Source organism: Polyodon spathula, chromosome 3, assembly GCF_017654505.1.
Source record: "Polyodon spathula isolate WHYD16114869_AA chromosome 3, ASM1765450v1, whole genome shotgun sequence".
Taxonomy (NCBI): domain Eukaryota; kingdom Metazoa; phylum Chordata; class Actinopteri; order Acipenseriformes; family Polyodontidae; genus Polyodon; species Polyodon spathula.
In genome coordinates this window covers 43,702,906-43,763,853 of record NC_054536.1, presented here as the reverse complement: position 1 = coordinate 43,763,853, position 60,948 = coordinate 43,702,906, and the positions used below count along the sequence as shown (strand labels likewise).

The 60,948-nt window shown below is 39.8% G+C and overlaps 1 protein-coding gene and 1 pseudogene across 1 annotated transcript in view; one reads left to right on the top strand and one right to left on the bottom strand.

Moving 5' to 3' along the window:
- Window positions 1-796: 796 nt before the first annotated feature.
- On the bottom strand, window positions 797-20,029 carry LOC121309005 (annotated as a pseudogene).
- A 34,403-nt stretch (window positions 20,030-54,432) lies between these two features.
- Window positions 54,433-60,948, top strand: part of LOC121313113 (phosphatase and actin regulator 1-like) — a 330,299-nt gene continuing 323,783 nt past the window's right edge. Inside the window, exon 1 of the mRNA XM_041245294.1 lies at window positions 54,433-54,583. Coding sequence (XP_041101228.1) covers window positions 54,472-54,583 — 112 coding nt within the window. The 5' untranslated portion in view covers window positions 54,433-54,471. The remainder of the gene's footprint in view (window positions 54,584-60,948) is intronic.

The window sequence follows — 60,948 nt, the reverse complement described above, 5'->3', positions numbered from 1 at the left end:
GCCCTGTCATAACTAATGTGGGGCTGTGGACCTCACTGTACCCCCTACAAGAAATTGCACAGGAAGCTTTACAAGAAGTACCTGTTTTTAACCCTTTGTGGTCCATTTATTCAGTGCCTGTGAGGCGTGTCAGGTCCAATTTATATTCACACTTGCTGTTTTTACTTTTTTTTTCACAGTAAAACAGATTTAAAAGGCTTGGCATATTAACAGGACACTCAGTACTGCATCTCCAGCCCTGCTCCACCCCTTGTTCACTGTATTTATGACATAACTCTTTATAGTCATGCATACTGATAAATCTCTTGATCACTTGTTTTATCACCAAACTCCTCAATAATGTGATCCAAGTCATTATTTTATTACTATAACTTCTTAAAAAGCTCTGCAAATGTCTGTGACATTCTTTGAGCACTGGATGCGGAAGCAGCCATCTTGTTTGTTTATACCTGTGTTATCTCTGTGGAGCAGGGGCTGCGTGTATTGCTCAGATACGCCCCCCTTTTTTCTTTTTCAGCTTCTCTCAGCTCGTATCAGTCTCACTCAGCTATTGAAAGGTTTTCTCTGCTTTTTCCAGAGAAAAAACGACTAGAGACCTGTGCTTGTCTTTTTGATGATGTCGGACAGGGTTCGACATCGGACCGGAAAGGGAAAATTGTAGTGTCAGACCTGGTCCGACATAGGGCTGCAAAGGGTTAAAGTGCAGCAGTAATTTTAACAAATGTTATATTCCTATGTGATTACTTCTTCGTTTTTTTTAGGTGCTTTGAGTTTGCTTTATTTTTTCTTTCTAAATTCACAAGATTATTTCGCTATCATGGCGATCCAGCACAGGTGACAAAGTAGTTCCACAGGGACCCTGAAAATGAAACCTACAATAGAGACCACATGCGTATTAGTTATTATTCATCTTGTAACAGACATGCATCACTTAGATAATCTGTATTAATTATATTCAGGTGCCTATACTGAACCCCCCCCACCACCACCCCCCCCCCCCCCCGACCCCCAAATTAGACCACTACCGTACTTAATTTTAAATTATTAATCTGAGAGTAATCAAAATATAACTACAAAAAAGGAAAACACTACAGTGGCCCCAACAATTAATCAAACAGTAACCTTAAGTTTCAATATTCAGGTATTAGGCTATTTAATACTTTTATTTTTTGCTCTTTCAAGATATATGCTTCTGCATTACAAGGAATTATGTCATGCAGCAGTATACTATAATGCCAAATGTGAACTACAGATATTGAAACACAATTATTGTGTTAAGTCCATTCATAATCTTTTATGTAGTAAATAGAAGACACTATGGACACTTTGCTGTTATTCGTAATTATAAGAAGAAAATATTTGGGGACATTTTATGCTTGGTTGTCTCAGACCGTATTGCCACTGTTGTTCACCATGAAGGACAATGATAGTAAAAATAACACAACAAAGTCTGAAAGTGTAGCCTATGTCTGGCAGTTCTGTGTTTTACAACTTCCACACATTTTATGTTTAAAGAAATTCAACTTTGACCAAATACAAAACATATCAGTATAGTGACCAATCTGTACATTTTCCATTTTATATCGCACGTACTGTATTTACACATTGGTTTAAAATAGAGATGTGAAAGGAATTACTCTTACCTGAACCTTGTAGTGGCTGGTGTGGTTTTCATGTTGAACTCTGCCACTGGCACACCTCTAGCTGCTACCTGAGTGGCGAACATGGCAGCAGGATAGACTACAGAAGAGATACCGACCTACAAGGACAAGGAAGAGAAAGCTTTGTTTCTGGTGCCAGTCTCTCAGATCAGGGAGTCTCTCTAGATTATAATAGACAAACCTTGGTATTGGAATGATCATAATCTTAGCCAAAATGAAAGTAGTTGCTGTTTTGACCACGGCTGTATTTATACTATGTACTATTTAATGTTTTACTTTCATTTATATCCCTATTTATTACATGTTCTATCACTTTTAACACTACTAAGGAACTATACAGAAGTATAATTCTTACAGTGTTCCAAGAATAACGACCATACCATCTACAGAAAATCCAATACAATTTATGGAAATAAAGCTATCCCGTTCCAACAAAAAAAAAAAAAAAACAATAATACTAGAAATGAAATCATTATACTTAGAACAAATTAACTTTTCTTTTTTAATATACATTTACTACATAAAATCAGTGGAACAAATCTAAATTCCCCTCATGTAGTACATAATCTGAACAATCTAAATGTAAAATAAGCATTTATCAACAAAAATAAATGAAACCAGGACGAACATGCTTAAGAATAAAAAGTATAGGTAACTCTAAAGCCTTTCACAATATGCTTGAGGTTACATCATTGACTCATTACAATGGGATCCGAATGATCCAACCACAGTGACACAATTCCGGGAGAATTTGCAGCACAAAGTTGGTGTGATGTGCCATTTATTGAACCAGCCATTATATGTTTTGCATACTAGAAGGCACTATATGGCTAGAAACTGTCCTTTCAAGAATTATAACTGAAACTGTTCACCAGCAGTTGTCACACTCTGAAAATCATGTAAGAATGTACAATCTACATAGTATGCCATAGAGTTCTAAAAACTAGTTAGAACTTGTTTGAAATGTACTTCAAATTGTTACACATTATAATTTAATAAACACGAAATTAAACCAAAACCAACTATGTTACATTACAGCAATGGCGAACAAGATTGTTGATGGGATTACGTCTAGTATGGGTTCACTATAAAAACAAAACAGACTACAAGTTTAGGCAACATACAGCATGCAGTAGTTATAGAACAGTAAATGTTTCAGTTTAATATTTAGGTGATTATTTTGCTAGAAAAATAATCTAAGCTTGGTACAAATGAAAAGAAGAAGGCATTCAGGCATAAGTGGAGAGGGGTGTTTAATAACTTACAGTTAGATAAGGTTTTGCGACATTGAGTTATTTACTCTCTAATTTAGACACTGACTCAAATGTATTTTGGGGGAGTAAAATGCAACATTACCTTGAATGTTTAATAAATATTGTACATGCTTTAATGCTAATATATGATTTAACTGCAGCATTACATTTTAACTGTAATGTTCCTTTGAACGACTGGTTTTACAATAAAAACAACAAATAAACACAAGAACTTTTTATTCCAACGGTGCAGATATAATATACTTAAAAAAAGGCTTGCATGAAAATATGATATACTTCTAATATTTTTACAAATCTGTAGTGATACTGTACTAATGCAAATAAAGAAACAAATATATTGTGTTCCTTATTGATCGACTTACTATAGCATTATAAAGCATCCAGTCTCCAAACACAGAATATTGTAGTTATTAGCAAAACTATCACATAGGTACAGATTACACTGTTGTTAGTGCAGCTGCTAAGTCCACATCTTTGTTAGGTTTTGTAAAAAATAAATAAATAAAAAATAAATAAATAAATATCCTTAATATCTTAACAAATCAAACTTTAACACACATTTAGTTGTTGCTATAATTACAAGTAACGTAAATGCATAGTATTATTAACAATTAATATGATTAAACCTTCAATGTGAGAACTATTACTAAAAGTACCCGACAGGACGACAATTTTTTTTTTTCTTAAAAACACACAAAAGGAACGCAATATATATATATATATATATATATATATATATATATATATATATATATACACCTTGGTAAACTCGACCATTTGGAGCTAACTCCACCTTAATGAGGGGTGGAAGCGAATTTTTGTTTACTCTTGGCCCCAGATTTTTTTTTTAATAGTAATAACTATTAATCCCATGTGTATTTTGAATAGATTAAAATTTCACAGGAGAATATCAGATTGATTATTAAGAACACTTGTTAAAAATGTGACTGCAGTAATGTTACTGAAAGAGGACTGTGAAGATGGAAGAAGGAGAAGGCAGCCTCTGCTTTTCTTTTTTGTGGTGTGGATGGAGGGCCATTTGAATTTGGATGGTTTGTTGCCACTGCCAGTAAGGATATGGGAATGAAGTTTGTTCTTTATGGTTCGCTTGCCAGTAGCTTCTGACGGATGCCTTATTTTATGTGACCCCTTATGAACATTATTTGTTGTGTTACAAGCCCAGTTTTGGATATAATATGAACAGAAGTAGATACTTCTGAATGGTTTGTATGTCTTCCACTTTACTCAGCTTCAGCATCTTTGAACCTTTATAATTGATACCCATCTCCTCCAGTGAGTAGTTGATGTTGTAGGAGGATGTAAATAAAAAGCAGGTGGGTTTTCGATAAGTATATTTATAGTGAAAGTACAGGTTCGCGTGATTGTTAAAGTCCTCAAACACCATTGCACGATTTCTTTTTTGCTTTAGTGTGGGAATGTGACAGGTTAGCATCATGGCCCAGGCTGTTACTGGAAGGAAAGAGACTGACAGACAGAAAACTGCAGTTTAAGTGCTGGTGCGCACGTTTATAAACAAAACAAACACAAAAACACGAACAAAATAAACTGGCATGAGGGCCAAAATAAAATGTTCAAACAAAAGAATAAATGACTTGTAGGCTGGACATTATCCTTCTCTACAGATAGAAAACAGTACAACAAAATCACAGCACAACACTCATCCCCAAACAAAGGATTTTGCTTCCTTTATTCATGTGGCCACTCCCGTTAGCATCAATTACCTAACTGGGGAATGGCAACACCTGTGATTGCTGGCAGGGACAGATTTAACCTCATCCCTGCCAACCTTACACATTTTGGTTTTTTTTGTTGAATGTTAGTGTTGCATATCTTTTGTTCTTTTTCCTGACTCAGCTGTTTTTATTGAAAATAGTTGGAAACCATGCTTTATAATAACAGGAGGGGTTAATGGAGTCCCTGCTTTTATCAATTTCCAGATAACCTTTTTGTTTACCTGTTAGCAGATTAATATTTCATTGATATTTTGTGATGTGGTTCTAACTATTAACTGTTATTTAAGTGTTAAGTGGAATCAGGGCCAGCCTTGTGTGGGGCCCTAGACGTGACCCCCCCCCCCCCCCCCCCCCTCACATTATGTCAATAAAACGGTAGGCTGCTGCTCACCTTCAGTAATCAAGCAAGCAAGCCATACTGCATGTGTGCTGTCACTTAAATGTAATAAAAACTGTTTACAAACATTAACCTTTTTATATAAATCTAAAATTATATTTGACCGATCTACTTATCAAATCCATGTGTAACAATTCACATTTGCATACTGCACATTCAGCTGCAGTTTTGAGTGTTCTTTACTTTTTGTTGTGTAAATTACACTAAAACAACATGTCCAACAAAACATCATGACGTTTCTATCTGAATATTCTAGCCCAGAAGTAGCTTTATTTTATACCACGCTGCATTTACCGGTGTACTTCCAAACATGTGATTTGTTGCAGTTACCTATTCAGAGCGTTGGTGTGCTGGCCTGTCTTACTTTAATACACACAATCTAGATTTATTATCGATTAATATAGCTACTCACTTTAAGAAAAGCCTCCAGTAAAACTTTAAAAGTCGATGCTGCACTGTCCTCCACCATGTCTTGGTTTTCTTTGGTGGAATGTAAAGAGACAGCTAACCTTTAGATGTTGCATTTTTAAAAATACATTTCGGTAACGCTTATATTGCCTGGCAAAAATTAATCTTCAATAGACATGCAATTTCATATTAAATTAATGTAAAATTAATATTTAATAAAATACGAAATAGCTGGTTTCTTGCTAAATGTCAACCAAATGTCGACTGAAAATGTAATTGCATATCATGTCCATTTATATTACGTTTGGTTACCCTTGAAAACTTGTTACCCATTGTTAACATGTCCTTATTGAAAATATAATTAATGTGACTTAAATGTTAATGGAAAGTAACAAGGAATGATTTAAGGTAAATTTAATGTGCAATTGCTTATCTATTAATTAAACATTAATTTAATATGCGATTGCATATCTATTTAAAATTAATTTATGCCATGCAATATAAAGCGTTACCCAAATTTCTTCTGATTGAGTGCACTCACATGAGGACGTCCACTTTGCTAGTCAGAAAGTGCAAATGAGGTAGCGTTGCATTGGTAAGCAGAAATCCATATTTTGGAGATGGTTATTGTGAAGAGCCTGAATCAGATTAGTTAGCTTCCCGAAGCAGATTTTTATTTGCCGGTTTGTCTAGATACGGCAGCAGAGCTCCTTGTTACCGCTTGACTTGACTATTATTTTTACAATGGCCCGACATAAAACTCGTGAGACTGTTTCCACTCTGAAGACGTAATTCAATTTGTGACGAGCACTGGGCCCTCTTAGGTGTGGGGCCCTAAGGCTGGCCCTGAGTGGAATTCACCAAAAGATTTACTATATCGAGAAAAAAATACATACAAAAACGTAGCAAGGACACATTTTTATTAAAACTAACTCTGTCTAGGTTTGATAATTACAAGTACTAAGGAAAAATGTTATATGTAAAAATGTATATATATAAATTGCATTGGCTAATGCGTGCACCTGTTTTTGAAAGAGTCAGGGTAAAAGGTTGTTGATCAGTTGAAGTTTACATATTAGGAGAGACATTTACAACTCCCCTTACCCAACTCACTCAGTTTACAGGATATTCCACCACTCCCCAGGATCGCCGAGTTGGCTGAAAGTGTCTATCATGTCTTAGGATTAAACTGAATGACCCTTGCTAATGCTTGCACGGGCTACTCAATTTAGTCTATTGATACATTACTCTAGTTTATTAGAAAGCTGACCTTGTTGCTTGTAGTATTAGTGATTCATTATAATTTTAACAAAGATTAAAGGCATTTTTTATTTGGAATTTTATTGTTGAGTTTTTTGTTTTACACACGTTCAGTAGCACCTGTGTGTTCCCTTAATTATTTTAATAGGCACTGTACTTATACACATGTAGACAACATTATACATGTTTTACTTGACATTTTTATTGTACCCTTAGTAATGTTATCAGTTTGACTTTTTTGTCTTATTTTAATGCAGTTTCTGTTTTCTTCTGCCACCTGGTGGCAGAAGTAATGAAGTGCTGCTGATTGAAAGTTTTTCAGAAAATTCCCAATTGCTGACATGCAACATCATCACGACAGAAACCTGTGGATACCACTGTACATGCTGTGTGCTCTGTAAATACATTTAAAAATACTTACAACAAGGCAGAGGTCACACATTTCAAGTTGCTCTTCCACCTGAGTGAAGACAGTTGACTCTAGTGTCTCGCCACACCACACAACACGGGGGTGTAGCAGGCCATTGCAGCTATTTTCCTCACACCTGCAAGTACATACGTTTCACTCTGCATTAGATGTGAGGATTTCTGGAGTGTTGTATAGCATATACTTTTAACTTCATCTGCATTATTAGGTACTGGTCATTTTTTTAACCCAGAAATTCTGGACACCCTAAAAACAATACAGAAATTGTTTACTTTTTTAGGGCAGGGGCATCAGGGAAAAACCTGCTTGGGGCCCTTCAATTTAATTTGTCAGTTTATTTCTACTTTTGAAACACTCAGTTTGTAGTTCACCTAAATTTATATAAATCATATTTAACTGGAGCATCTCATTTACTCTACCAAAATCACAGGCACTGATTTTCCTCAATGATTTCCTAATGCTTAAAAGCACTGCACTACTCCATGAGTCATTGTCATAGAGATCCCCCACCCCCGACCTGCAAGGGCACTGTGTAAAGGGAACAGAGTACCCTGGATGGATGGTCCGACAGTTCAGATTGGAGGAGCGGATGCGCTTGTTAACCAAAGTGTCATGGTTGACGGTATTTAAGTTGACACAGTGACGTGACCTGTTTCTTTATGAATGGTTAAAACAGGTAACTAAAAGGAGAACTGTGCTGTGGTATCGTGAGTGTTTGTTTTGTTTTTTCGTTATTATTATATACTGTTTGTTGTTATTTAGATGTCTAACATGATCCGGAGCTGTCGCCAAAGGCCAGCACAAAACCCAGTTCAACACCACTACACTTTGTTGTCACGAAAGAACTGAATTCACTACGAGCACTAGAGCACACACTGTGGACCTGTGTTTGTGTTTGTGTATGTGTTACATGTGGGTGAATTAAAACAGGACTGTTATTATTTAAGGGCCAACCCACGGATTACAAATAAGCAATACATGCCACTACATTGCTTCATTACCATTGTTATTATTTACTGTTGTTTTGCCATCAGGCCATTGGATTTAAAAACCATTAAACAACATTGCACCTGGATTATGGTTGTCTATCTGTTTATTAATCACTGCTGCATTACCTTCACCTGCATACAGTTAAACACTTTGCCACACTCATCCATAAGCAGTATTACTTACTGCAATTATAGCAGACCCACCTTGGCAGATTTTCAACTGGTATCTTGGCATCATCTGGATCTGGGGCACATAAAAAAAAAAAAAAAAAAGTGAAGTTAATATTGAACACTAAAATGGGCTTACAATGTTATATTATAACAGATGAAAGGTTTTCTTACCCCTTTCCCTCTAATGCAGGACATATTGGACTACTGTGATTCTCTAACATTTCTACAGGTGAGGCATCTGGTTTTGCATAAACTTCCTGTGAACAATGGGAAAGCATTGGGATAAGCAGAATGTATAGGCAGTTATTTTTTTTTCATACAACTAATGCTTTAAAAGTTATTTCACTTGAGAAAACTGAGCATTTGAATGGTGCATCAAATTTAATTGTTTTTGTTGTTGCTGTTGTAAACCACATAGCCAGTTTTGTATTGTTTTTAAAATTGGTGGACAACATAAACTTTCAATTCATGGTAAATAGACATTTCACAAATTAAATGTTAGATTGAATATCCAGTCTTTGGCCCCACATTGTCAAACTACCTGCATCTGTCCACAGTTACATAATTCAAACAGGACTTTTTTTAAATGGAATAAAACTGAAACACATCCCCTTTCAAAAATGGCCAATTCTTGCCGTGAATCTCCCAGATGTGTCTGGAGCCAGCTCTCTTTTGTAGCTCATCTATATACTGTGTGATGACTATAACTGTCCGGCCCTGCTTGCTGAGTCTAGCCTCATTTTGCAATGGCCAGGTGAGCAGGATTTGGGTTCTTGGTCAATTTCACCTCCGGCGGTAGTGGTAGAATTCCCATATTTGGGAAGGGTTCCTTGAAAATGCTTCTGGTGTGGCTAAATCCTTCCAAGAGAGTAAAAAGCAATGTTTAATGCTTAAACACCGCTGTCTTTATAGCAACCAGTGTATCTGTCACAAAATGAGTTTCTTACAGTATTTATTTGTATCTATTTGGTATGTCTGTCACCCATAAAATTAAAAACCCCAAATCATAACATAAGGAATAATGGACACCCAGATGTGCATAATAAGGCTGTAATTCTACCAAGGGTCTGTGGTGAAATAAATCACAAGTGTGCTAGCTCCAGAAACGCAAATCAGAATTAGAGCCTTGTGTGTACAGTTTTGGAGTATATTAGTTGTTACAATACATGGTAACATAACAGACAGAAACAACTGAAGAAGTGAGAAGAACACTGGAAAACAAAATTTAAGAAATTGCAAAAACAATTATTTTAAACCATATTTTTGTTTGTTACATTTTTTATGGTTTGGGGGGGGGGGGGGGGGGGGACATGGGAAAACTACATGGGGGGGGGGGGGGGGGGGGGGGGGGGGGGGGGGGGGACAATGGAAACACTACATGTGGCAGGGAGAATTTTTCTTTTAAGAAAATGAGCTTGGCTTTCTTGGTGGGTGGAGCTGGATGATTTCTTTATCACTCTAGAGCCTCTGATTTCTAAGGGCCATTGGTCTCCACTGCTCAACATCCCACAGAGGGCATGGGGCTGGGTAATTTCTTATCACGATTTTTTTGTTTGTTTTTCTAACAGCACTTGCATTATTTTGCTCTTCCACGAATTTTACAAAGCTTCGATTACATTTTGGTGAATCGATGTATCGAATTAGCACCCAGTTTTAAATCTCCTGTTGGCGGTTTGCAATAAAACCTTGAGTGTAAGTGCGCTGCTTCTAGTGCTAGTATGGTAGATTAGTGCGTTGCTAGGATACACATTTCAAGTCTACATTACGCATTGGCTAAGACAAATCAGAAGTAGGCCATTTCACTTTTTTTTTTTTTTTTAATGAAGGAAACACTTTTAAAAAAAAATCTTAAATCTACAGATTACCTTTGTTTCAAAGCATGTTATGTTTGGATTACATGGTAATATTATATAAAAAGAAGCTGAATTTAGTACAATAGTTACATTAGTCAGGATCTGACAGATTAGTTAAAATGCTTTGCTTTTGAACATAAAATATAAACAGTATTGAACAACCATATTTCAGAAATTACTTCTGTAAATATATAGTATTTATTATTATGTTAATCTGATGCGGACGCATGCGTATTCTTTTCAGTTGTTAAACTCAAATGCTTTGTATTTCTTTTATTACAATCAGAAGTGTTCTAATTTGAATGTAAGTTGTACCTTTTTGTTTAACTATTATGCACAGCAGTGTTTTTATTAGATCTAATGTTAAAAAAAAAAAAGTGTATCTATTTTTGAAAAATAGAAACATCAATGCACCGATTACCGTTGATAAATGTCTATACGATAATCGAATACGAAATTAGTGGTATAATTATGAAAAATTATATTTGGTATTAACAGTGCGTTGTTGTGTTTATATACTGGTGGTAGAATTTGTTTTTAAAAATTGAGGTTATCAGTTTTATTCTCATCCTTGTGTCACCACCATGTACAATAAAACTGTAAAGATTATAGGACAATTATTATTTAACATGCATTATATTTGCGTAACATTTTCTGCAATGTTTAAGCAGAAACATACTTGCTGTAACACAGAAAAGAACAAATGTATACATGTTATATATTTGAATTGCTGCAAATGCAGGAACTTTTAAAACACTACATTAGTCAAAATGGCAAATTGACAAATTATTGTATTTATTGTTTGCATGGCAAAAAAGTTTGAAAGCTGTACCATAAGTTCACAGTCTTCAGCAGTGAAGGTCCTGTTTGTGACATACCGAGAAAGTCTTTACTAGATCTGCTGGAAGTAGCCCTGACATTCTTTGACCAAATAGAAAGCATATAATGCGATGGGTTTAGATACCTCTCCATTCAGTATTTTTTTATGTGACACCATTTCTTCAATATTTTAAATTATTGCCATTCGCAGGTGACTTACAAAGTGATAGTGATAGTAAGTTGTTTTGTAAGCAAGGTTAAAGAAAACAAATGCAGTCCTTTGCAAATAAATAAATATAGTGCCGTGAAAAAGTATTTAATAACTGGTTACGCCACCTTTAGCAGCAATAACTGCCATCAAACGCTTCCTGTAGTTATTGATCAGTCTCTCACAGCGTCGTGGAGGAATTCTGGCCCACTCCTTCATGCAGAACTGCTTTTTTCTTGTTCTTCAACTACTCTGACGTTCTTGTTTGTTTCGGATCATTGTCTTGCTGCATGACCCAGCTGCACTTCAGCTTCAGTTCAAGGATGTGTAGCCTGACATTCTCCTGTAAAATTCTCTGATACAGAGCAGAATTCATGGTTCCTTCAATGATGGCAAGTTGTCCAGGTCCTGATGCAGCAAAGCATCCCCAAATCATGAACTTGACCGTTGGTATGAGGTTCTTATTGTGGAATACAATGTTTGGTTTTCGTCAGACATAATGGGGCCAATGTTGGCCAAAAAGTTCCAATTTTGACTCATCTGTCCATATAACATTGTTCTAGAACTCTCGAGGATCATCCAGGTGCTTTTTGAATGCTGCAAGAGACGAGCATCCATGATGTTCTTAGTGAGCAGTGGTTTCCGTCTTGTTACTCTGCCATGAATCCTATTTTGGCCCAGTGTCTTTCTGATGGTGGTGTCATGAACACTGAGCTTACTCAAGATAAGATCCCTGGATTTTGTTCTAGTGTTCTTTTTGACTTCCTGGACGACTTTACACCTTACTCTTGGAGAGATTTTGGCAAGACAGCCACTCCTGGGAAGACTCACTACTGTCCCAAACTTTTTCCATTTGTAAATATGGCTTTGACTGTGGTTTGGTGAAGCCCCAGAGCCTTAGGAATGGCTTTGTACCCCTTACCAGACTGATAGGCATCAACAACTTTTTCTAGAGGTCTTCAGGAATTTCTTTTGATCATGGCATCATAAGAACATAAGAACATAAGAAAGTTTACAAACGAGAGGAGGCCATTCGGCCCATCTTGCTCGTTTGGTTGTTAGTAGCTTATTGATCCCAGAATCTCATCAAGCAGCTTCTTGAAGGATCCCAGGGTGTCAGCTTCAACAACATTACTGGGGAGTTGATTCCAGACCTTCACAATTCTCTGTGTAAAAAAGTGCCTCCTATTTTCTGTTCTGAATGCCCCCTTGTCTAATCTCCATTTGTGACCCCTGGTCCTTGTTTCTTTTTTCAGGCTGAAAACGTCCCTTGAGTCGACACTGTCAATACCTTTTAGAATTTTGAATGCTTGAATTAGGTCGCCACGTAGTCTTCTTTGTTCAAGACTGAACAGATTCAATTCTTTTAGCCTGTCTGCATATGACATGCCTTTTAAGAACGGAATAATTCTGGTCACTCTTCTTTGCACTCTTTCTAGAGCAGCAATATCTTTTTTATAGCGAGGTGACCAGAACTGCACACAATATTCAAGATGAGGTCTTACTAGTGCATTGTACAGTTTTAACATTACTTCTCTTGATTTAAATTCAACACTTTTCACAATGTATCCAAGCATCTTGTTAGCCTTTTTTATAGCTTCCCCACATTGTCTAGATGAAGACATTTCTGAGTCAACAAAAACTCCTAGGTCTTTTTCATAGATTCCTTCTTCAATTTCAGTATCTCCCATATGATATTTATAATGTACATTTTTATTTCCTGCGTGCAGTACCTTAGACTTTTCTCTATTAAATGCCATTTGCCATGTGTCTGCCCAGTTCTGAATCTTGTCTAGATCATTTTGAATGACCTTTGCTGCTACAACAGTGTTTGCCACTCCTCCTACTTTTGTGTCGTCTGCAAATTTAACAAGTTTGCTTACTATACCAGAATCTAAATCATTAATGTAGATTAGGAATAGCAGAGGACCTAATACTAATCCCTGTGGTACACCGCTGGTTACCACACTCCATTCTGAGGTTTTTCCTCTAATCAGTACTTTCTGTTTTCTACATGTTAACCACTCCCTAATCCATGTACATGCGTTTCCTTGAATCCCAACGACTTTCAGTTTGAGAATTAATCTTTTGTGCGGGACTTTGTCAAAAGCTTTCTGGAAATCCAAATAAACCATGTCATATACTTTGCAATTATCCATTATCGATGTTGCATCCTCAAAAAAATCAAGCAAGTTAGTTAGGCACGATCTCCCTTTCCTAAAACCATGTTGACTGTCTCCCAGGACCCTGTTACCATATAGGTAATTTTCCATTTTGGATCTTATTATAGTTTCCATAAGTTTGTATATAATAGGAGTCAGGCTTACTGGTCTGTAGTTACCTGGTTCAGTTTTGTTTCCCTTTTTGTGGATCGGTATTACGTTTGCAATTTTCCAGTCTGTCGGTACCACCCCTGTGTCAAGAGACTGCTGCATGATCTTGGTTAGCGGTTTGTAAATTACTTCTTTCATTTCTTTGAGTACTACTGGGAGGATCTCATCCGGCCCAGGGGATTTGTTTATTTTAAGAGCTCCTAGTCCCTTTAACACGTCTGCCTCAGTTATGCTAAAGTTATTTAATACTGGATAGGAACTGGATGACATGTGGGGCATGTTGTCAGTCTCTTCTTTTGTAAAAACTTGTGAAAAGTAATCATTTAATATATTTGCTATTTTTTTTTTCTTCATCTATGATTTTGCCATTTGTATCTCTTAAACATTTAACCTCCTCTTTGAATGTTCTCTTGCTGTTGTAATATTGGAAAAACATTTTGGAATTGGTTTTAGCTCCCTTAGCAATGTTCATTTCTATTTCTCTCTTGGCCTTTCTAACTTCCTTTTTGACTTGCGTTTGCAGTTTCGTGTACTCTTTCTGCGTACTTTCTTTTTGGTCCTTTTTTAATGCTCTATAAAGTGCCTTTTTTCGCTGAATATTTTTTTTAATTGATCTATTAAACCATTTTGGCAATTTAGTTTTACTACAGATCTTTCTTTTGATGTGTCGCTAGAACCTGTGTGCTGACAACTTCACTCTGATGGTAAGGGCCAAAGTTAGTCAGATTTATATTGGGCAGGGCTGGCCCAAATCAGACCTGATTGTTAACCAAAGTATTCAAACAGCTGAGCAATCCCTTTAATTGGGTTGAGTTAACTGGGGGGGGGGGGGGGGGGGGGGGGGGTTTTCTAAATGTGAAAAATGCAGAAAATCAGACAGGGGGCAATTACTTTTTCATGGAACTGCAGAAAAATAAATACATAGCAAAGCATAGAAAGGTGTATTTGATAACTTTTAAACTTGTTATTTTCATGCTTGGTGATTGGATAGTGGATTGCTTTAAGCTTAGACTTTCCCCTAGCAGGAAGATTAATATGTCTTAAGTGGCCTATCATGGATACCAATTAAAAACAAAATAAGTAATGTTTCTTCACAAAACTTAGTAAATTAGCATAACTGGAAATTCATGCCAGTGGTCTCCTATGATTGCTGTGGGCTACCGACCTCAGCACCGAGCTTGAACAACTGTATAGCGTTCAAGATCTCTTAAACCTAATTCACAGGGCAAGATTTGTTTCACAAGAAAGAAACATGGAGAAAAAAACAAAACTGTTGGTTCCACAAGTTTGTTTCTAAAAAAAATAAAAAAAAAAAAAAATAAATGATGGGGCTTAACATCAGCTTGCTGCAAGATTAGAGAACGAAAGCTACAAAAAAGGCCTGGGTGGACTGAGGAATTTGTTGATATTCTGGACCCCCAATAACAAAAAATATAAGAACGTTCTGCAAGTGAAAGTCTTGCACTGGCCCTGTAGAATTCAGATTCAGATTTTTTATCGTTTGTGCGGGACTTTGTCAAAAAGACAAATGTGGGGCTTAACATCAGCTTGCTGCAAGATTAGAGAACGAAAGCTACAAAAAAGGCCTGGGTGGACTGAGGAATTTGTTGATATTCTGGACCCCCAATAACAAAAAATATAAGAACGTTCTGCAAGTGAAAGTCTTGCACTGGCCCTGTAGAATTCAGATTCAGATTTTTTATCGTTTATTATTATTATTATTATTATTATTATTATTATTATTATTATTATTATTATTATAAGGACAAATACATCACCCCTGGGGAATGTGGAAATCCTTGCGAAACAGGTAAGGATTTGATATGTTGCATTCCTAAGACTATACAAATGAGTGATTCTGCATTTTTCTTATAATGTTTTAGAGAATGTTAAAAAAGAATTTTATACAAATATATAAAGAATATTAAATCTTAAATACAAGTTATATATATATATATATATATATATATATATATATATATATATATATATATATATATATATATATATATATAAATTGTAGTATACGTTGTTATCATATTTGCTGCGTCTTATTTGTTATACAATAATACATAAATAAAATAAATCGTGTGTATATTAACAGTTACCGTTTTGAATTCAGACAACAGTATCAGTACCTACATTTAAGTCACATTCATAATTTTTATATAGCAGCTTAATCGTGGTTGTTGGAGTCTCCACCCTTCTGTTGAGCAGCTCACCAGCTGTGGGAGTCGGTGAGTTCGTTGAGCCAACACTGCGCGTCACTAGCTCTCAACGGTGAGTTTAGGAATGATTTTAAGAGCTGTTGCTTCTCAGCATTGAATTTAGAAACACAGTCATTTCGATATGTTGTTTGAATAAAATCATTGGAGGTATTTATAGATGTTTGACGGCATGACAACTACTTGTTACTGTTTTTATTCAAATCCATGATTTATTCTTACATGATGTATTGGTGTTCTAGACATTGTGACATCATTTTTACTTATATCTTTAAATCTATATTAATTGTGGCTAACATTATTTTATATAAACTTATATTTATATTATCATGCAATGCTGGCTCTGAGGATTAGCCTTGATTTGGCCTCCACAGTGCATTAGCATGCACAATTGTTTAATTAATTTTGTTTATTTAATTATTTTTAATTTAATTTATTGGAATTAATTAGTTAATTCTTTTCTGTTGAGTCCAGCTGGCATAATTGTGTTCAGTCTATTTATCCATTTAGTTTCTTTTATTCTTCTAAATGTTACATTGTCTAATTTTAGCTGTTATATTAATATTACTGTAAAATTGCAAACATCATTTATGTTATGTCCTTGACTGGTGAAGTGCATTCATTCATTCCTTCATTGGTTCATTCATTTTTTTTATTTCTAATTAATGAAAGGTGGTTCTGTTTTCTTTTATTTAAAGTTGTTCCAGTCTCTCCAACATATTTTATGTATTATATTTTTATATTTATGTTGTTGTATCCTTTTCATAACTTATTAGCATAAAATAATTTTATAATCTTATGAGTCTCTCCCACTCTGGTGGCCAGTTTATCTTTATCGATGTATTTTTTAGTTGGTATAAACTTAAATCATTTACTCAGTACTGCTTTTTGGGATGTGGTTGAAGTTTTCCTTCTGTCTTATCGTTAGTGTATTTGGTACCATTTCCATTTTTGGGTCTCTTACCTTTCTGTTTTGAATTCTCTGTCCTAGTCATGTTTAATTCTCTATTTTGCATTTTACTGTTTACTTTAAACTGGTTTATTTTTGCTGCTTTAGATGTATTTTGATCGTCTTTTGCAATTATGCCACAGTATCCAGATGTGCTTCCGGTTTCAGTGTCTTTAAATACAATAACTGAGTGTCACAAAGATGGCTGCAGTGGGTGACGTCAGACCAGAAACAGGAACCAACACAAAATAAACAGAGAGGTGGAGTTTGGTAAAGCTGAGCGCTTGGTTGCGCTCAGCATTTAATAAATGAACAAACAAAAAATAAAAGGTTGTAAAACAAACTAAACACAGGACACTTTAGCAAAAATAAAGAGACAAACAAAATGGACTACACAGACAAACATGATGAGCTGAACTATTCTTATTACCTCCGTCTCCAATCCCGTTCTCCACTCACCGAACACACAACCCAGAGTGAGTGAAAACATGCTGCTTTTATACAGCTGTACTGAGACTCGCTTGCTAATCAATTATTCAACTGGGGTCTCGGTACAACTGCATGTGAATTAAAAAAGTGCAATTCCCCGTGCTTGCATATTATTACATTTTACCTGCACGTGAAGTGCTGTGCAATCCTCGTGCCTAAATACAAATATACATTTTAAACCACTCGTGTTACACAGTCCCATTTATATCCCGTGTACCAATGACTATACACCAACATTAACACACTACACGTAACATATAACACAAATAAATAGCCCAGGGGTGGGGCACTTTGCCACACTGAGAAACGGTTATTGTTGTATAAAAGATTAATTGGATCTTACTTATTTTTAATAGTTTCTATTGTGCCTTTGTATTTAAAACAATCCTTATTCTTTAAGTCTGTGTATACATGTATGGGCCTATTTAGTAGGTCTACAGCTGCCAGAACTTCTGTCTCTGTAGCCCAAGAACCTATACTCCCACCACTTAACTTCATTTTTTCCATATGGGTCGTCGTATTCATATCGTTTTTTATTGATTTCCATTAGTTCTATTACATTATGTCTAATTGATCAATGGTCAATTTGTGAACCATATAAAACCACACATAAACATCTAAAGAAACAGTTCCCACCCTTCTCTATTTGAACTATGTTGTAACTATCATAACTATTATACTCACATTGCTCAAGCAATCTAATTGAAGTGTTTCAGCAGTATTTTCCTTATTCTTGTTTTGTTTGAAATTTTAATTTTCTCTAGACCTATTCTATTTTGTAATCCTGGTTGATCTAGTAATTTGTGTAATTTCATTAACTTTTTGTTGTTCAAATGTTCTAGTTTTTTGTTCTCAAGGTTTTCTACTTTACAAAGTAACTGTCTAATTTCTGATGGAGGGAACATGCAATTTATGTCACTTATAGCCATCTCTATTTCATTATTTATTTCTCTTATGCGTCTTGTTGATGTCAATTGGATGTCAAACATGGATAGTGCAAATTGCTCTTTTATGGAGTGTTGGCATTTGCATTTTTGTTGTTTCCTTTGCTTTTTTATTTGTTATTTATTTTTTTGGTGGCCATACAAGGCAGACTGCACTTGCAGTTCTTAAACATGTAGTGATGGCTTTCTGCATGCATTAATGATGTTATTAATTGTAAGCTTTACTTTGTGTATGTGTTTGCTTTTTGTAGTTAAGTTGTTTTTAATCATTATGTTTAAATTGTGTGCGAATGTGTTTTTATAGTCATTTTAATGGGTTTACTAATTAAGTTACTTTAATATGCTTTTATATTAACTTTCTATACAGTATTATGCAAGTTTTCAGCCACCTACGTGCAGTTTTACATAGCCTAACACGACTCAAAGTCACAGATGGGTGTCTGAGCTAAATGCCAAAAGACAAGAGACTAGAAGAGATAATGTGAGATGGGGAACTGTAATTTTGAAGAAGAATTTCTATTCTTAAAAGAAAACTACATGTAAAAACCAAATTCCCCAAAACAGCATTCCAAAAAGGTGACTTATTAAAATGCTTGCACGTAAACCAAGTTACAGAGCCCTTGATGTAATACACTGTTGTCTATATTTTTTTCTTTCTCGCTTTAGCTTAAAATTAACTTGAAAAAACAGAGGCAAAGAACATTGTCTGCAAGTCTTCTCTTATTTTAAATTATTACACTGTTTTTTACTGGCTTAGCTGTGTACTGTTTGTCTTATTGAAGATTATGATAACTCCTATAACAATCCAGAAGAAAACAATAAATACATTACTGTGACAGAAATAAAATTAATCTTGGTTGTGAGGGTGCTAAGCAGCAAGAACAGAGTTCTTTGGACGGGCTGGTCTGACAGTTCTTTTCCACGGTCGGGAAGTCGGCCAGTCTGGAAGGCGGCGAAACTGTGTTGTAAGAGTGCATTGACCCGGAAGGGAAATGACGTGGCAGCCGCAGATTGGAGAGGCGGTTGCACTGGTTTAACAAGGGGTCATGTGTGACAGCATAAAAAGGGGATGGAGAATCGTAATCTGTTCCTTCGCTTTGGTTAAGAGAAATAACCCGGAAGGACCCATGCAGCATTTGTGATAACCTATCGTGAGTGTGTGTTTTTTCTTGTGTTGTCTATAATTGTTGCTTGTGTATTAATAGACAGCTAACATGTTCCTGAGCTGTCGCTAAGGGCCAGCATAGAACCCGGAACAGCACTACACTATTGTCAGGTATTAAACTGTATCACCCACCACAAGCACTACAGCTTGCACCAAGGACTGGTGAGCGTGCTTGTACTTTGTGGGAGGGATACTTGTGTTTATTGTTTGGGACTGCAAACCTGTTATTATTTACCATTGTTATTATTTAAACATTGCTGTGTATTGTCTGGGATCATTGTTTGTTCACCAGACATGGATTGTATAAAATAATAAAAGTACTTTTCTAAACTGGATTACAAATCTCTGTCTGTTCATTGCGCACTGCATCACTCCTGCAGCTGTACACAATCAACCACTTTGCCACAATTGCATAAGAATATTTAATATAAAATAATTATAAAAGAAAGATGTAGTCATATATTAAATCATACAAACATTTGACAAATATTACTACACGGGAAGGTCAAAGACAAGAGGATTAACTTGAGCACAAATCCAGAGAACGATTCCCTACTGTGTGCTAAAATCATATACCTGGGATTGCCACTTCCTGCAGTAGCCTCCTGCTCCTCTGAAAGTAGGAACTTTCTGCACTGGCACCAGCTCCAGCAATGATTGCTAAGTGTTTGACTTTGGCAAAGATCTGTCGGAATTCAGCCATATCTCCAAGTAAAATGTCAATTGAAATGCAATACGTTATTAAAAATGTTGAGCTCATTAAGGTGCATTGCATACAAAACTTAATATTAGCCATCTAAATTGCTTTTGTGTGAGTCATTGAAATAGTAAATATTTTTTAGGTTAATGACGAGCTCCGTTACCCATAGGGGGAACTGTGTGCCCCTGTGACAGGAAGGTTGAGTGGTGTTGTCACAGACCAGTAAGTAAATACACTGGCAAGGTACTGCGGGCGAGTCACAAATGCGCTTTTAATTAATAAATTAATAAATAAATTAATAAATAAATAAACAAACACTAGACAGAACACAGAACAAAACACATTAACAAAATAAAACAAAAAGGACTATACACCCACGGACACATAGCAACCGACAGGATGAGACAGCAAGGAACACATCAAATCCCCCACCTCTCACCAGCATCAACATTTAACACTAGAGCCGTCAAGATTTCATACTACATACAACCGCCACACTCGCAAAATGTGCGGCTCCATTTTAAAATAGCTTCGATATGAAAATGAAAAACAAACGGGATACAACTTAATATTTTTATTTATGAACATCATACATAACATTTTCAGAGCAGATACACTGCATTTACATTGAAAATTAAACTTTCTTATTTTTTTCAAAAAGAGCACATACATAAACATGAAAAACTGTAATAAAATAAACTTTATGCAATAAACATCTGTGCAAACAGGTGTTGAAAGCTGTATGCACATATAAAATTATAAAACATAAATCGTTAGTTATAAAAATAGCATAAAACAAAAATTTAACATAACATGAAAGCGCTTTGAGTGAAACAGTTCAAAGGCTGTCTGTCTGTTCTGTGAGTTCTATTATACCTTTCTAAGTACAATCTAACTAGAAAACACGTTTTTCAACTGTACCAGTACATTTGCCACAGACTGCATTTTCACAGTGGGCACAGACATCACAAGTTCTGTTTTTATTGCATTTAGCAACCTGGCACTGTTTTTTATTTTGTGTGCCAGGGGGTGCAGTGCTGGCTGAAGATTGAGGAGCATTTGCCAGCCGGCTTTCGTGTCTCTTATCAAAATGTTTCTGCCGTAGCTCCAGGGCTAGCAGGAAAATGAAGTCCCTCTGAGTGATTGTGCTGTACAAAACCAAAGCATTAATGCCTGCCAGGTCCAAAACATTATAAAAAACAGCCACAGGCCAGCTGTGTGGACTACCTTTGACAAAATACAGCCATTCCATTTGATCCAGTATATCCACACTGTACTTCGTTGCGTTGTAAAATGAAACAGTCTCCGGGTTTGTTTAGCATCAGTCACGATGGTCACTGATTTGTGCAGAGAGCTTGGAATAAGCACTTTTTAAAAAAATTTTTTTTTACACCTGTACACATTCAAGGTGGCACAGTTGTTCTGCTGGAGGAGTATAGTGGAGTGCAGGGGGGCTCGCACGGCCTTCTCGCGATATATATATATATATACAGCTCTGGAAAAAATTAAGAGACCACTGCAAAATGATCAGTTTCTCTGGTTTTACTATTTATAGGTATGTGTTTGGGTAAAATGAACATTTTTGTTTTATTCTATAAACTACTGACAACATTTCTCCCAAATTCCAAATAAAAATATTGTCATTTAGAGAATTTTTTTGCAGAAAATGACAACTGGTCAAAATAACAAAAAAGATGCAGTGTTGTCAGACCTCGAATAATGCAAAGAAAATAAGTTCATATTCATTTTTAAACAACACAATACTAATGTTTTAACTTAGGAAGAGTTCAGAAATCAATATTTGGTGGAATAACCCTGATTTCAAGAGGAAGATGGATGGTCACTAGCCATCAAACAAAGCCGAGCTGCTTGAATTTTTGCGCCAGGAGTGGCATAAAGCCACCCAACATCAATGTGAAAGACTGGTGGAGAGCATCCCAAGATGCATGAAAGCTGTGCTTGAAAATCAGGGTTATTCCACCAAATATTGATTTCTGAACTCTTCCTAAGTTAAAACATTAGTATTGTGTTGTTTAAAAATGAATATGAACTTATTTTCTTTGCATTATTCGAGGTCTGACAACACTGCATCTTTTTTGTTATTTTGACCAGTTGTCATTTTCTGCAAATAAATGCTCTAAATGACAATATTTTTATTTGGAATTTGGGAGAAATGTTGTCAGTAGTTTATAGAATAAAACAAAAATGTTCACTTTACCCAAACGCATACCTATAAATAGTAAAACCAGAGAAACTGATAATTTTGCAGTGGTCTCTTAATTTTTTCCAGAGCTGTATATATATATATATATATATATATATATATATATATATATATATATATATATATATATATATATATATATATATATCAACTTCTTCTGTGAGGCCAAGTTATAGTAATTGTGCGCACTCTAATAAGGCCAAGTCTCAGGTAGTAATTGTGCGTTCTGCGCTTATTTGTTAAATAATTTATATAAAATACGCAATGCAAATATTTTTTAAATAGCATGTTTACACAGATGATCGTGAATAAACTAAAATATAAAAGTATAGATAGCATCTCGCTTTGTTTCAATTTGACAAATTTGTCAACACTACTCTGTCTTAAAGATCGCTCATCTCCAGTACAATTATTAAGAGAAAGTGAATTCGTAACTAAATAGACTACGGTGTTTCCATTGTCTGGTGAAAAAATAAAAACACAGAGATAGAAAATTCTACATAACGTAATGTATTATTTTTCTCAATAACAGTCGGCGAAATTCAGTGCTTACCCAGCATATTAACACCCCGCCTCTGCTCACGAATGATTGGACAGCTGTCAGACCTTTCACTTTTCATTTGGCTACTCACGCGCCTTCAATTTTCATGCAAATACCGTGAATTGCCTCTGCTTGCTTATTATTGGACAGCTGCGTAGAACTTGGCAGACATTTGACTCTCCTATTGGTTAAAATTACAGTTAGTACCTGCACTTGAAACAGACACAGTTTATGTGCCACCGCTTTTGTTGGAAAACTTGTTAAAAAGCGTTCTTTATTTTATTTTTAAACTGATAGATTGCAGATTTGTTAGGTTTATAGCATTCTGATTTTTTGGCAACATTTCACCTTATCTAAACTGTTCAACAGTTGAATCTATTTCATTCTATTTTTATTTTGTTAGCAAACTAAATATACTATAATTTCTTGGTCTTCAGGCAGCAAACAGTATATTTTTTAGCATCCGCTACATACCGGAAAACACTTTGTATAACTTGATTTTCAAGGCATTTTTGAGGAGCCCTTAAAAGCGGGGGTCGACTAATACAAAGGTGCAACGTATGTGCTGGTGTGTCTAATATTAAACTACTGTACCAGTGCTACAGCATTCAGATCATTTTGCTAGGTAGAAACATAAACCACTGTTCTAATTACACGTTTTAATTTGTTACTTTTAATACCCTTAGTCATTTTGAATGTTAAAAGTAAGGTTTCAGACTTTTGACTGTGGTTAAAGTTACCAATCTTTGGAATATGAAAACGTCACAGCTATACTGCTTCAGTGTTAACACAATATCTGTCAATCTCTATCAATTTACTTATTCCCACCCTCCTGAGCCATTGATTTGTCAACATTCAGACTGAACCTGCCCCTGGGATCCATAGCAAACAGCTATTGGATAGAAAGCTGAGTAAATTTACCAAGTCATCGATTCGTTGTAACTGCAATGCTATAATAATGCAGGTGTCTGTCGAGATTGGGTAAAGTAGAACAGGTCAGACAAAATCGAAAATGCTACACAGCAGGTTTGAAGTTACGTGTTGTTGATTTGCCGAAATGCATGGCAATCGCAATGCTGAAAAAACAGTACGTGACTGGAGACAAACTTGAAATGGCGAAAGAAAAAACGATAAGAGGAGGAAAGTGTTTATGACCCGGTGTATAAAAAAATTTGTTTGAATGGAGTGCAGTACTTTGAATGACTTTAATACATACTGTAACTTGTTCTAAATCGCAGTGCAACTAAGATGTTTTGTTCACTGGTTATTAGATGGTGCACTGTTTAGTTTATTGTTTTTTTTTTTTTTTTTTTTTTTTTTTTTTTAATTGATGCAAGCAGCACTGTTTGATACTCTTCTTTTATATTTGAATTAATACGTAAAAGCCAATACAGCTGGAAAGAAATGTTCAGTGAAGCAATGACAGTATGTTCTTGAACTTGTTTGGGTACCTGATAAGCTAAAATAAAATAGGTTAATACAGATGTGATGTAGGATGTATAATTTGATTCTACTCTGTTAATTATTACTTTTTAAATCCATTCAAGTATCATTTGTCAGTGGTTTAAACTGTTACTACTGAAATTTACACTACTGTCGTTGTATTATATCTATATTTTGACACTGCATTTAAATGTACTTGAAGCAATTTAGAAATTTTGAAAAACTGAAGTTTCCATCAGTTTAACTAAATGAAAAACAACACTGAAATGGAACAAAATGTTGTAAACATGGGTTATTTCGAAACTAAACCTGTGTATCTTTTTTTTTTTTTTTTTACAGTGTGGAGCAATTTTAAAACACTTTTTTTTACAACACAACAAATCACAAAACAATTTACAACATTGACAAAAAATTGAATTGAAGTCTCAAAAAGGGGAGAGCGATTTTTACACCAGTGCGACCTATACTACGATTTTTACAGTAATGTTGAGTGCAAATAACTATTTTGAATCGATATCTTTAATTGATATTTATATTGGTATTTACCTGAGCTAGGATGAGCCATCTCAACTAAACTTCGTTGTCTGGATGCAGAGCTTGTTAATCTGCACACATGCGATACCAGCCTCCTTGAGGTAAATTGAAGAAGAATCATTTTGAGGTCCTGGAAAGAAAAATACAGCAAATGTGTTATAACATCACATACTTACCAGGTGCCCAGTTTACACTTAAACAATTATTTGTATAAACCTTTTCCTTCTCCACCCCCTGATCTGTGAGCATGTGATGACATGGGAGGAACATGGGGCAGAGATCTGAAGTGAAGTGAAGTGAAATTCACAGGGGATGAGCCAGTGATTACACTGGGCTCTTGCAGCTGTGTTGGCAAGCTTACAGGCTTCTAAGTCCTCTTTCAATTTGAAAATAGCCATCAACTAATGGGTTATCACCGTCAGGTGATAGGATTATGCTAAGTGTAATATAAAAGCTGCCTTTAGGCGTCTGTAGCTCTGACGTCAGCGCCCCGCCCCTCGGGTGCTGAATGATTATGCAGAGCGTAGGAAGCCCAGCCTCTTTTGCTTTCAGCTGCTGATTGGGATTGAGCGTAATCTGTTTGTTGTTCTACAACACTCTGATTATTAAAAAATAAAAAATAAAATTCAGTGTTTGTACTCTCTGTTGCCTTAATTGTGCGTGGGAAGCTGGCGGCTGCCCCTTCCCTGGGTTTATCTCACTGAAAACCTAGTTACGTTCGCTGTGCGCGGACCGCAATTCACCGGGCTCGGTTTACCTTTAGCTCTCATATTCGACGTGCCGGCTGGCACTGCCCCTTAAGCACTCGGCTGAGTCGCTTATTCGAGCGTTCTCACTCTTTTCAGCTTGCTGACTTTGTCTGTCTCGCTTACTATTATTAATTATTATTATTAATTACTATTATTGTTCTGTGCCTGTGCACTTATTGTGCACCCCTGTGCCCTGTGCACATTTGTACCCGTCGTGCAACCCGGACAAGTGCTGTATGCTATGCCGGGTTTTCATGAATGTGGCTCTTGTAGCCAAAAAATGCCCCCAGAGGACCCGCATGAATTCTGTGTTTCATGCCTGTGTCCAGAGGTGGGTCTTAAAGGCTAGAGTCAACAGGGCAGTGGGGCTGGGATCTCCTAGCAGGGGATCTAATTCTGAGTCTGTTCCTCCTTCAGGTGGTACAGCATTATCTCCTGCCCACCTGCGGCTATCCAGATCACCCTCCCCATCTCTTGGGCGACGCTCTTGCTCACCTACCAGGATCGTGGGGCAGCTTCAGCTCTCCCCTCCTAAGGAGTGTTCACCTCCCGCGTGGAAGCGTGCATGCCCCAGGTCCCCTAGGGACAAACAGCCTAGTGGGATCTCCGCCCTCACGGACCAGATTGGTCGTTTTAAGGAGGTGATGATGGGACAACAGTCACTCATGATGAGTATGTTGTCGGCCCCTGGCACCACAGCTGCGCCGGTTCCCCGGCCACCTGTTCCGACTGTTGAGCCTGAGCCTGAGCCTGAGCTTGAGCCTGAGGCCATCACAGACTATTAAGAGAACATCCTCTCTCTGCAGGCATCTGGTGACAACGAGCTTGTGCAGTAGGGACCTTCTTGCAACTCAGTGGACGAGCTACAACAGGAACCGGAGGTATCTCCAGGGCCAGCGTTTGAGGCTTTGGTTGAGCGAGCGGCTCAAAGTGTATGGGTGGAATGGCCCAGAGATAAGGAGCCCCAGGGCTCCTGGTTCTCCTTGGTTAAGCCAGTACAGGACAGGACACTGCCCCCTTTCCCCAACTTTGTCAGGGAGATCCAGTCTTCCTGGTCCAACCCAGCATCAGCACCTAGCACGGTGGCTGGAGCTCAGGTTTTTTCTTCCATGCAAGGAGCAGAGGGTTCCGGCTTGGCAGCCTTTCCCCCAGTGGACTCTGCCATTGCGGCCCTCATACGGGCACTGGGCATTGGACCGGCCAAGGACCTACAATGTCCTAACAGACAGTGTCGGACAGCAGAGACACACCTCAAGAAGGCGTATGCCGCTTGCTCCAAAGCTGCCCGGCTTTCCAATCTGTTGAGCATGCTCTCTGTCTATCAGGCCATCCTTATTAAGGGAGCTCCCTGATATGGTCACGGCGGCTCACAGACAAGAGCTGAACCAGGTCTCTGAAGCAGGCTCCAGACTGGCCCAACTCACATCCAGAGTGGAGCGCCAATGCCTTGGGGAGCTGGTGATCACCAGATTGCAAATCTGGCTTTCTCAGGCTAGGGTTCAGGAGCAGGACAAGTCCTCTCTCCTGGATGCCTCTATCACTCCTGGCAGTATGTTTGGCCCTGCAGTGGAGGAAATGCTTCAGAAGACTCTGAAGACCAGGGAGGCATCAAGGCAGTATGTCCAGCTGCTTCTACGGAAGCCTGCCTTGCCTGCTAGGGCTTCCCCCCAGTGGGGGCGACAGCCTCCACCCAGGCTCGCTTATGCTCCTTCGTCATGCCCGGCAGCACCTGCTCCACAGCGCAGTCGGCCTGCAAAGAGGGGCAACTGGTGCCATAGGTGGGGCGGCAATCTCCAGCTTCCCAAGGGTCCCGCGACTGCACCCCCCGTGCGGCCTAAGGCTCAGCATCCCTGAATGGCCGCAGCAGCCTTCAACCCACCTCCCAGTTACTATACGGCAAACCAGCACCAACGACAGTTGGGTGCTCAAGACTATGCGGGCTGGTTACAGCCTTCAGTTCCAGTTAAAACCACCCCCCTTTCGAGGGGTGATAGTAACTGCAGTGAAGGACCTGCTCCAACATGCGGCTCTCAACACAGAAATCCTGGCGCTTCTCTTGAAGTGTGCCATTCGCGAAGTAGATCCCTCCTCTTGCAGGAAGAGGTTCTATTCAAAGTACTTCCTAGTGCCCAAGAAGGACGACGGGTTCTGCCCTATCTTGGATCTGAGACTTCTGAACAAACACCTACGGGTGTTACGTTTCAAGATGCTCACGTACCGCCATGTCGTCCAGGCCATTCGGCCGGGCGATTGGTTTACCACAGTGGACCTGAAGGATGCGTACTTTCACATACCCATCAGGCCTGGGCACTGGAAATACCTTCGCTTCACATTTCAGGGCAGGTTGTACGAGTACTACGTACTCCCCTTCGGCCTGTCCCTTGCTCCTTTCACCTTTTCCAAGTGCATGGACGCCATTCTGGCCCCCCTGTGGGTTCAGGGCATTTGACTGATGAATTATCTAGACGACTGGCTCGTCTGTACTCGGTCACAGGAGCAAGCCCTGGCACATACGACGTTGGTCACAGACCACCTCCAGCGGCTCGGTCACAGGATGAACCTGCAAAAGTGCCGCCTCACGCCAAGCCAGCAATCAGATTTTCTGGGCCTCCACCTAGACTCTGTGTCTATAAAGGCCACATCAACAACTCAGAGAGTTACCGCATAAGTCTTGCCTCTCCCTATTCAGGCTGAGAGAGACAGTAAGCATGGTGCTGTGTCAGCGCATGCTGGGGATGATGGCTATTGCCTCGCAGGCTCTTCCTTTGGACCTTCTCCACCAAAGGCCTTTCCAGGCCTGGTTCAACTCATTTGCGCTTCACCCGCAACGAGACAGACATCACAGGCTGGTGATATCCCAGTCTTGCTGGAGAACCCTGCTCTGGTAGAGGATCCCCTCCAACCTTCGTCAGGGGAAAACAGTGGTCCCATCTTCCAGAGGGAAGCAATCACCACAGATGCCTCCAACCATGGCTGCGGCGCAGTCTGGAACGATGTGGGGACTTGAGGAGTGTGGACAGGGCCTTGGGCCTCAGCCCACATCAATGTCCTGGAACTCAGGGCAGTAGATCTCGTCCTACAGCACTTTCTGCCAGTGGTCTGGAACAAACACGTGCTGGTGCGGTCAGACGCCACGGTCGTGGAATATATCAACTGCCAGGGCGGCCTGAGATCTCCAAGCCTTCACTGCATGGCGGTTCGGTTGTTACTGTTGTTGCAGCCCCGGCTGGCTTCTCTTCAAGCAGTCCACTTACCGGGCCGACTCAACCACACCTCGGATCTCCTCTCCAGAGGAGGTCCCCTGGCCTCAAAATGGCGTCTTCACCCCAGTGCGGTGGAACGCATCTGGGAGTGGTTCGGCAGAGCAGACGTAGATCTCTTCGCCTTGCGGGAGTCTACGCACTGCCACCTTTCTGGTTCTCGAGTCCTCGGCAGTCCCTTAGGAGTCGACACCCTGGCCCACGTGTGGCCCGCTTGTCTCCTATATGCCTTCCCACCGATACAACTGCTCTCCGCCTTCCTAGAGAAGGTCAGAGTAGAAAAAGCTACAGTGCTTCTGGTAGCTCCTCGGTGGCCCTGAAGGACCCTTTTCGACCCTGGTGCAACTCCTGCACGGCCAGCCAAGGCAGATCCTCCTGTGAGCGGATCTCCTCTCTCAGGGCCAGGACGATCTGTGGCACCCGAACCCCCAGCTGATGCAACTATGGGTCTGGCCCCTGAACAGGAACGCCTGTCAGCTCTAGGGCTCAACTGTCTTTGGCAGTTATTGTCACTATTCAGAGCGCGAGAGATCCCTCTACCTGGTCGCAATAAGCAAGTGGCAGTTATTTCAGGACTGGTGTCTGGCCCAGGGCCAGGACCCAGTTACCTGCCCAATGGCAGTTATCTTACAGTTTCACCAAAAACTATTCGATGATGGTAGGTCCCCTTTCACATTGAAGGTGTACCTTACTAAAGCCCCATTTGAGCCACTCCACACTGTTGATCTGAAGCTCATGTCCTTTTAAAGACTGCGCTTTTGCTGGCTATTGCTTCAGCAAAACGGGTGCAGGAGTGATAAGCAGACAACGGTGATTCAGTGACTAAGTGCTTTATTGCTCTTTTTCCAGGTTTGGTGACCATCGAATAATAAATCCCCGGCAATACACAACAATGTGTAAAGCACGGGGATGATGAAAACAAGGGCACATTCCCGAACAAAAACAATGGCACGGTCACCAGTCCAGGGTAAATGAAAACGTGCAGGTGCTCAGTGCAGTGGTGCCCCGGACAGTGCTTTCCTTTCGACAGCTCTGGAGGTGTGCGTTAACTGTCTATTGGTGCGACAAAAAGACAGACAATAACTCACAGACAGAAATAACACACAACACGTATATTCTTTTTTAAGCTCTGAGAGCTCCTCTCTCAGTCCTTCTCTCTTCCACCGTTTAACCCAAACAAAGGAAAAGATCAACCCTGGCCCCTATATGTACTCCCTCACGACATCTAGGTAAATGGTTGCAACTGCCTTATTACTTGCAGCTGCCCTTCATTTACCTTTCAGGTCAATATGGTCTTACAACAGAGTCTCGCTTCTTTCCAGGCTGACCGAATTCCCGGTCCTGGAAACAAACTGCCAGGCCAGCCCTTCCAGATATTTCTCCTCCCATTCTTTAGCGCACTCACAGGTCGGGAGGGAGATTTATCACCAGAACTCATTGTATTTCTGTCACAGGAGCACACCCTTGAAGGGCGGCGGACCTATGCGGAATTGTAGAGCGTATACGTGTCTCATTGTCGATAGCACCCAGGATTCCTGGGTGCAGCCTTGCCATGGGTCATTGCCATTGGTCAGTCCGGTCGTGGGGGGGTTTGGTGGCAGCCGGGGCCCCTCAAAGGCAGTCTCCCTTGGACTTGGGAGGGGGCAGTCTTTCTTAGGCCAAGGCCTCTGTATCCAGCCAGAGAACCGGTTACCCTGGCCTGCGGTGGTCCCCTGCCGCTGGCTCTGCCTCGCCCTCTGCCTGCTTGTCTACTCTGGGGTGGAGGGCGGTGTTCAGATGCTTTTACCCCAGCACGTTGCAAATGCCACCTTGGTGACCTCTGTGGCCTTGTGGGACCTCTCAAGGCTCACATCAATGGTCGCTCCAAAAATCTGCCCTCTGTAATGGGGGCGTCCAGTAGCGCCACCTTCTCGGTCTCCACGACCTTGGCTTGCGTCAGCCACAAATGCCGGCGGGTGGCCACCATCACCACCAGCGACCTCCCTAATGCCTGACCTAACTCCCCCATTAGGTCAGTCATCGCCTTAGCTACAGCCTGGAGCTCTCCCATGTCTGCTTGTGTAGCTCTTTCCTGCGGCCTCTCTGCCAACTGGTTCTGGTAGAGCACCAGTATGGCCATGGCATTTGCTGCTCAGACACATTTGCTGCTTATACGCATTTCAGACTTTTAACTGACTTGGGCTTCAGACTGAAATCCCCTTGCTTTGGGTGACCATTTCATTGAAATTGACAAGATTTACTTTTTCATTTAAAAATTTAATTTTTGAATGCAATTCACCTATGATTATCAGCTTATATAAGTACACGTATCATAGAATGAAATATTAAGTATTTACAGACAAGTTTATACAGTTAAAAGCTTAGATAATCATGAAAAACCTGGTTTCAAGCAGGTGTACTCAAACTTTTGACTGGTACTGTATATTTTTTACAAATTAAAAATATTAGCAATAAGAAATACTCACGCTATTTTGACTTAACACAAACAAAGAAACAAAATGATTTACGTTTACTCAAGACCAACGGCAAAAGTAATTGACATTTCCAAACAACAATACATACATTGCCTTAATAAACAAAATACAACATTACGCACACATTGCATCGGGATTAAATCAAAGTTAGCGGTACATGCATGGTTCCTAAAGACATCATTTAAAAGGAAACAAAAACACTTAAACCTCCAAATGTACTGACTACTGTGCATAGGCAAAGTGACACTTCTGACCCAGCACATACTTGCAAGGCCTACTAATCGTCCCTGAGAAAATTTAACACTGAATATATTCAACACAAATTTTTATCACCCACCTTAGCAGCTTCCTACAAATGTTTATTAAACAGACGCCCGGTTGTGTCGTAAAGTCCTGTCGTGAAAAGGCCCATCTGTGTCAAGTACACTCTGCAATGGCAGACAGAACAAACGCCATCATATAAGCTAAGGCAATGCCCACTGGTGGAGAAACTGACTCCCAGTTCATGCCAAACCGTGTCGATAGCACGTCCCATCTCTGTTTCAAAACAGATGGCGCTTGTATTTCCACCTGATGTATTTCCACTTGATGTAGCATACAGGGTACATAAGTACGCAATCTTCTCAAAACTATGTGTGAGCTATTTCATGAAAAAATTTATGTATTCTCTTGCCAGGTGCAATTGTTTAAAATTCAGTCAATTAGCATGAGTACTTTATTTCTGTTTTATTTAAAAAAATGAATAAAGGAGCAAACTTGTGACGACAGAAAACTGATGTAATCGACTGACTTACATTCACTTAATATTGTCAAACATTCACGTTTATTGAGTACTGTATTGTATGCGTTAACAAACGCGATGAAACATGTTCAGAAAATCACTGGTGCCGTTTATAATTTTATGTTATCAAGGCTGTCATATCCCACAGTATCATTTATTTATGTATTTATTTAATGTCTTAATTAATCACAAATAAACCAAGTGAGATCACAGCCTGGCAAATAACAACCGCAAGTTGTGCTACAAATGTATAATTTAATTGGGATCAAGATATGGTACAGTAATGTATATATTCTGGTCAACATAAAAAACAAAACCTTGTGTGGTGCTATAGGTAAAGCACCTGATGCCAATTTTACTCCACTCCAACTTGCTCATTAAAATCCTCACAGTGCTTCATTTTTGCCAGTGTTGTGTCTTCAGAAGTGTCTCATTTGTAGTCAGCAGGCATGCAATTTCATTTGCTCATGCCTTGTTTATTTTTTCCACTATGTTTGAATCTTGTGTGCCAAAAAGTCTCTCAATTCAATGGCTATGTTCCGAATGTATAGGCTATCTTTTTATTTCTTATGTAAGAACTGTTGCTGAGTATCCTGGCAATCCCCAGTGTTATGTCAAATAGTGTCATCAGGAGAAAAGTGTCTCATTTGTAGTCCATGTGCATGCAAATTCATTTGAATCTTGCCTTTCCAAAAGAATCTAATTTCAATAGTTTTGTAACGAAATGTAATCATGAAAAGTCAACATAATAACTGGTTTCTCAGGACAGTAGTGTGTTCTGAAGGCTAAACTTTTGGAGAATGCAGTAAAAAAATACAAATTAATTATACAGCGACATTGAACTTATTTGTGGACATTACTGTTTTAAATAAAATCTTTGCTCTGAATGTATTCACTACATCTTTAATTTATGTATAAGAACATGTTGCAGAGTATCTCAACCTTCATATAGCTTAACTTTAGGTCTACTATACAGTTACAAAAAACGATATATTTCTAAAAAAGGCTCAGTGAGAACTATTTTTGCATCCTCAGCACATGGTTACACACATTAAAAGGTAAAAAGAGACAGTAATCTGTTCCGCTACAGTAGTACATGCATTACTTACCAGTACAATGTTCTCTTATCTTCAAAAACAAAGAACGTAAAACAATGAAAATATCAAATCAATACGTTATACAATATACTGCACAGGACAGCATCACTGCCCAAGCTGTTACCAGTAGAATTAAGGACTCAGAGACAAATAAGCTGCAGTTTGCCTTCACCACACCACAGTTCACAAACTCACCTACTCTCTCTGCCAAACAAAGGATTTTGTCTCCCTTATATATGTGTAGCCATTCCCCAATTAGCACTCAATTACCTAATTAGAGAATGTCCACACTTGTGATTGTTGGCAGAGACAGATTTTACACCTGCAGGGCTTCCCCTTTTAAAACCCCTGGGCTTCTATTAGGGGGGTACCTGTTTAACCCCCTTTCTGCCCCCTAAGCCCAAGCAACTTTTCTCCATTAGGGGGTTTTCTACAGAGCTTGGCCCCAACACTGGCAGCGGTGAATTAATGAAGTGCAATTTCCCGTGCTCGCATATTATTACATTTTGCCTGCACTTGAAGTTCTGCGCAATCCTCGTGCAGAACTCCTAAATACAAATATACATTTTAAACACTTGTGCTCGTAATATCCATATTATATCTTGTGTACCAATGACTATACACCAGCATTAACACATTACATACAACATAAAACACAAATAAATAGCACAGGGACGGGCAGTTTGCCACATATAGCCCCCCCCCACCCCACCCCCCCCTTGTGCATTGCTCCTTCAGCCAGGGCAATTCCAGCAGCGGAAAGGCTGCTGGGGTTGGTGGTCTCCAGACCTGCCCCTCCTTCTACGTAGTCGGCAGCTCCCTCTTGTGGGGCTCCGACCACAGTACTTTCTGCAGCGAAAATGCTGCCGTGAGAGCAGGTCTCCTTACCTCCCCCAAGATCTCCGTAGTGATAATGCTGCTGGGGTTTGTGGTTTCTGGACATCCTCCCCCTTCTTCACAACCAGCAGCTCCCTAGCTGACAGCGGAAAGGCTGTCAGTTTACCGACAAGTAGCAGAGCCATTAATGGCTTCCGGGCTGGTTCCTCCAGCCCCAGCACATCCCCAGAGCTGGCGGCGACCCCTGGCAAAGCAGTTCCGGCGACCCCAGGCAATGCGGAGCAGCAGGCAACCCCAGGCGATGCGGAGCAGCAGGCAACCTTGGGCGAAGCAAGGCAGGCATCCTTGGGCGAAGCGAGGCAGGCTTCCCTGAGCAGTGTTGTTCAGGCATCCCCAGGCGATGACGTAAAGGTATCCTTGGGCAGTGTCATATAGGCATCCCCAAGCGATGACATGAAGGCATCCTTGGGCGGTGTCGTGCAGGCATCCCCGAGCAATGTCGGCAAGGCATCCTTGAGCGGTATCGTGCAGGCATCCCCAAGTTATGATGGGAAGGCATCCTTGGGCAGTGTCGTGCAGGCATCCCCAAGCAATGATGTGAAGGGTTTTGGCCCTCTTCGCGGCCAATGTGGCCGGGTGATTCTTCCCTGTGTTTCCCTCAGCAGCCTATGCAGGGGCTGCTGAGGATCGCCAGCATCACATCCTGGTCCTTCCTCCAGTGGTAGAGGGGAAAGCTGCAGGCAGTCTCCCTCTTGTGGTGGAGGGGGGAGAGGCAAGCAGTCCTCCCACGTTGGTGGAGACGGGACCAGCAGGTATTCACTCTCTGCTGGTGGAGGTGGCGGAGGCAGAGGCTGCTCTGCTCCTAGTGGTGGAGGAGGCAGCTCCTGCTGTTCTGCTCCTGGGAGCAGCATGTAGTCTCCTGGCGACGGAGGTGGGAGCAGCGTGTAGTCTCCTGGCGATGGAGACTCTCCCTCACTTGCAGGGGACTGGTGCAGCTCTCCCTCACTTGCAGGGAATTGTTGCGGCTCTCCCTCACTTGCAGGGGACTTGTGCAGCTCTTTGGAGGTGCAGGTCTCTTTTCAGGCCCCCTTCTGGGTCCATCAGCCAGTCCCAGATCTCCCTCAATGGTAGATCTCGAGAAAGCAGGGCCTCTCCCACCGACGCTGGAGACGGAACCAGCAGGCACTCTCCCTCTGCTGGTGGCGGTGGGGACAGCAGGCATTCCTCCTCTGCTGGTGGAGGCTGTGGACACTCCAACTCCCCCTTTGTGGTCTGTTTACGCACTGACTCCTCTCTCTTGGGCTGTGGACGTTTGGCCTCCTTCCACACAAGCTGTGGTGGTGAAACCAGCAGGCCTTCTTCCTCTGCTGATGGATATGGGAACAGCTGCCTCCAGGGTTCGGACTCCCGCGATCCCCCCATCTGGGCACTGGAATCTCACGGTCCCCCTGTCAGGGTGCTGGACTCTCGTGATCCCCCCCGCCTGGACACTGGACGTTCATTGGCAAGCTGGCATAGGGGCATCCCGACCAGTCGTGTCCTCCTTCCTCACATCGCCCGCACCGGCTCGGTGGCACCTCAAAGCAGTCCCTCCAGTGGTGATCCTCCTTTCCACACCAGGTGCACCTGGGGAACAGGTTCTCTGGCTCCTCTGGCCGCTGTGGCTGTTGCTGCTGGGGCGGTGGGAGCAGCAGTCTATCACCCCCTGCTGGTTATGGAGACCCAGGCGACCCCTGCTCCTCCCTCTCCTGATGGTCAGGGCAGCAGGCCACTTAGTCGTCACATCCGCAGATGGGGTATAGTTGGGGTTGCTGTCCAAGGGGTTACCAGGACAGTTGGTGCTGGAATGCCCCAGCCCAGGGCAGCAGTCACACCTGAGCTGCTGTTCCTTTGGCTGGTTATGTGACTGCTGTCTTCTGCTGTTCTTTCCCATTTTTTAAAATCTTTAATCCAGGAGAAATATCCCCATGCAGTACCTGCTCAGGCCTGAGTCCAGGAGGCGCAGTTATCCTGGTTCTAACACCACATGTCACAAAGACAGTGGGTGACGTCAGACCAGAAAGAAGAATCAACACAGAACAAACAGAGATGTGGAGGTTGGTGAAGCTGAGCACTTCGTTGTGCTCAGCATTTAATAATTAAACAGAGCAGAAAATAAAAGGTTTGAAAGACAAACAAAACACAGGAAACGGCACTTGAGGCCAAAATAAATGGACAAGCAACACGGATTAACACTAAACAAACAGCGGACGGACAGACAAACAAAACACGGTGAGTCCGAACAAACACACAAGTATCATGCTGGTCCTTCTAGCACGAAATAGCAATTATGTGCTTGAATTTAATTTACTTAACTTTTTTACTTTCTACTCTCCATACCTGTTCTCCACTCACCGAACACACAACCTTGAGTGAGTGAAAACATCCTGCTTTTATGCAGCTGTACCAAGACTCGATTGCTAATCAATCATTCAATTGGAGTTTCGGTACAACTGCATGTGAATTAAAAAAGTGCAATTCCCCGTGCTTGGATATTATAACATTTTACCTGCACGTGAAGTGCTGTGCAATCCTCGTGCCTAAATACAAATATACATTTTAAACCCACTCGTGTTACACAGTCCCATTTATATCCCGTGTACCAATGACTATACACCAACATTAACACACTACACGTAACATACAACACAAATAAATAGCCCAGGGGTGGGGCACTTTGCCACACTGAGAAACGGTTATTGTTGTATAAAAGATTAATTGGATTATTACAGAAGATTATTAGATTTTACCTGCACATGAAGTGCTGTGCAATCCTCTTGGCCTAAATACAAACACACATTTTAAACACTCATGCTCGTAACCCATATTATATCTTGTGTACCAGTGACTATACATCAACATTAGCACACTACATACAACATAAAACACAAATAAATAGCACAGGGGTGGGAACTTTGCCACAGTCTCCCATATGGTATTTATAATGTACATTTTTATTGCCTGCATGCAATACCTTACACTTCTTTATATTAAACGTTATTTGCCATGTTTCTTCCCAGCTCTGAATGCTGTCTAGATCATTTTGAATGACCTTTGCTGCTGTAACGGTGTTTGCCACTCCTCCTATTTTTGTATCCGCTGCAAATTTAACAAGTTTGCTTACTATACCAGAATCTAAATCATTAATATAGATTAGGAAGAGCAGTGGGCCTATTGCTGATCCTTGTGGTACTCCACTGGTTACCTCGTTCCATTTTTTGAGGTTTCTCCTCTAATCAGTACTTTCTGTTTTCTACATGTTAACCACTCCCTAATCCATGTGCATGCATTTCCTTGATTCCCTACTGCATTCAGTTTGAGAATTAATCTTGTATGCAGGACTTTGTCAAAAGCTTGCTGGAAATCTAAATAAACCATGTAATATGCTTTGCAATTATCTATTGTCAATGTTGCATCTTCAAAAAAATCAAGCAGGTTAGTTAGACATAATCTCTTTTTACTAAAACCATGCTGACTTTCTCCCAGGATACTGTTAGCATATAGGTCATTTTCCATTTTGGTTCTTATTATAGTTTCCATAAGTTTACATAATAATAGTCAAGTTTATTGGTCTGTAGTTTGGTTTTGTCTCCCTTTTTGTGGATCGGTATTATATTTGCAATTTTCCAGTCTGTTGGTACAATCCCTGCCTCAAGAAACTGTTGCATGATCTTAGTTAGTGGTTTGTAAATAACTTCTTTCATTTCTTTCAGTACCATTGGGAGGATCTAATATGGCTCAGGGGATTTGTTTATTTTAAGAGTTCCTAGTCCCTTTAAGACTTCTGCCTCTGTTATGCTAGTTATTTAAAACTAGATAGGAAGAGGTCGACATGTCCATATCCTCCTTTGTAAAGACTAGTGAAAAGTAATCATATTAATATATTTGCTATGATTTAGCGATTTGTATCTCTTAGACATTTTACTTCCTCTTTAAATGTTATTTTGCTATTATAATATTGGAAAAAACTTTTTGGAATTGGTTTTAACCCCCATGGCAATGCTCATTTCGATTTTCCTCTTGGCATTTCTAACTTCCTTTTTGACTTGCTTTTTGCAGTTCCAAGTACTATTTCTGTATACTTTGTTCTTGGTCCCTTTTAAATGCTCTGTAAACTGCCTTTTTTCTCTGAATATTTTTTTTTAATTGATCTGTTAAACCATTTTGGCCATTTTGTTTTAGATTTGATTTGTCTTCTTTTGGGATGTATTTGTTTTGCACCTCTAGTAAAACATTTTTTTTTAAATATCTATCTTTTCTCTGTGGATGTTTTCTCTATTTTACTCCAATCTACTTCTATTAGTCTCTTTTTCATTCCTTTATAGTTTGCCTTTTTAAAATTGTAAACCTTAGCTTTAGTTGTTACTTTTGGGGTTTTAACTAGCATGTCTAATGGGACCATGTTGTGCCAATGGTTCTCTAACCACTGTTTGAGTTATTCCTGTCTTCGGTATTTGATAAGACTAAATCGAGGCATCCTGGTTGTCAAGTGTTTATTTGAAGAAGAAAAACCAGTGACAAAAAGGCAATCCGTCACAATATACAATATACATATCTAGACGTTAACAGATATTTATGTATGAAAAGCAATAACTTACTTTAACAGTGGTGCTTTGCTTCACAATATCCACGGAGAAAAACAAGGTATTGTTATATTGTTTTACTTCCATCATTAGCCACCTTAAACCCAACAGAATTTCTTGCCAATCCAATATGGTATTGGTATGCATAGGGCTGCTTGTATCTTAATATAAAATAAACTTGATTATACTGTGTTTGTACTCTTAGCAGTACTAGCAATAAAAAGTATGTCTCTGCAAGCAAATGTAAAATTTTTATTTTAATCCCACCATATCGCTATACAAACAATATCATATCAACATTGGTGTCCATCACTCATTTTTAGAAAGGGAAACAGTGATACAATTTGATTGCAGTTTTCTAATATGGTGATGCAGAGTCGTTATCGCCATGAGAAAGGATGTTGTTATGGTTCAGATGTCCGTACCGTGTGAAAGATTTCTGGGGGCACTCCTGGTAGTGCCAGTCGTAACCATAATCCTAACCCTAAAGGTTGCGTGGCAAGATACAAACGCATCACCCAGGCATTGGTGTCCTTCGTCATGTTTAACCATCTGAAGAGGCCATGATCCATAACCAGGGTGAAGGGTCATCCCAGGAGGTAATAGCGAAGAGCATCCGTTGTCCATTTTATCACAAGACTCTTTTTCGATCACAGAGTATCTGGTCTCTCTCGGCAGAAGCTTGTGACTTTTGAACACTATTGGATGATCCTCTCCTTCCTTTTCCTGGGACAAGACTGCACCGACACTGCACCCAGCCTGGAAAATGTAATATTTAGTGAAGTCTGGACATATTAACCCTTTAAGGACCGGGATCGTGTTAACATGATTATAATGAAGTGGGTTTCTAGATTAAAAAAATGCACTTCGCGTGGATGACTTACAGGGCCACCGTAGTTTGCTGTACAGGCTTCAAAAACATATCAATGGATAGGAGAGTCACTGATGTTCACTACGTGATAGTTTATTTTTTCGTTTGCTATCACTGAGAGGGGATTTAGTGTCTAAAGGGCGGAGACAGTTTACAGCAGCCCGGCGGAGACAAAAGCGGAAACAAAACATCACAGGAACTTGTTTAGAGCTAATAAAAAAAAGAGGAACACTGTACATTTGATGCATTTTGATTTATAATTATATTAGAACATGTATTCTGTTTCATGTTTTAATATATGTTTTTAGAACATTTATAAATATCAAGAAACAAGTGGATATAAGCATATACTGTACTATTTCATGAACTAAAAGTATCAGGTATGTTTTTTTTTTTTTCCTGTGACAGGGTCTTGCTTGTGTCACGTGTGTGGGTAGCCACTGTTCAAGCAATACAGAGAGACAACTGGGGGTGGAGTTGAAACGCTGGCACAGGCACGCAGGATTTATTAATAAACAAACAGAAAGAAAGTAAATAAATAAAGGAGGTCATGAAACATTATGGTAATGCACAGAGGACTATTACAGCAAGCTGTACAAAAATGCAAAATAAAACACAATACAACAAACTATAAATCAAAGGTGCCGTGAAAATGGCAGGCCTTGCAGCAGCCCCAAGCTATCTCCCATGGATGTTTTTAAACTGACGGACACTCGGTCAAGACCCGTCCACCTGCTGATTGAGGACCAGCACAGCCAATCACTTGCTGCCCTTCCCCTCAACCAAGCCTAGCAGGCAGCAAGTCTCAATCGAGCGCCCGTCTGTAAACAACAATTCAATCAAACAAATCAACTCCAAAACGACACACAATAAACCCATTCCCACACAAACCACAACAACACTAATTTACTATTGTGCATCAATCGTCCTGCCACATTTCCTTATTACTGATATCATTTTATTTATAAATATTTATTTTGAGAAAATGTATTGAGAGTAGTGCCCATTATTGCTTATAAAGACCTTGAGAGAAATTGTGTATTGTGTCATTACAATCACTCAGGTGAAACAATGTCTTGTAATTTGCCCAAACATCAATACTTTTCAACACAACTTTCAGAAAGTATTGTAAGGTCACTGTCAAAAATCGATTTTTAGTTAATCTTTAAAGGAAGAGAGTAAACTTCAGTCAAAAAATTTCTGGTCCTGGGGGAGCATCCCACTGAAAAATGATTGATCCTGAAAGGGTTAAGCCAGAGGCATGACTCGAGCATGTTTTTAGGTTATTGAAGACCCTCAGGCAGTCAGTGGTCCAGTTCACTTTTCTTCAGGTTGGTAAGGGGAACCGCAATCATAGAAAAATAAATCTCCTGTAATAGCCTGTGAGCACCAACACCGACCTAACTTGACATTTCACTTGGGAATGGGAGTGCCTTTCAGCTTATTTATAATAGGTTTCATGTTCCCATTCCCAAGAATGTATCCTAAATATTGTGACTCAGCTTTTCCAAAAGCACACTTACCTAGGTTAGCCATAAGCCCAGTTTTTATTGCTGTCAGAACAGCTGACAACTCTGCAGGTGCTTTGCCCATGTAGAGCTACAGACAACTACATCAACTAGGTACGCTGTCTCATACTCCCTATGAGGCTGCAGCACTTTATGCATGAGACGTTGAAAGGTTGCTGGAGCCCCATGCAAACCAAAAGGTGTGGTGTGAAAGTGGAAAACACCATCCAGTGTTGAAAAAGTTGTTTTCTCTTGTGATTTCAATGTCAACGGTATCTGCCAGTAACCCTTTGTCAAGTCCAGGGTAGAAATAAACTGTATTGATCCCAGTCTATCCAGGAGGACATCTACCAAGGGCATGAGATATGCATCGAACTTGGAGATGGAATTGACCTTTTAACGTTGACGCAAAAGCGATGGGTCCCATCCTGTTTAAACACAAGCACCACCGGACTGCACCATTCACTTTATAATGACTCGATCACTCCAACTTAAAGCATAGTTTCCATCATGTTGACCTTCCTGCTGCTTTCAGAGACTTGGTATGGTCTCTCCCTCACCTGTACACCTGACTCAGTAATCACTGCATGTTTTATTAAATGGGTCCTACTTGAATTTTTAGATGTGAACAAATGTCAACAAGTTGGTTATTAAAATGTTTTATTTTTTTCTTTGAACTAAGATTTTTTTCCCTACAGGAATCTCTATTGTTTGCTCAGGGGACACGCAAAGACTCCACCCAGCATCCATAGGGAGAGGTGACATAAACAAGGTCTCTCCTTTTGTAACTCCTCTCTCTCTCTCTCTGTCTCTCTCGTCATGGTTTTAACAAATTTATATGAAAAAATGTGGTTCTCCCGACACCGGTCAGGTTGACTAATTTTATAGTTTACAGGACCAATTTTGTGGATCGCTTCAAAGGGTCCCTGCCATTTAGCAAACAGTTTACTTTCCTGTGTGGGAAGAAGTAAAAGCACTTCTTCCCCAGCTTGAAATACTCTAATGCGAGCCTTCTGGTTGTAATGCCACTGTTGTGTATGTTGCACCATTTTCAAATTTTCTCTGGCCAATTTACCAACCAATTCCAGACGGTCATGTAGTTCAAGCATATATTTAACTACATATTGTGCTCTGGTTTGGTTTTATTCCCACCCTTCTCTTACTAGGTCGAAAATGCCACAGGCTTGTCACCCATATAGTAAATCAAATGGGGAGAATCCTGTAGAGGACTGAAAAGAGTAAGCCAGGAATGGTCCATTTTTTTATTTTGTTTTTCAGCAAAGTGGTATAACATTTGTTTTAGGGTTCATTTGAAATGTTCAACCAAACCGTTAGTCTGGGGTTGATAAACTGAGTCTTGAGTGAACAGATCTTGAGAAACTTGCACCTTAAAAGCAGTTCCTTGGTCAATGAAAATCTCCCTAGGTAACCCTACTTGAGAAAACAGCTTTACCAACTCGTTGGCCACTGCCTGTGCACTAATATTACGCAATGGAACAGCTTCAGGATATCGAGTCGTGCAGTTCACTATTACTAGACTAAAATGATATCCTGAAGTTGCGTCATCCAGAGGTCCCACAATATCCATCCTGATTCTCTCAAAAGGAATGGAAATGGTAGGCAATGGAACTAGGGGTGCTAGTCTAACATTTTTAGGGACTATTAATTGGCATGTATTTTTGTATATTGCTAAAAATACCTGGCCAATAAAATCTGGACAATAAAGTCTTCTCTCTGCTGAGATGCCCTGAGAATGGAATGTCATGGGCTAATCGGACCACCTCAGTTTGACAAGGTTTCGGAACTAACAACTGCTGCACAACCTGCCCGGTTCCAGAAATGTATTTCGCTGGTTTTGTTCAGCGAAATACGGAAACAATATGGGGCTTGAATTATTCGACGTTAATCATTCGGGTAACATCGATACACTGTTGGGGTCTTACAAACTGTAGGGTTAGGTCATTGGTTTGTTCAAAAACTAAATCCATATCTCTGTCCCAAAATGTCATTGTATCGGTGGCACCCAAATTAGCATTGTCTATTGCCATCTTAGGAGCACCATGTAGTTCACATTGAACCCCTTTCCCTTTTCCACATCTCTTTAGTAATTGGGCATGAGCCAGGTCAGCCCCCTCCCCACCCTACATCTGGTCCTCTCATCCTTTTCTGCTCTACGTTCCCTTTTGCTTTTCCTCGGGCAGATTCTAGGTGAAAACAGGCCTGACTGAAGGAAAAAAATTGGATGATGATAAGTCCTGAGTACAGTGGCCTATACTGTCCTGACTGGATTGTGCTGAGTGTCCCAGTATTAGTCTCAGATGGACTGCACTGGCTGAGCAGAGTGTGCTGTACCTGCCTTTCATTTACAGGCCCTGCAAAAACTCCTGTATTGCACCGAATGCCCCCCTGGAGAGGGATAGTTCTGGCACACAATCAAAATGAACTGTTCTGCTTTATCAGATTGCCATAGGGAGGTTCTGAGAGCATGGAAAAGTCTACATGCATAGCAAAGTAAACAAACAATGGACTTTTATTGGGTGCCTGAGAAACCCATTGTTTTTAACTTTGCTTAGGGCACTGTACAACCCCCTCTACCTCAAAAGTCAGGAGACCTACAGCAGAGACTTACAAACCATTCTTGCAGTAAACTCATATTTCTGCCTCCCACTCTGACACCATGTGTAAGCGGTACAAACGTGGAGATGCTGAAAGATGGGAAATCAGTGTCCTGGTATTCTTTCACTCGTCCGGTAGACATTTTATTTTTTAATACTAATTCGCTCTCCTCCTGGAGATTGAATTAAACCACAAAAACGAAATATGGTGCACAACCACAAATAAAAGAGTTCATTTGACAAAAACAAGCTGACCGCCATGGTTTCTTCCTCAATCTCTGAGGCTGTTCACTGGTTTCACTCTCTGCTCACACCCGTCCATCTCTCGGCTGGTGAGTTCTGTCAGTCCTCCTGATCAAGTGCTCTTGACAGCGTCTCCGGGTGTCTCATTTTGCTACCTAATTTTTCCCTACTTGACCAACCTCTACAGCTATCAGAGCTACCTATATGCTCCGGGCTCCACCCCATCAATCCATTCCCAACCAGTCATTAACAAATTGGTTAATTGCTTAACCATGGACTTGATGAGGAGAGCACCCATGTAGCCTCCTGTGAAATAGTTTTTAGAGCACGGAGAGCAGCCCTCACAGAGGTAAGACCAAACCAATCAGCCCCCAAGGCTGGGAAGCAAGCGTTACTTCCCCCAAGGGGATAATTAAGAGAAGGATAGCGGATACAAATGCAAAAGGAATAAGGGGATTAGAACAGAGGGGGCAGACCCAGTTTTGTGTTATGATATCACTGTTAGAGTTGATGAACAGATGATCAGAGGGGTGGCGGGGCTGTGACAGGAAAGATAGCAGGATAGGGAGGAATAAGGACAAAGAGGAGAGTTGAGTTTATAGAGGTGCACAAATTGACCCTGGTAGAGCTGGTCTGTTTTGGAGATACGTAGAAAGAGGAGATAGTGTGAATCGGGGACTAAAGAGCGGTTGCAGGAACAAAGGACCAGGAAGGGAAAACTGGAAGGAGAGGGATCAGCAAATTCAGAACAGCAGAGAAAATCAAAGGCAGAAAAGCAGAGAGATTGTATGACTAGATCATTGAAAGGAGAAAGACAGTTTTGACTGAGGATTGAGATTAGATGAAAATAAATATCAGTAGTGATGGGGAGATAGGAATAAGAAGGAGGAGGAAGGGCACTCTTTGTCATCCCCTTAAGGAGAAGGTGAATGACTGGGATAGATGAGAAAGGAGGGGAAGAGATATATAAGAGATGATAGTGGTACTGAATGCCAGCTAGATAAGATTTGAGAGTTCTCAGGGAGAGGTGTAGCTTGTCTTTTGTGTGAATGAGGGAGGAAAGATAGAATGACATCCTGGTTGAAGGGTGAAGGGGATATTTGATTTTGCTTGAAGGTGGATCAACCAGTGTCGTACGAGGAGCATGAGGATGAAGCGAGGTATGTTGCTGACAAGCCTTGTTCGCTGAACTGAAGTGAGTGGAGGAAAAACAAGCACAGCTGAGAAGGATAGAGAAAGAAAATGGAGAGATCTGATCGCTCCATGCTGGAATTGGGATTCTTTTCTTAAAAAGGACTTTCAAAGGCTTGTCAGTGGACCAGTTTTTACACAAAAGCCTAGATGGAGGATCTTCCCAGGCTGTCTATCATTTGGAGTGGCAGGGGATTGGAAATAATGAGAGCCTGAATAGCAGAGGCAGCGGGGATAAGCACGGCAGGATGAGAAGGTTGGGGTAGAAGGTTAGTCTGTGGTAAGGGGAGAGGGGGAGGTCAACTTTGTTGTCAGATTTCAGGTTGGACAGATTTCTTTCACGATTTTTTGTCTGGATTTTGATTTGAGGAATGACCAGCGGTAGCAGAAATGTTTAATTTATAGATTGGCTGAATGAAACTAAAGAGGAGCCCTGGCTCACGCCCTGCGAACCACACTTAAATGTTAAATAAAAAATATTTTTAAATATTGGTCAATATTTAATAAAACCGACAAATGTACAGTATTTTATTTATTTATTTATTTTTATCAATTAAGTCATCCTTGATGAATCAAAATGGACCAACACATGCTCTGTTTATTTAATTAATAATTAGATTATTAGATAGATCGACTGGGCCAACTCTGCCCATCACTGTCCTAACTGGTATGGGATAGTATTGGTTGTTGCTAAGTTAATTAGTTAAAACTCTACCCTTCTAGTGAAAAAGAACGCTCAGACAGCCATTACAATTTAAAGATGAAAAAGAGCTGTTGTCTGCATTGTAGCTGAATTCTTATTAATTGCTGTACTGCAAGGTGGCAGAGTGAAAACTCCTTGTAGAAAAGTAAAATGGACTGATGACCAAGGGAGTGTTCAGGATGTTTCATTGATCAATGATAGTTTTTTTTTTTTTTTTTTTTTCTAGGCAGCCAAGTTCAGAAACAATGAACAAAATAATTGCAAAACAAAAATAATCAAAAAAAAAAAAACTTTCAAAAGTATTAAACCACTTATTTAACAGTGGAAAGTTTAGCATACTTTAAAGTCTTAAACTGAAACTTTATAAATGCTAAAACAGCAAAGTATAAAATAATGACTAATTTGCTCACACTTCTGAGTAACACTCTATGCCAGAGTCCTTTAGCAAGGAAACCTTCAATACACAACCTTCAGGCTTAAACACTCCCTCCTTGATTGAACTTGGGATGGCCTTTTAAAGCCTTACACACACTGGACTCCACCTTTCAGGAGATACCATCATTAACATTAACAGGTAGGTTCAAGTAATGGCATTTATAAAAATACAATGCATGTCAAAACAACATTTATTTTCCTTAATGGAAACATAGTGGTTACATACTGTCATTCCTTTACATCATATTACATTACATATCAATGCATTGCTTTATCATTAACCTTTTAGTATAAAAAGTCTAGACTAACATTAGGAGCTGTAGTAGGGTGGTAGGAAAACCCTGCTGTTTGATCGTATTGTTGTTTATTTTTAGAACAGTGTACGGAGACGAGAGCGAGATAGAGATAGAGATATTTAAAATACAGGATCAGTGACAGCAATCTGCCCAGCCTGACCTTTGTGTGTAGTTTTTTTTTTGTGTTCATGATTTGTTTTTGTTTAAACCTTTTATTTTTGTGCTCTGTAGTTTTCTTATATGCCTAATTGAGGTTGTATCTTTGTAAATTCTTCTTTATTTTAGTTTTATATTAAAACCCTTGATATGTGAATACATCAGAAATGATATTCACTCCCTTTGCTATGACACACTGTGACAAAGTGCCTGCCCCTTTGTATATTGTCTGTTATATGTTGCGTGTGGTATGTTAAATGTTGGTGTATAGGCATTGGTACACGGGATATAAACGGGGCTATGTTTCATGTGTGTTTAGAAACGTATAATTGTATTTAGGCATGGGATTGTACATCACTTCACGTGCATTTAAAGTACTTAATATGTGAGCACAAGGTTGCACATAATTAATTCACGTGCCGGGATTCAAGTGAATAATTAACTAGTAATTGAATTCCAGCATAACAGTATATATAGATGCATGTTTTACTCACTCGGGGTTGGGTGTTTGGTGAGTAGGGAACGGGAGAGAGAGAAGGAGAAATAGAATTATATATCAATTGCTATTATGTGCTGGTGGGACCAGCACAATACTTGTTTATTTAAACTCACCGTTTGTTAAGTGTTAGTCCGTTTTTTGTTTGTCTTTTTGTTTTGGCGTAAAGTGCTGTGTCCTGCCTTTTTGTCTTCTGTTTGTTTAAACCTTTTATTTACAATAAACCGGCACAAGCCAGCATCTTCATCATTTCACTTCATCTGTCCTGTTTTGTGTATTCATTTCCTGGATCTGACATCTCCACTCAGCCTTCTTTGTGACACACACATCTAAATAAGCTCTGGTGTAATCAACTGTCTTTAGAAGTCACATAATTAGTTGAACGGAGTCCACCTGTGTGCAATTAAGGTGCTTCACATGATTTCAAGTTAAATACACCTGTTGGTGTTGGTTTCCTAACAAAAACTACATCTTGAAGATGAAGGAACATTCAAAGCAAATCTGGAATAAGGTTCTTCAAAAGCACCAATCAGGGGTAGGATATAAGAACATTTCCAAGGCATTGAATATTCCCCGGAGCACAGTAAAGTCCATTATTAAGAAATGGCGAGAATATGGCACAACTGTGAATCTGTCTAGAACAGGCCGTCCTCAAAAACGTATCCGGGCAAGAAGAGTTCTGGTGTTAAATCTTTCTCCTGACCTGTGGGGTTGCTAAAGAATGAGAGGAGAAATATCTGGAAGGGCTGGCCTGACAGTTCGTTTTCGGGTTTCTCTGGAGCTGTCGCCAAGGGTCAGCACTGTCTGGAGCACCACTGCACACCGCGCTAAACTGGCCTTTATGAGAGAGTGGCAGAAAGAAAGCCATCTCAGCTAGAGTTTGCCAGAAGGCACGTGGGAGACTCTGAGACAAAGTGGAAGAAGATTCTATGGTTTGATGAGACCAAACTAGAGCTTTTTGGCCTCAACGTTAAGTGCTATGTTTGGCGCAGTCCTAACACCGTACATCATCCTGAGAACATCATCCCTACTATGGAGCATGGTGGTGGCAGCATCATGCTATGGGGACGTTTCTCTGCGTCAGGGCCTGGAAATGGCGTGAAGATAGAGGGCAAAACGGATGCAGCAAAGTACGAGAAATCCTGGCGGAAAACCTGCTGAAGTCTGCAAGAAACCTGGGACTTGGGAGAAGATTTATCTTCCAGCAGGACAATGACCCCGAACATACAGCCAAAACCACACTGGAGAGGCTTAAAAACAAAAACCAGTGTCCTGGAGTGCCCATCCAACTTGACAGAGCTTGAGCAATTTTGCAAAGAAGAATGGGCAAAAATTGCAGTGTCCCGTTGTACAAAGCTGGTAGAGGCTTATTCAAATAGACTCATGACTGTAATTGCTGCCAAAGGTGCCTCTGCCAAATATTGACTCAAGGGGGTGAATACTTATGCAATCAATTATTTTCTGTTTTGTATTTGTAATTAATTTAGAACAATTTGTAGATTTTATTTTTCACTTTGACATCATGGACTTTTTTTGTGTTGATCAGTAGCAAAATCTCCTAATTAAATCCATTTTGATTCCATGTTGATTCCATGTACTCACTACTGCATCTGTCCTAGTGTGGACAGACAGTCCCATTCGGGGGCTAGACCCACAGTTGGAGTCTGCCTGGTTTTGGGTGCCACAGGGTGCCTTTTATCTGACTGAGGAGATCCATGCACAGTGGGATCTCCCAAGGCTGGCCCTGCAGCAGCTGGCAGAGGTTTGAAAACAGGTTCTTCTGGGCCACCAGGAGAACTGTCACTTCCTTTCTCCTGACCTTTTTGAGTAAGGCAGGGAGCAATGGTATACGCGGGAAAGTGTATAAAGGCTCTTTGAGCCATGAAGTGGTCGCATGTGACTAACCCCAGTTGAATGGCTGAGGATGCTGCAGCCATCAGACCCAATAGTTTCTAACACAACACTTATTACACTGTGAACCTTGGTTGAAAACAGGACCAGGCAGTTGTGAATAGCAGCTACCCTGTCATCTGACAGTTACGCTCGCATTGCAAGGGAATCCAGCCGGAGACTCAAATAGACCGTACTCTGCACCAGTGTTAATTGGCTTTTTGCATCATTGAGGGTGAGAACCAGCCTTGACAGATACTTCATCACCCTGATCCCTTGCAGCCACAAGGCAGGCAAGATGACATCCATGCACTTTGAAAATGTGCGGGGGGCTAAAGAGAGGCTGAATGGCAGCATGGAAAACTCGAAGAAGCTCCCTTGAAAGGTGAAGTGGAGATATTTCCTGTGTGCTGGATGGATAGGAACATGAAAATACATGTCCTTCACGTCCACTGTTGTAAGGCAGTTGCCTGGCCGGACAGACTGGAGGACGAGGTGATGTGTTACCATATAGAACCTCCTCTCCCTCAAGAACACTGAGGTGTCTCAGGTCTAGGATTTGGCGAAGGCCACCACCCTTTTTTGGCACCAAGAAATACCTTGAGTAGAAACCCTCACTTTGAGAGATGTGTTCTACAAGACAGCTTATTTTTTAAGTAGTGTTTCTACACTACTTAAGACCTGGAGAGGGTCATTCACGGATGTGACCATGATCCCTCGAAAGGGAGGAGGTCCTGAGTGGAATTGCAGTGCCTAGCCAGTGTGTACAGTGGTGAGCATCCAGCAGTCTGAGGTGGAACTCTGCCAGTAGTGCAGATGGTGTTGTGTGTGTCTGAGGCCATGAGCCTTCAGAGCCCCTGCTATGGCTGCTGAAGCTGGGGTGCAGGCTGTCTTGCCTGGAGCGGTTCCATTGGAACTTCCTCCTTGAGTGCTGGTGCGCTGGAGCCCCCCGTCCGGCGTTACCTTGTATTTGTTGCTGGCTCCTTGCCATGGAGTCCTGGATGTGGTGCCTCAGGTCGCTCCGTGGTGCCTTAGGGATCGGGATAGTCTGGGTTACCATGTTAACTGGAGGACACAGATGCCTCACCCTTGCCCATGCTGAGGCATGGGAGGGGAAGATCACAGCTACCTGCCAGGAATCCTCTTGCTCCAAATGAGAGCGTTGTAAGATGTCCTCTACTGCTGGTCCAAAAGTGTGGCCAGGGAAGATAGGTGCATCTAATAATGGGGACTTGTCTGCATCTGGGACCCTCACTGGGACAGTCAGAGCTGTCTGCGTGCCACCACCAATCATTCCAGGCTTCTGCCCAGGGCTTGCCCTTGGAAGCCTGAGCTTTGTAGTAGAGTACCCGAAACCGCATGTATCTGTGAAGCTAGAGGCTCAGGGAGGGTTATGGTGTGCAGCATACCATCAAGATAGGCCATTAAGAGGCCTCCTGTGTTCGCCAGTCGCAAAACTTGTCCTTCAGCTCCATTAGCCTTCTTAAGGTGAGCTTTCGTGATCCTGCATTGGCCGTTAGGGCATACAGGATCTTTGGACAGGGCTTCTACTGGGTGGGCTTGTACTAGGGCTCTATGGTGGAGTCTGCCGGCAGGAACTGTGCCAGCTCTACTGCCTCCACACCTTGAGGCGAGTGCGGCTGTGCTCTTGGACAGGGCACCGCTGCACAGGGCTCAAAAGGCCTTAAGGCATCGAACCGCAGAGGCGTGTAGCTCTCGAGGTGCGAGGGTGCCGAAGCACTGAAGCGCCGTAGATATCGAGGCTTTGAGGCACCTAGGACCCAAGGGTACCACGGGCATTGAGGCCTAGACACGGGGGTGTCGAAGCACTGAGCACCAAGTACCAAGGGCAAAGCACCTAGGTACTGGGTTGCATGTCTGTGTCTGGGCTGCTTTCAGTCATATAACCAAGAACAGCACAAAGCTTGCAACGGTGTGGAGAGTAGCCTGCAGACAGTTGCAGTTCAGTCACACAACCAGTGCAGTGCGAAGCTTGCAGTGGAAAGGACCACCCAAGATGGCATCCGGACTGCATGGAGCCCTCAACCGGTGCAGCGCGTAGCTTGCAGCAGGGTAGTGTAGTCACAAACCTGAAGAAATGAGAGAGACAGAAGAAAGAAAACACAGCTGTTCCCTTTTTTTTACACGCTAACACACCTTATGGGTGAGTGGTGATGCACGCAGTCTGCTCAACAGTAAGGCCAAGGACTAATGGAGGAAGCACACGGTTATCTGTTTATTGTTAAAACTGCAATGCCTTAGAAAAGAGACGCTCACCAGCAAGCTGGAGTGTTGTCTTTTTTTTTACTGACTGTAAAATCAATAGTAATCTGTGGCCTGTAGGGCACAGACCACACATACCGAGAGAACGTACTGAGGCCTCCCAAAGCCCTCAAGTCAACAGCGGTTGTAGAGCAAGGCTGGATTCGGTGGAGGGTCGTGTCTCCCTTCTCCTTTTTTTTACAGTTGCAAAGAGCAGAGGAAAATACAAAAAGGAATGTACAGCACGCTGCAAAGGTTAGAAAGCTGGTTACAATCGTCAAGCAATATAGGATGATGAAGAAAGTTTTTTTTTTTTTGCGTTGTTAGCTCAGCCTTCAGTTGCCAAGTTTCTGATTCCTGGGACGTGGCAAGCCTACTTCCAGCAATTAATTGCAAGGGAAGTCACACAAACTCAAAGAAGGAGCTCTAAAGAGTCAATCACAACTGGGAAAAAAGGGGTTAGAGTAATATTTATCACCTTACCTATCTGTCTGTGAAAGACAAAATAGACTGAGATATCTTCGCAGTGACTATTTACTACCTCGGTGAGGCGGGACCGAGGACGTCATTCCATGGAGGGGCCTATCGGCAGCTTTGATATAAAATGCTCAGCGAATAACTGACAAGCAGGCATATCCCAAAAATATTCTATTTGGCGGTCATCTTTGAATTGAAAGGGAACCCATATCCAGAGAGTAATGCTGCACTGTAGTGTTTCCATTAAAAGTGGTCCCAATTATAATAAATATATTAATTTAAAACTTGACACCAAAATAGCGTTAGTCAAAAGGATTAAAGTTTGGGGACATCTTTGGGTGACCTTGTTCTAAGAACTCCCCCCCCCCCCCCCCCCCCCCCCCCCCGCGCAAAACATAACAATAAGTAAATAAATAAATAGATAAATAAATAAAACATGATGTATGCATAGTTAAGAAAAAAGCAAATAAACTACTTTGCATTTAAAATATGGGATGGAAGTGAAGCACTGCTATATTACATGTGCTACACAGCAAAGTTTTTACTGCGCTATTTGAGTCTAGCACTTAACCCTTTATCTCCATGTACTTTATCAGCCTGATTTTCAAAAGAGTCAGATGGAAAACATGTCGCAAAACACCTTTGCGACACCAGGTAAGTTGCAAAATGAATTTTCAAAAATTGTGTAATTCACAAGCGCAATGGAATGTTAGGCTTTATGCTTTTTTAAAATTACACTCACATTACAGCTTGTTAAGCAATTAAAATTCATAATTGGTTCTATTTTTCAAATAACGGCTTATTTTCAAAAGATGCAAACACCAAAATAATTTTGGTAACACCACTTTCTAATTAAGACATGCCCCCTCTCGTGTCTTATTTAAACATGCAATGGGTGCCGTCCAGACAACAGCTGCGGACAGATCAGGCATCTACCAGTCTTCTGTCCAAGATACTGACTGATGTCACAGATGCACTTTTCCATAGGGCAAGAGTATATACTATTTCCAATTGGGGATGTGGAACAAAATAGAGCCAAATATAAATATTATCAGTTATCTGGCTTCCTAAATGTGCTCAGTATAACAGATGCAATATCCACAGATTCAAGGAATGAAAACATCATCATTCTGTAACTGTGCAAGTTTTATGTGATGCTCAATGTATTATCATGGATGTAGTTGCTAAGTACCCAAGCTCATGCCATGACTCATTTATTGTGGAGAACAGTGCCTTGTTCAGAAAATTCGAACAGAGGCTTATAAGTGTAGGGTGGCTAATTTTAGAATATATGAAATACATAATTAATATATGACCATTTGAAAACATATGTAACAAATGTATATTAATGTTTTGTATTATGATTTTTCACAAACATACATAAACATTCATATATTCCATGTAAAGAATATGAATACTAATGTTGCATCATACAATACATTGTGATACTGAAATAAATTAATGATTTTTTTTCTATATGCACGCGCTATTATTATTATTATTATTATTATTATTATTATTATTATTATTATTATTATAGTATTATTAGTAGTAGTAGTAGTAAGTATCATCATCATAGGTTTAAATCACTGTTTATTAGAAAATAGTTAGACTTACTAGTCTCAGAGACTAAAGGGTGCATCACAACTTTAGGTCCCAGAATCTTTTTTTTGGACATCTTTATTTGACCTTTTTATGGAAGAGGTTGCATTTATTTTTTCGGTTATACCCTTCCATATTTTAAAGAATTTAAAATTTGTTTTATGTGTTAAAATATCATCGATCAAACTCAATTTGGGTGTCTTAGAATGCATTTTTCTTTTTTCCAGTTGTTGCAACTACATGTGCGCTGCCTCATTGTTTTCCAGTTAAATGTAAGTCCAGACTATTGAAATGTGACTAATTGACTTGTTAATGAACCTGAAAATCAATTGTCGTTTTAATTAAAGAAGTCATAAGCAGGAGTCGCAAGGGCGTTGTGAGTCGGAGAAATTAACCTGCCCATGTTGAAAATCGAGACGTATAATAATTGATGGCAAAAAAAGAACTCTAAGTGCAAATGCATCGCGACCTCTATTTTCACACTAAAAATGCCCGTTGCTACGTGTTTCCAATGCAAACTGAGCTTTGTATGGGTGTGGGGTTGGGGGGGTTCGGTAGCAGACCAATCAGATTGGCAGATTAATCTACAGATGTGTTCCAGGCTGCTTTCATTACGTCTTTATTCTCAGAAGTACTACTATACAAGTGGCTCGTATAATAACGAGTCGGACACAATCAGTATAAATGTACGGGATACAAATCTTCACTCCTAGATATGGGAACACATCATGTAATTCGTTTCATTTGTTAATTTTGTAAAACTGCTCATGGTCAACTGTTTTGAACTTGTATACATTTATTTTAACATTGAAGAAGGCTATTAACAATATGAGGCTGGGAATTTAGTATCAGGCAAGCCACACGGTTAATAATGCATAAACTATACGATATCCAAAAGAACATCAATATGGATTTATTAGATTAATATTTCATATTATAAAAACATAAAGAGTAGCATTGTCCTGCCTTTTGTAACGCTCTCTCTCTCTCTCTCTCTCTCTCTCTCTCTCTCTCTCTCTCTCTCTCTCTCTCTCTCTCTCTCTCTCTCTCTCTCTCTCTCTCATTTTCCCCCTGTTTTGTTGTGCTCGTGTATCTCATTCCAGCTCGTCGGTCGACCCTGATCGCTGCTCACACTTTAATGGCGACTTCTCCAGAGAACGAAGCAGACCGCCGGCCCATCAGGAGAGTAAGGTCCAAGAGCGATACACCTTACCTTGTCGAGGCCAGGATCTCTTTCAACCTGAAGACAGGTAAGAATGCACGTGAAATACAAGCAAATACGTTAAAAAAAATAGGATGAAAAAGGCATTGGGCTTTTGCTGTATTTTTGGTGGGTAACTGGTTTCATGTATCCAATGCCTTACATCTAAACGATTTTATTATGTTTTATTTATGTTTTTATTTATTCAAAATGTGAATGGATAATAAAAGCAATGCATGGGCATAGTTTTATACATTAACAGTATTATGATATTGTAGGTGTAATTCAATGTAATGCTTTTTTTCGCCTAGTTTAGAGAAAAGTAAAATGTTTTTGGTTTTATCTTTATGTTAATTAGTTTTTATCGTGGTGCATATGCAGACGTTACTGCAGTGATCATATTAAATGTGCGATGTGTATATTATGTATAATTCGGGATAATATAAGTTGTTTTAGTTTCCTGTTAATATATATATATGTGTATTACACAATACTGGTAACATTATTACAAAGTAAACATGCAATACTTTGTTAAAACAAATTTTACTCCTACGGAAAATGGAAACTTGAACAGAGAGATTATGTTGCTGGACATGTTACCATGGTGACAATCACATTATATATATATATATATATATATATATATATATATATATATATATATATATATATATATATATATATATATATAACCGACTTAGTCTAATTAGTATAAATATCTAAAGCTGAATATATGTTGAAGACTGCACTTGAATATTGTTACGCCGCCTAACAATGCGGCGGAAACAGTTTACATCTAACCAACCAACAATCTTAAAAGCGGTGCTGTTTTACTGCAGCTCTTGCTTAAGTTTAAGGTCATCGCAAACTCACTGCCATGTGCTTTAGTGCGCAGTGACGGGTTCTAACTTTGGAGCTGTTCAGGCTGGTGTGGTGCTGAAAAGGTTACGGTGAATCAGCATTTCAAAGTTATGTCCTTTCAAACGGAACTCTGCTGTTTTTTTTTTTTTTTTTTTTTTTTTTGAGTGTCATTGTATATACAATATCTCTGCTGTGGATTCTTTTTCAAGGACGGAAATAATATTTCTAAAAAGCAGCATTTTGAGTAAAGGACTCGAAACAATGAGCTGTCTTGTGTGACGCCGTGCAAGTCAAAAGTTCCATATTCTGGCATCATCGCGAGCTAGAAGAAAGTGAACCTGTGGAATTCCAATTGTGATACCACGGATAACTTTAACACGGGTGTAAATAAATAATGTCCACCACCACGAGTCAACAGCACATTACTGTACTTGAAGAGTTTGCTTTAGGTATAGATTTACTATTCTAAACTCCACATGACCATAGATCACCACGACTATAAAAAGTAAACTAATACTATATAGTTTAATTTTTTATTTTTTAAGTTGAGTAGCTAGTTGAGAACCTCATATGCAGTATAGTATTTTTTTTACAATTCATTTTTTTTTAATTCAAAATGTATTTATAGAGCACCGTTTATGGCAAGCCATCTGTGGCAAAGTGGCTGGTGAATGGGGAACAGTTGTAGCGGTGATGTGGTGCAGGAGTGAAAGGCAGACAACTATAATCCTTTGAGAAAGTGGTGTTTATTTGTTTTCCAGGTCTGGTGACCACTGAAATAATAATACCCCAGCAATACACAACCATGTGTAAAGCGCGGGGCTAACAAAACAGGGCACAGTCCCGAACAGAAACGAATACACGGTCACCAGTCCTGGATGAGTGCAGATGTGCGAGTGGTGAGTGAAGACACAGGAATTTTGAGACGGTTGGTGCAGTGGTGATCCAGTTCATGCTGACCCTCGGTGACAGCTCTGGATTTGTAAGTTTAACTGTCTAGTGGTGAAAACACAGACAGTTACTTCAGCAAACAAAAAGAACAGACAACACTTTATCTTATTTCAATGAGAGCTCCTCTCTCAGTCTTTCTCTCTCTCCAGCGTTTTACTCAAACGAAGGAAAAGATCAGAGTTACCCTGGCCCCTATATGCAATCCTGCATGACATCTTGGTAAATGCTTGCAGCTGCTTTATTGCTTGCAACTGCCCCTTGTTTACCTTTCAGGTCAATATGGTCTTACATCAGAGTCTTGCTTCTTTCCAGGCTGACCGACTTCCTGGCCCCAGAAATGAACTGTCAGGCCAGCCCTTCCAGATACTTCTTCTCCCAATCTTTAGTGCCTTCACAGGTCGGGAAAGAGATTTACCACCAGAACTCATTATCTTTCTGTCACACCATCTCAAGGCGCTCAGCAAAGAAGTAAAACATTTAAGTACAATAAACCATTAAGTACAATAAAAACAGTAAAATAAAACAATAAAACAAAACTAAAGATCAGGCTGAAAGTGTGAATGACATATTATACAGGTGCTTTTAATCCCTTTTAAAAATTGCCATAGTAGGTGTGTATCTCACCGAGCATGGGAGTGAATTCTGCAGTTCAGGGGCCTATAACTGAACACTCTACCACCTGTCTTTGCTTTAAAATCCTTGGGACAGTCAGCAACCTTGCATCTTGGGATTGGAGAGGCCACCCAGGAACATAGGGAACTAAAAGATCCTTCAAATAGGCTGGAGCCAAACTATTTAGGACTTTACAGGTAATGAGAAGGTCCTTAAAGTCAATCCTGGACCGCACTTGTACCCAATGGAGGGCTGCTTACACAAGGGTAATGTGCTCCCATTTTATTGTTCTAGTAGACAGATATGTATTTATTTTTATTTTTTTGATCCCACAATCATTACCTCTGTTTTATCTGCATTTAGAATTTAGAAGGTTGTCTGACATCCATATCTTAACATCAGCAAAACATCTTATCAGAATATTTATAGATGAGGTGCTACACGGTTTTAGAGGCAGATATAATTGGGTGTCGTCAGCATGACAATGAAAGTTGGCCTTATGTCTACGAACAATATCGCCAAGGGGCAGCATGTATAAAGAAAACAAATGAAGCAATCACACACGTCTGTAGCCCATGGTTTGGGTTTTTAAATTGATTTACCATTTTCTATGTTTGCTATTTCAAACTTCACATGGTCGTGGATCAGCACAGCTGTAAAAGTTAGAACTTCAAATCTTTTAGGTTGTGCAGGGGTTGTTGGAGCGCGGAGTGGTTGAGGCTGAGAACCTTGAATGAACTCCTTAAAAGCAATCTAGTTTGCCATTCTGTAGACCTTGTTGACCAATGTTCTGGCAGTAGGGACCTTTACTTTTGGGACCCGGGGGCTAAATCAGGCTTCAAGAACTGTTTTTATCAGACTGCAAACAGACAGGATAATATTCTTTAATTAAACTGTTGTAATATGAAAGGAGAGCAAACAAATGTACTTTTTTAGTGTACCATTAATACCATATACATTAAAATGGGAGAACATGGGAAAGAGATTGCACTGAGGTTTTGGACATTAGATTAATATAATACATAGCAGAGCTGCACAGACCAATTTATTCAACTGTTCAGATGAGCTCTCCACAACAAGCAGGTGTTGTCACCCAACTGAGTGTCAATGTTTGGGCAATTTAACAACTGAACATATGCTTGAATCTGTGCTGATTGCCCTCTGTTATTTTGCCAGTATTACACACAATTTCTGTTAATGTTTCATTCAAAATGTAAGGTCGATAAATTTCCATTAACAAATTGTGCAAAATGATTATTCCAATGTATTTGATCAGTCACAGACATGTTCAATTGGTAAATATTATGCATTGGATTAAGACTGAAAAGCAAAATGTTAAACTATGTGATATGTGAAGAAATGTCTGTTTGCACTCCCTGGACAGACATTCTTAATTTGATTTATTTATTTTTTAAATGTACAGCAAATCATATAAAATACTGTATCAAATTGCTAAGTAGCCTTTATGTTTCAATCTATAGTTAACAGTTATTCAAAACATTTTTAAAAATCAGTCTTTAAATAAAGTGTGTTTAATGCCGAGATACGTTTCCTATAATAAAGCATTTAGACATAATTTATTGTCACTGAGCTGTTTTTTTACTTCTGTGGTATTGATGAAGGTGTTTGACAAAACATTTGTTTACTTGACATCGCTTTCTTACACGATTTACCTTATAATTTATCATGGAAAGATTTATTTTTAAGGTATGCATGTATTTCTGTGGGCACTGGAATGGAGTGCTGTAAGAAAGAGACCAGGCTAACATGAAAACCTTAACTGAATGAGCTGCGCCTTCAGTCCTTGCAAGGTTTCAGTAGTTGACCATCTACAATTATGTACTTTATAGTTCTGAACCCCTCAATTGTCAAGTAAAGCACTCATGTAGTAAATCAAACACAATTAGAAAATAATGGGATTTGAGAAGAGAAGTTGATCTTTGTGGGCCTATGTTGCCCTTGGGATTGTTGAGTACTGTATAAAATAGTATTTATAATGGATGTTATGTAATGATGAAGCAACTTGGACTAAACACAGTTTTATAATAACAATAAAAATATCCCTTCTAAAAGTTAAACTTTTCTTTTTTATATAATGCAGTTTAACCGTTATCTAAAATAACTGGAATCAGTGTTGTAGCTAACAAACAAATTCCATAACCCTTACATGGTGTGCTCTTACATTTATTATATGGGTCTTAAATGTGCAATTTTGAAAAAACAAAAACATATGTTGTCTGGTATTATACTAGGTTAGAGGAATCTCTGTTTGTAAGAAATATTTTCAGATGGTGTTGCACTTCCTTGGTCATTTTACCTGGAGGTTGAAATTACTTCTTAACTGTAATTAACCAACCAGCTGCTTTCCCAACTGACTCAGAAAACATTGCTAAGGAGAAATCACATCTATAATTTAGAATATAACTTCAATAAGTGTGCAAGTCTGGTTTACATTGAGATTATAGAGGTTGCATAAACATTTTTTTATGTGTGCATTTCATTTTCCAAGTTGAACAAATGTTTTACTATTCAGTTTCAACAATTGTACTACCCAGAATTTGCCCCTGTCGTCCTAAATAAATGAATTCATGACTATGAATAAAACTTGAGTGAACAAAAACAAAGCAACCCCAGGGGCATAATGTCATCTCATATTGAATGGTTTTGTAAATGTAAAGTCAAATGTATACATGTAAAAGATTTGTACTGCTGGTACATTCAGAGGTTGTAATGCTGAAAGTTGAGTGGTGTATTTCTACTGAATACCATAGTTTAAGTTAGAAAATAATAGTTATATCAAAAACTATGTCAAAGAACATAGCTGTGTACCAGTCATGAAGACAATGATTCAAAGTGTACTGTCTGTATACAGAAGAAACTGGAAGTCACATGACCTCAGTATGGTAGCCGTATTATTTTAGAGGTTAATGTCATGGCCAGCAAAACAGTTTGTGATTTGAAATTAATACAAGCTCCTCTCAAAGGGGTGCTTAATTTGCATTAGGTAAAAACAGTGGAAATGTAGGTCTAAATAAAACATTGATTCATTTTCCAGGACCATGATTTGTAAGGAATGGTCACAGCTGAACTGACATAAGTCACACTTCATACAGTCACATTACATTTACACTATAGTCAATAACATCACAACGCAAAATCATTAAAATCAGTAAAAAGCTTTGTATCAGAAGCTAATCTTGACATTTTGGCAGGGTCGTGATAAAACAGAAAGCAAATTCAGATTTGGAGCGGCCAGTCATTTTGTTGAGGTTGACCCGTATTGGTGTTTTGTCTCTGGAATTGATTGGAAGACTCAGCGTGGCCATCAGCTGGAGGACCTTGTCCTGAAAATGAGCAACACAGAGCTTCTAAATGCTTACAAATATATGAAAACAAGGGGCAGAGTTGAAAAGGAGGCTTATTTGTTTGCTTCTCATTCCTTTTCACTGGAGGGTCCGGATTAATATCTGTAGAAAATGACAGTGAAATGATTCTAGACCTCTCCCCTGATCTACATCATAAAACCAGTGCACAGTTTGGCACAATTCTGAATGTCAATGTGTGTTTAGGTTTGGTGTGCTAGCAGAGCTGTGAGGGAAGCTGTCAGGCAGTACCTCACTTTCAATGAACACTACATTCACAGAATCTATTTGAATAGTTGTGGGATAATCCACAGTTATGGATTTTATTGCAGAATGTTAGGCTGCATTGAGTGCCAAATGCCTAGATACAAATATATATATATATATATATATATATATATATATATATATATATATATATATATATATATATATATATATATATATATACACTGAACAAAAATATAAACGCAACATGTAAAGTGTTGGTCCCATGTTTTATGAGCTGAAATAAAAGATCCCAGAAATTTTCCATATGCACAAAAAGCTTATTTCTCTAAAATTTTGTGCACAAATCTGTTTACATCCCTGTTAGTGAGCATTTCTCCTTTGCCAAGATAATCCATCC